The sequence below is a fragment of the Triticum aestivum genome, chromosome 7A, assembly GCF_018294505.1.
Source record: "Triticum aestivum cultivar Chinese Spring chromosome 7A, IWGSC CS RefSeq v2.1, whole genome shotgun sequence".
Taxonomy (NCBI): Eukaryota; Viridiplantae; Streptophyta; class Magnoliopsida; order Poales; family Poaceae; genus Triticum; species Triticum aestivum.
Genome location: NC_057812.1, coordinates 211967891 through 212039979, shown reverse-complemented (window position 1 = coordinate 212039979; position 72089 = coordinate 211967891). Strand labels below are relative to the sequence as shown.

The following is a 72089-nucleotide window of genomic DNA, read 5'->3' as shown; positions in this document are numbered from 1 at the left end:
TTTTATTATTGCCTCTAGGGCATATTTCCAACACATAGATGTGGTGGGCTCCTACTTCTATGACAAAAAATCATGACAGAAAATGGGCTTTTCGTCCTGGGCGGGCCGGAGACGTAGCTGCATGACATTCCTTGGGCAGTCCATGACGGAAAAAACCGTGGTAGAAGCGAGGGCGAGGAAAATTTTGGGGAGTTCCCGGTTACGGTGGGAGGTCGGGGGCCGAGCGATGCGCGTTTCTCTCGTACACGTACGTGCGTGTGTGCGAGGCATTGGGCTCTAACTGAACCTGAGCGATTGCACTGCAGGCTATGCGTTACTGAACCCGAGCGATCGATCGATGGCTGTTAACTGAACCTGATCGAGCGATTCCTTCGCTACTGCTGCAAACTGAAGCCGATCGATGCTGCCTCTGGATGAACAATGAGCATTGCGGGGGGTGGTGGTGGGGGGGGGGGTTGGATGAACAGTTCCCGGTGGGGGTGGATGAACATGACCCCATGGTGTTGCCTCTGGATGAACATGACCCCGATCGATCGAGCCGATTGGGGCTGGATGAACAGGACCCCGTGGAGAGCTGGATGAACAGGACCACCCCATGGAGGGAAGGATGAACAGTAGACGGTGGAGGGCAGGATGATCAGTAGCCCGTGGAGGGGTGGTTGAACAGGAGCCCGTGGAGAGGGCTGGTTGAACAGTAGCCGGTGGAGTAGCGCGCGGTGGAGGCTAGATGAACAAGAGCCCGTGGATGAACAGTTGCAGGTGGAGGATGGAGGAGGTCGATGGTGGATGAACAGTAGCTCGTGGAGGCTGGAGGGGGCCGACGGTGGAGATGAACAGTATCCTGTGGAGTCCCGTTTTGCGGTACGCCACACCCCTCCCGATGAACATGACCCCTGTTTCGACCGTAGCGCTCCAACACAAGTCTGTTTCGTCCGTTTTGCGGTACGCCACACCCCTCCCGATGAATAGGACCCCCGTTTCGATCGTAGGAGGTCCGTTTCCTCCGTTTTACGATACGCCAGACCCCTCTCGATTAACAGGACCCCGTTCCGAACGTAGGAGGTCTGTTTCCTCCGTTGTGCGGTACGCCAGGCCTCGTTTCCATCGCCTGTTCCATCCAAGACCTCCCGATGAACACGACCACGCATTCCGTTCCGACCCAACCGGTTGGCTCCCACGTGTTCTGTTGCCTCCCCATGAACACGACGCATTTTGTTGCCTCCCCATGAACACAACGCATTCTGTTGCCTCCCCATGAACACGACGATGATGCTGTTTCTCCGTTCCGACCCAGCCATGTACACGAGCCCTGGCCGTACATATGCGCGAGTAGGCGTTCGAGACCCCGCCTGTATGTACACATACGTGGCCGTATTTTCTTTCTTGCACCCTGGCCGTTGTACGTATGTGTACATGCTACGTGTGCGCCTCTACTACGAGACGTGCGCGCCTCTACTACGACACGTGCGTGCCTCTACATCGACCAGTATGCACGTACATGTTCGCGACCAGAATGCCAACGCTACGTACGCTTCGACCAGGTGGGTCCCGACTGTCAGGCACTTCCTTGCCTGCGAAGATGTAGCTGGTGGGTCCCAGCAGTCAGGGGGCGAATCGTTTTTTTTGCCCGGACGCACTTCCTTGTGTGCGAAGATGTAGCTGGTGGGTCCCAGCAGTCAGGGGAAAACATTTTTTCGCGAAATAGAGTGGCCCATCCGATGGGTACCAGCTGTCAGGTGGAGGAATCATCATTTTCCGCGTAATAAGGAGGCAATTCCTTGCTGCGGCTGTGGACCCAGCTGTCAGCCTCTCCACGTACAGTCCACGTCTGATGGAAGTTGTTACTTGACCACATTGACCACGCCGCACCGAGAGCACCGGGGCGGTGGACGACGGCGAGGCCTAGGAAGGGGACGACACGGAGGCAGGGAAGACTCGGCAGTTGTTTCCCACGTGGAGGGGAGTACAACAGTACGAGGGTTTACTGGTTCGTCTGCCATCGCCGGAGAATAACAGCAGGTGTGGGTGAGTAGAGGGATGGCTAGGCCAGCGATGGGAGTACGGTCGGGCGGTGAGGCCTGCGCGGCAGCACAGCTGGCCGCGAGGAGGAGGGAGCAGGCAGTCCCGCCGGTGCTTGTTTGAGCGGCTGGAGCAGGAAGAGCAGAGAATGAAGAAGCACAACGGCCGTTGGATGGACATCCAACAGTCAGTGCTTGTGCGTCAACCTTTTTTTAAGAAAGCCTCAAATCTGTGGAAAACAACATACAACCCATCTGCCATTATTTCTAATAATTTACAACCCATTTGGTAATTCTTAAGGTTTTTTTGGAGCCCATATTATTTTTGTTAGCATTACAGCCCATATTGTGGCAACGGTTAAAAAATTATACGAAATTTTGCATATTTCGATGCGGCCCGAACTGTTTTTAATCCCGAAATTTCGACTCACATTCAAACTGATTTTAAAAATAAATGTATATCAATATAAAATCCAACAAATTCTCCACGCATAAAAATTAATGTAATTTAAAATCTTGAAATAAAAAAAAGATATTTGAAACTAATTGCCGGTTTGATGTGTTTTAAAAATGTACAACCCATTTCTCATTACTGATGGGCCATTTTCTCGGTCAGCCGAATGAAAGCTCTTCTCCTCTTGAAAGATTTGCAGCCCAACAGGCCTGACAAAGCGACTTACTTGGCAAATCACAAAAAAACTGGGCTGTGGCCGTGGACCTAGCTGTCAGCCTCTCCACGTATAGTACTCTTCCGATGAAAGTCGTTCCTAGACCACGTTGACCACGCCACGCGGGGAGCACCACGGCAGTGGACGACGACGAGGCCTAGGAAGGGGATGATGCGGCAGTGGAAGCCCGTGCGGAGAGGACTGCGAGGGTTCACTGGTTCGACTACGGTGTGAGGCTGTCATCGCCGCAGGGCCTGGCTAGCGGTGGGAATAGTAGGGGGTGGTGAGGCCTCTGCGGCAGCACAGCCGGCCACGGGAGGCAGGAGCATGCGACACGACCGGTGCTGCTTTGGGAAGCTGGAGCAAGAAGACCAGAGGTTGAAGAAGCACTACGGCCGTTGGATGGACATCGTACGGTCACTGGAGCTAGAATCGTTCATATTGACTAAGTTGACAAAGCCCTTCGTCCCCGTCAACTTAGTAGGCCCACAAGTCAGCTTCCCAGCAAGGTGGGTCCCAGCTAGCCAGGGGAGTATTCATTTTTTTGTGCGTAATAAGGAGGCACTTCCGATGGGTCCGAGCTGACAGCGGGGGAACGTTTTTTTTGCAAAATATGGTGGCCCGTCCGGTAGGTCCCAGCAGTCAGGGGGAAATGATTTTTTTTCACAAAATACTGGTGGCCCGTCCGGTGGGTCCCCGCTATCAGGTGGAGGAATAATTATTTTCCGCGTAATAAGGAGGCACTTCCTTGCGGCTGCCGTGGACCCAGCTGTCAGCCTCTCCACGTACAGTACTCTTCTGATGGAAGTTGGTCGTTGACCACATTGACCACGCCATGCTGAGAGCACCACGGCGGTGGACGACAGTGAGGCCTAGGAAGGGGACGATGCGGAGCCATGCAAGATGCGGCAGTGGATGCCCACGCGGAGAGGAGTATGAGCGTTCACTGGTTCGGCTGCGGTGTGAGGCTGCCGTCGCCGCAGAATAACAGGGCGTGTGGGTGAGTGGAGGGATGGCCTGGCCAGTGGTGGGAGTAGTATGGGCACGCTGAGGCCTTCGCGGTAGCATAGCCGGCCACGGCAGGCAGGAGCAGGCGGCACGACCGGCGCTGCTTTGGGCGGCTGGACCAAGAAGACCAGAGGTTGAAGAAGCACTATGGCCATTGGATGGACATCATATGGTCACTGGAGTATTGACTAAGTTGACAAAGCTCTCCCTCCCTGTCAACTTAGTAGGCCCACAAGTCAGCCCAACAATATGATGGGTCCCAGCTAGCAGGGGGGTATTCATTTTTTTGGGCGTAATAAGGAGGCACTTCCTTGCGTGCGAAGATATAGCTGGTGGGTATGACTTGTCAGTGGGGGGAATGTTTTTTTCGCGAAATACAGAGGCCCTTCCTGTGGGTCCTAGCTGTTAGGTGGAGGAATCATTATTTTGAGCGTAATAAGGAGGCATTTCCTTGCATGTGGCTGTGGACCCAGCTGTCAGCCTCTCCACGTACAGTCCACTTCCGATGGATGTCGTTCATTGACCACGTTGACCAGGCCGCGACGAGAGCACCCGAGCGGTGGACGATGGCGAGGCCTAGGAAGGGAACGACACGGAGCCAGGGAGTACTCGACAGTTGTTTCCCACGCGGAGGAGTACGAGGGTTTACTGGTTCATCTGCCATCGCCGGAGAATAACAACATGTGTGGGTGAGTAGAGGGATGGCTAGGCCAGCGATGGGACTATGGTGGGGCCGTGAGGCCTGCACGGCAGCATAGCCGGCCGCGGGAGGAGGGAGTAGGCAGTCCCGCCGGCGCTTGTTTGAGCGGCTTGAGCATGAAGAGCAGAGATTGAAGAAGCACGACAGCCGTTGGATGGACATCCAACAGTCACTACTCTCGTGTGTTGACTAAGTTGACACGGCGTTGCGTGTGCGTCAACCTTTTTTTATGAAAGCATACGCGTCAACCTGTAGTAGGCGCACAAGTCAGCCTCAAATCTGTGGAAAACAGCATACATCCCATCTGCCATTATTTCTAATAATGTACATCCCATTTGCTAATTCTTAAGAATTTTTTTGGAGCCCATATTCTTTTTGTTAGCATCACACTCCATATTGTAGCCACGGTTAAAAAGTATATGAAATTTTGCATATTTCGGTGCGGTCAACTGTTTTTTAATCCAGAAATATCGATTCACATTCAAACTATTTTGAAAAATAATTTATATAAATATAAAATCAAAATAATTGTCCACGCATAAAAATCAATGGAATTTAAGATCTTGTAATGAAAAAAAAATTGAAACTAATTCCCGGTTTGATGTGTTTTAAAAATGTACAACCCATTTCCGGGCAAACCGAATGAACTCTCCTCGTCTTGAAAGATTTGCAGCCCAGCAAGGCCGATAAAGTAAGTAGGCCTTGTTTGGGTATTTCTTAAAAAAAATAGAACTGGGCTAGCCATTTTTAGCAAGAAAAAAACACAACTGGGCTCATGATGTGGTAAACATAAATAAAACCCTGGCTAGACGGGCCATAGCCCCCGCACAGCCCCGTTGTTACCCTGATCCGTTGCTAAAACTAGTATAAATAACAACTGCTTGTTCCTAAAAAAACCGCGCGATTTGCTGGGTCCCTGGTGTCAGCCGCTCGTAGTGTAATTCTCTCGTTTATTGACTACGTTGACAATGTCGTGAGCCCCAGATGTCCAACCATTAGGAGGAACCATATTTTTGGGCTTGTACTATAGAGGCACTTGCTTGCGTACTGCCATGACGCTGGTGGGTCCCTACTGTCATCCTCTCCACGTACAGCCATCTCCTTGTTCCTCTCGGTTGTTGACGACGTTGACAACGCAAGAGGGCGGCGCACCGCGCACGGCGAGCGAACCAAGACCGCAAGGCGGAGGATGACGGTGAGGCCTCGGACGGAACGAACATGAGCCATTGAAGATGCGCCGGTCCAGTCGCAGGTGGAGGGGAGTATGAGGGTTGACTGGTTCGGGCGCGGGTGCGTGTTGGGGCTGACATCGCCGGAGAATAACATGACGTGTGGGGGAATAGAGGGAGGGACTGGCCAAGGCTGGAGGGTACGTACGGTAGGGCGGTGGAGGCGCAGCCAGCCATGGGAGGCGGGAGCAGGCGGAGCCGATGGGGTGGTTTGGTTTGGGCGATTGGAGGAAGAAGAAGACAAGAGATAGAAGATACACGACAGATGTTGGATGTCATTCCAACGGCTGGTAGGCAGAATCGTTTGTTGACTGGCTAGTAAGTCGACACCACCTTGGATAGGCTATTTCCTCACGGGTCCCAAATGTCAGAATCCAAATCTGTCACGGTCATGCAGCCTTTCCTATGAAAATTTACATCCCATTTGATGTGCTAGTTCGAAATAAGTTTGTGGGTGCTGGTGGGGGCTAATCCCTTAGCTTCTGTAATGCACAGTGAGCTCAAGCAGCCGGCGAGAGTGATGGTATTTCCCTTGGTTTGGATTTGTTAAAATATTTCACTCTAAATTAAATGAATGGCAAGCCATTTGCCTTGTTTCAAAGAAAATATGACAGTCGCAGCCTAGTTGAAAAAGGGCAGGAACATCTAACTCCAGCTTACAAACTGTACGAAAGCACGAGGGTTAATTGTTCATCAGGTTTACAAAAAAACTAGATTGAAAAGGGCAACAACATCTAACTCCAGCACTGTTTTCGGCAGTTACAGTCAAATGGATCGGTCAGGTCCATAGAATGAACATCCTGGGTCATGAAATTTACTGGATTATGACCATAATATGTTGTAAATAGAAGCCCGGCACGTTCAGAAGCTCTTTTGCCCACCTGAAACTCCTTTTTTTTGCTCTTCGACATACCCATCCATCAAAAACATGCTGCTGATAAACTTAAGCCTGATGGACAATAGTAACCTCGCATTTAGCAGGAAGAATGTGACAAATCTTGTGTTCGCACGGTTGGCTACATATCGTTCTAGCGTTATTGTCTTCAATCGAATCTCATGATAAGTGAGAAAATCCCGATGCTTACGAATCCACTGATTGGTTATAACTTTCTTACCCTGTCCTGTTGCCTAAATAGACATGAAGATTGAAAACAGTTAAGTTCTAAAAGAAGAGTGTCGAAAGAGCAACAGCTGAACGGTTATTTCTAGTACACTATATGCAGGCTTCCAATGTGCGTGAAATTATCACCTTTATATACAACTTCTCCAGACATGGAAAGCATTGCAGCAAGCCAATAATCTTGTTCAGATCAAAACTATTCATTTAGATTGTAACATCCCAAATTTTCAATTTGGAATGTTATACATTAGATCATCATTGCATATCATAATTTATTTGCTTTTGGTTTTGATCCTAGAAATTCCACGCAACTCAAGGACCCACGGAGAGAGTTGGGGATTTCGTTATTTTCATATTTGAGTTTTCTCAAATTTTGCGAATAGGATCATTTGATTTTAATTATTTTATCATCAATTATTTCTATTACAAAAATATGAGAGAGGGAATGACTTTCCCAAAATAAAGAAATATTGAGGATTTAATAATAAAATCAAACAAGATTTTATTTCAGAGTTTTTCGGTATTTTATTTGAATTTAGGAAAAATGTGTGTTTTTCAAAATTGCATTTAGGCCCCAAATAAATGTTCACCTTGTGCGGCTTGATTTTAGGAGCCCGAGAAAATTTATTTCGGGATTTTTGGAGTCCGTTTAGTATTTCTTTTATATGTTTTTCTGCGCGAAATAATTAAAAAAACGCGAACCGACTTTGGGCCGTAACCGAGCGGGACTCCGCCCGGGGGCAGCCTTTAAATAGCCGCCGCCCGAGCTGCCCCAGCCCACCAGAGCCGCCGCCAACCCTAACTCTAGCCGCGCCTCGATCCGTGCGCCCGCCGCCGCCGCCGGGGCCGCCGCCGACCCGCCTCCCGAGGTAAAAAAAGAAAAAAAGGGAAAAAAGGGGTCGCAGTTTTATTTTTTTAGTTTCGTTTTTTAAATAGATCGGTTTTTCCGATTTATTTATTTAGCGAGCGTTCGTCCGTTCGTTCGTTCTAGCGAACGTTCATCGTTTTTCTTTTTCTCGGATTAAATCCGCGATTTTTCTGATCGCGATTCCTGATCCGATTTTCGTTTTAGTATAACTTTTCGCTTGGTTATCGGAATCAGGCGATTCAAGCGCCCGGTGTTTCGTCTCGAAACCCTCTAACCGTTTACCCAACTTAAACAAGTTTTTGCCACTGTAAAAATTGCTCTAGATCCAGAATAGTGAACGAAGCTTGTTTCTTTTGCCGTTTGAGTTTTGTTGCTTCGTTTGATTTGATTCTTTTTGCAAACCGGAATTCTTAAGTTGAACCTTCCGGTTAGATCTCTTATTTGAGTTTTACCTGTGCATTATATGAATACTTATTGTATGCTTGTTTGTTTGTCTGCGATAGAATACCCGGAGTGCGCCGCCTGTTACTTCGAATCTCTAGGTTTCGCGGATCATCAGCAAGGCAAGTAACACTTTGATCATACCTCCTACTACCCAGTTTTATTGAATTAGATCAATCATCAAACATTGCATGATTAGGATCTAATTAAATTGTGGGATGGGAAGTAGTTGAGGTAGTACCTATTACCTGTTTATTTTCAAACCTTTGGAAGTTACTTCTACGTTTGCTTACTATTGCTATGCTATGCTAGTAGACGTGGATTGGGTGAGTGATATCCATGACAGATGTGAGTTTGTTAATTAATGGTTTATCTAAGGTGGCAACTTAAATACACATCTGGGTGGATTGAGGTACCTGGTTATTCCAGGATTGCCTGTCTAGGCACCTGGGTAGACCAGGATTGCCTGTTTTCTTTATGGACCGCCACCCAGGCCCAAAGGGATCATGATATTTTTCATACTAGAAACTTCCGTGTGCAGCCACAAGCTATTATGGGCTCTAGCATAGTTGATTAAGTCGTGCGAACTCTTACAGGGTAGACTAGCAGATGTAGGGGAAAGTAGGTGTAACGGTCTATCCATCATAAGGTGCTAGCACTTCTGAAAGACTATGTCTCGGTCATCCGTCTTCTCAAACGCCATGTAGTGCGAGAAACCAAACGGAGGCGATCGAGTCTTGTGGGGAAAAGTGCGCAAACCTCTGCAGAGTGTATAAACTAATCATGGTTAGCCGTGTCCCCGGTTATGGACAGTTTGAGTATCTAGTACTTGGATTATCATGTGAATCTCAACATGTTACTCTAAATTAATTTTGTTGGGTTTTGTTAATGATGATGCTTAATTGGGATTGAGAATGTTGTCAACCATTCTCAATGTTTAACAACTACCCTGATAGTTAATTAAAATTTATTCCTTTGTTGTAGGGAAAAATTTCCTTTATGCAAAACTGTAACCATAGAGCTTTCCACCAGCCAAATATGCATATAGTATAGCTGTTTCATTCCATTACTCTCTATGTGCTACTTTGCCAGCATATTCCATGTGCTGACCCGTTTCGGGCTGCAACGTTAATGTTGCAGACTTTTCAGACGACGATTAAGGAGTTTTTAGGTCGTGGTTCTATACTCAGTGATGCCGTTGGAGTTGATGGACTCACTTATCTTCCAAGCCTTCTGCTGTTATAGTTATTAGATGGCCTTAAGCCATATTTATTGTAATAAGTTCTCTATTGAGACACTTGATGTAATAAGTGTGTGATTGCTACTCTGTTATAAATCCTCCGAGTACAGTGTGGTGTCAGCATTACTGATCCAGAGATGACACCTGAGCACAGAGATCAGACTGTTTGAGGTCTGGTCGCTATAGAGATGGTATCAGAGCACACGCTAACTGTAGACACGGCCACTAAGCTAAAGACCTAGATCACTATTCACTCTCTTCTCTTCTGACCTCTCATCTTGTCTACTCTTTAGGATGGCGGATGCAAGGAACAAGTTCACGCAACCGGATGAAGATACACCCTTTGGACGTCACTTGAAGGAAGTCACTAGATACCTGAACATAGGAGTACCAAGCTTCACCGGAACCTACAACACCACTTTACCTGAAGAAGAGCGCTGGATGATTCAAGTTCAAGTTCCAGGAAGGACGTTCATGCCAGTCACTGAGCCCATAGAGTTTTCTTTTGATGCACCAACTTGGAGTCTAGGAAAGAGCATGGCAGCTCATATTGCCATGGGACGCATTGGAGAAGTCTACCAAAATGATCTCAAGGATACTATCTACCAGATTTGTGGGTGCCGAGATGAGCACTGGGAGATGATCAGCACCAGGAAGGATAGATCAGTTGCAGCTTTTATCCAGGAATTAAACTAGCACATTCGATGACAGGAGAACCAGATGTGCGCCGACATGATAAACCTGAAGAAGGCTAAGACAAGAATCAAGGAACTGGAGGAAGAACTTAAGGCTACACGTGAAGATTATGAAGAAGAAATTGAAGTATTAGTGGGTAAGAATGCCGACCTAACAATGAAGATCGGGATATTTATGGGAGGCCCTACACCAGTAGAAGAAGACGAAGAACCCAAGGAGATTCGTCCGGAAGACTACATCATCATCGACGACACCGACTCGGATCCAGATGATAGCGATGATGACTATGTTGATGAAGCCGGAGCAGATATCATGGAGTCTGCAACCGAAGAATATTTCTATTAGACCACCTCATCAGTAGTAGTACTCCACCATGTAAATACAGTAGTCCAAGCACTTTTGCGATAGTTAGATCGATTGTATGCCCTTGTTTGATTGAATGAAGTGAATTGTTTGTTTTTGCCTCATGTGCATATGGGTAGTGTTTTCTCTTTAGACCCCCTCTATTCTTAAATCTCATCTTTTCTAAACCCTCAGATGCCTCCGAGACGTGACCCGGGATTTACCTTTCCACCGGAGCTCACCCAGTTGATCCAGCAGCAGAACACATTGATGCAGTTGCTAGTCCAGAATCAGAATCAGGGGAACAACAACAATAACCCACCACCACCACCACCACCTGTTGATCACTTAGCCCGTTTTCTTAGGCTGAATCCGCCGGTGTTTTCCAGTAGCACCGAGCCGATAGTAGCAGATGATTGGCTCCGCAAGACACCTAGAGAGTTCACCACAGTAGGATGCATAGATGCGGAGAAGGTGAAGTTTGCCGCACATCTGCTTGAAGGGCCCGCAACATCATGGTGGGAGAATTTCACAGCCACTTTCCCTGTTGACACTGTCACATGGGACCAGTTTTAGCAGGCTTTTCGAACTGCCCATGTTTCAGCACGAGCTATGGCCATGAAGAACCGAGAGTTTTGCAACTTGCGCCAAGGAGGACGGACAGTTGGCCAGTATGTGGAGGACTTTAGTAAATTAGCATGTTATGCCCCAGATGACGTTGCTACGGATGCAGCTAAGCAGGAGAAGTTTCTGGAAGGACTGAATGATGAGTTGAGCATGCAGTTGATGGTAGCAACCTTCAACAACTACCAGGAGTTGGTAGACTGTGCTCTTATGATTGAAGGGAAGCAGCACCAGATTGAGAACCGCAAGAGGAAGTATGGACAAGGGAAGTACAATTCAGGAGCTCAGCAGAAGCCACGTTTTACCCCTAGATCGGGAGGACATTTTCAGCATACCCATGGAGGAGGTAGCTCGCACAATCACAACGGCACCAAGAATGGAAATGGTAATGGAGGAAGCAATGGCCAGAACCGTACCAACCCATCAACCCCAGCCAAGAAAGACCTGAGCCAAGTCACTTGCTTTAAGTGCCAGAAGACCGGACATTATGCCAATGAATGTCCTGAAGGCCAGATTGGCAATGGAAGCTCTAGGAAGAAGCCGAACCCTTTCAACAGGGGACAGGTGAACCACGTTAACGTGGAGGAGGTTGAAGAGCAACCGGATGCCGTAATCGGTAAGTTTTTGGTTAAGTCAATTACTGCACTCGTTCTTTTTGATACTGGTGCATCGCATTCATACATATCAAGGGGATTTGTGGATAAGTATAACTTGCCCACTAAGGTTCTTAGAACACCTATGCTAGTAAGCTCACCAGGAGCGGAGTATATGGCCAGTCAAGGATGTTTTCAAGTGCCATTGAGTATAGGTAGGCATGTGTTTCCCTCGGATTTAATCATTTTGGAATCACAAGGATTGGATATAATTCTGGGTATGGATTGGCTGTCGATGTATGGAGGAAACATCGATTGCGCCAGTAAGACAATTTTGCTTACCACCTCAGAAGGGAGAAGCATCAAGTATGTATCCCGACATGTGCCAAAAGGGACTCAAGTAAATTGTTTAACAGGAGTTGTGCAGGAGGAAGTACCAGTGGTAAGGGATCTCCCTGAAGTATTTCCAGAGGAGTTGCCAGGCATGCCACCGGATAGAGATATTGAGTTTTTGATCGAGCTATTGCCAGGCACAGGGCCAATATCGAAGAGACCATACAGGATGCCTGCAAAGGATTTGGTGGAGATTAAGAAGCAGATTAAGGATTTATTAGATAAGGGATATATTCGCCCAAGTTCTTCGCCTTGGGGATCGCCAGTACTTCTAGTGGAGAAGAAGGATGGATCGTTAAGGATGGTTGTTGATTATCGAGGATTGAATGAAGTAACCATCAAGAACAAGTACCCACTACCAATGATCAATGATCTGTTTGATCGACTGCAAAGAGCTAAGGTATTTTCCAAGATCGATCTGCGATTAGGATACCACCAGTTGAAGATTCGAGAACAGGATATACCTAAGATAACTTTTACCACCAGGTATGGGCTGTACGAGTATACCGTTATGTCATTTGGTCTGACTAACACACCTGCCTATTTTATGAACGTGATGAACAAAGTGTTTATGGAGTTCTTGGATAAGTTCATCGTGGTGTTCATTGATGATATTCTGGTTTACTCGAAAAGTGAAGAGGAACATAAGGAGCATTTGCGATTGGTACTTGAGAAGCTCAGAGAACATCAGTTGTATGCCAAGTTCAGCAAATGTGAGTTTTGGTTGAAGGAAGTAGGATTCCTCGGACACGTTATATCCGGAGAAGGTATAGCAGTAGATCCCACTAAGGTTGATACCATGACAAATTGGGAAGCCCCAACAATGGTTGGAGAGATCCGGAGTTTTCTTGGACTCGCAGGATACTACCGGAGATTCATTGAGAATTTCTCAAAGATTGTGAAGCCTATGACGGAGTTATTAAAGAAGAATACCAAGTTCAAATGGACTGAGGAATGTGAGGCTAGTTTCCAGGAGTTGAAGAAACGCTTGGTTACTTCACCAGTGTTGATTTTGCCAGACTAGACCAAGGATTATGAGGTGTATTGCGACGCTTCACGTCGAGGACTTGGAGCAGTGCTTATGCAGGAAGGGAGAGTTGTTTCATATGCCTCGAGACAACTGAAACCTCACGAGTTGAATTATGCTACGCATGATTTGGAGTTAGCAGCCGTAGTTCATGCACTGAAGACTTGGAGACATTTCCTCATTGGAAGTCATTGTGAGGTGTACACGGATCACAAGAGTTTGAAATGCATTTTCACATAGAAGGAGTTAAACCTCGGACAAAGGAGATGGTTGGAGCTCATCAAGGATTATGATATGAGATTGCATTACCATCCCGGAAAGGCTAATGTAGTAGCTGACGCATTGAGCCGTAAGAGCCATGTCAATACACTAAAGACGGGAGAAATACCAAGGGAGTTAGCCGAAAATCTTCATGAACTATGTTTGGAAATAGTTCTGAGAGGCTATGTAGCAGCATTGGAGATTCAGTCAACTTTGATGGATAGAATCAGAGAAGCTCAGAAGACTGACAAGGAGATTGCCTCTACAAAGGAGAAAATGAGCGAAGGAAAGGCTAAAGGATTTCATGAGGATGAGCACGACACCCTATGGTTTAAAGACCATGTTTATGTGCCCAATGACCCGGAAATTAGGAAGTTGATTCTGTAAGAGGCACACGATTCACCATATTCGATTCACCCAGGAAATACCAAGATGTATTTGGATTTGAAGGATATTTTCTGGTGGACCGGAATGAAGAAGGATACTGCGGAGTATGTAGCAGTTTGTGATGTATGTCAGAGAGTAAAGGCAGAGCATCAGAAGCCAGCAGGATTGCTACAACCATTGCCGATACCCGAATGGAAGTGGGATAAGTTAGGCATGGATTTTATCGCAGGATTACCCAGGACTCGTTCAGGCTATGACTCGATTTGGGTTGTAGTTGATCGGTTGACGAAAGTAGCTAATTTCATCCCAGTAAAGACCACTTACACCAGTGCTAAGTTGGCAAAGATATACATGACCAGGATTGTATGCTTACATGGAGTTCCGAGGAGTATAGTGTCATATAGAGGAACCTAGTTTACCTCAAAGTTCTAGAATCAGTTGCACGAAACTTTGGGTACCAGGCTAGAGTTCAGCACAGCTTTTCATCCACAGACAGATGGACAGACCGAGAGAGTAAATCAGATTTTGGAGGACATGCTGAGATCTTGTGCGCTAGATTATGGATCTAGTTGGGACGAGAATTTGCCGTATGCAGAGTTCTCTTACAACAACAGCTATCAATCCAGTTTAAAGATGGCCCCTTTCGAAGCCTTGTATGGAAGGAGGTGCAGGACACCGTTGTTGTGGGATGAAGTTGGAGACCACCAGTTGTTTGGACCTGACTTGATTAAGGAGTCTGAATAGAAGGTGAAATTGATTCGTGATAGGCTCAAGATAGCCCAGTCCAGACAGAAGAGTTATGCAGATTCTTAACGCAAGGAGATAGTTTACGAAGTTGGAGATAGAGCTTATCTTCGAGTATCCCCACTTCGGGGAACAAAGCGCTTTGGTGTTAAAGGAAAGTTAGCGCCATGATTTGTAGGACCATACCGAGTATTGGACCGTATCGGAGAAGTGGCCTACAAGTTGGAATTGCCTGAAGGATTGTCAGGAGTTCATGATGTGTTCCATGTTTCTCAGTTAAAGAAGTGCCACGCGGAGATGGCTGACATACCGCTGAGAGACACCGTGCCATTGGAAGCAATTCAGTTGGATAACGATTTGACCTATGAGGAGAAACCAGTTAAGATTCTAGAATATGCCAGTTGAGTCACCCGCAGCAAGGTTATCAAGTTTTGTAAGGTTCAATGGAGCCACCACACGGAGGATGAAGCCACTTGGGAGCGAGAGGAAGATTTGCTGAAGGACCACCCTCACCTATTTTCTAGCCAACCCGAATCTCGAGGGCAAGATTCATCTTAAGGGGGGTAGGTTTGTAACATCCCAAATTTTCAATTTGGAATGTTATACATTAGATCATCATTGCATATCATAATTTATTTGCTTTTGGTTTTGATCCTAGAAATTCCATGCAACTCAAGGACCCACGGAGAGAGTTGGGGATTTCGTTATTTTCATATTTGAGTTTTCTCAAATTTTGCGAATAGGATCATTTGATTTTAATTATTTTATCATCAATTATTTCTATTACAAAAATATGAGAGAGGGAATAAAATGACTTTCCCAAAATAAAGAAATATTGAGGATTTAATAATAAAACCAAACAAGATTTTATTTCGGAGTTTTTCGGTATTTTATTTGAATTTAGGAAAAATGTGCGTTTTTCAAAATTGCATTTAGGCCCCAAATAAATGTTCACCTTGTGCGGATTGATTTTAGAATTCTGAGAAAATTTATTTCAGGATTTTTGGAGTCCGTTTAGTATTTCTTTTATTTGTTTTTCTGCGTGAAATAATTAAAAAAACGCGAACCGACTTTGGGCCGTACCCGAGCGGGACTCCGCCCGGGGGCAGCCTTTAAATAGCCGCCGCCCGAGCCGCCCCAGCCCACCAGAGCCGCCGCCAACCCTAACCCTAGCCGCGCCTCGATCCGTGCGCCCGCCGCCGCCGCCCGAGCCGCCGGAGCCGCCGCCGACCCGCCTCCCGAGGTAACAAAAAAGGAAAAAAAGGGGTCGCGGTTTTATTTTTTTTAGTTTCGTTTTTTTTAAATAGATCGGTTTTTCTGATTTATTTATTTAGCGAGCGTTCGTCCGTTCGTTCGTTCTAGCGAATGTTCGTCGTTTTTCTTTTCCTCGGATTAAATTCGCGATTTTCTGATCGCGATTCCTGATCCGATTTTCGTTTTAGTATAACTTTGCGCTCGGTTATCGGAATCAGGCGATTCATGCACCTGGAGTTTCGTCTCGAAACCCTCTAATCGTTTACCCAAATTAAACAAGTTTTTGCCACTGTAAAAATTGCCCTAGATCCAGAATAGTAAACGAAGCTTGTTTCTTTTCCTGTTTGACTATTGTTGCTTCGTTTGATTTGATTCTTTTTGCAAACCAGAGTTCTTAAGTTGAACCTTCTGGTTAGATCTCTTATTTATGTTTTACCTGTGCATTAGATGAATATTTATTGTATGCTTGTTTGTTTGTCTGTGATAGAATACCTGGAGTGCGCCGCTTGTTACTTCGAATCTATAGGTTTCGTGGATCATTAGCAAGGCAAGTAACACTTTGATCATACCTCCTACTACCCAGTTTTATTGCATGATATCAATCCTCAAACATTGCATGATTAGGATCTAATTAAATTGTGGGATGGGAAGTAGTTGAGGTAGTACCTATTACCTGTTTATTTTCAAACCTTTGGGAGTTACTTCTACGTTTGCTTACTATTGCTATGCTATGCTAGTAGACGTGGATTGGGTGAGTGATATCCATGACAGATGTGAGTTTGTTAATTAATGGTTTATCTAAGGTGGCAACTTAAATACACATCTGGGTGGATTGAGGTACCTGGTTATTCCAGGATTGCCTGTCTAGGCACCTGGGTAGACCAGGACTGCCTGTTTTCTTTATGGACCGCCACCCAGGCCCAAAGGGATCATGAGATTTTTCATACTAGAAATTTCCATGTGCAGCCACAAGCTATTATGGGCTCTAGCATAGTTGATTAAGTCGTGCGAACTCTTACAGGGTAGACTAGCAGATGTAGCGGAAAGTAGGTGTAACAGTCTATCCATCGTAAGGTGCTAGCGCTTCTGAAAGACTATGTCTCGGTCATCCATCTTCTCAAACACCATGTAGTGCGAGAAACCAAATGGAGGCGATCGAGACTTGTGGGGAAAAGTGCCAAACCTCTGCAGAGTGTATAAACTAATCATGGTTAGCCGTGTCCCCGGTTATGGACAGTTTGAGTATCTAGTACTTGGATTATCATGTGAATCTCAACATGTTACTCTAAATTAATTTTGTTGGGTTTTGTTAATGATGATGCTTAATTGGGATTGAGAATGCTGTCAACCATTCTCAATGTTTAACAACTACCCTGATAGTTAATTAAAATTTATTCCTTTGTAGTAGGGAAAAATTTGCTTTACGCAAAACTGTAACCATAGAGCTTTCCACGAGCCAAATATGCATATAGTATAGCTGTTTCATTCCATTACTCTCTATGTGCTACTTTGCCAGCATATTCCATGTGCTGACCCGTTTCGGGCTGCAACGTTAATGTTGCAGACTTTTTAGATGATGATTAAGGAGTTTTTAGGTCATGGTTCTATACTCAGTGATGCCGTTGGAGTTGATGGACTCACTTATCTTCCAAGCCTTCCGCTGTTATAGTTATTAGATGGCCTTAAGCCATATTTATTGTAATAAGTTCTCTATTGAGACACTCGATGTAATAAGTGTGTGATTGCTACTCTGTTATAAATCCTCCGAGTACTGTGTGGTGTCAGCATTACTGATCCAGGGATGACACCTGAGCACAGAGATCAGAGTGTTTGAGGTCTGGTTGCTACATGGATATATAAGATCTTGACAGAATCCAACACCATTGATAGGCCATCCATGGAGAAACTCTTCATTGAGCATAGAACATAATATTAGTACAAAATGTGTACTCCAAGATGATATATAAATTATGCTCAGAAATTTAAAATGTAGTTTATGGTTACAAGTGTAGATGATAATATAAAGTACCTAGAGAACTGTGGAGCCAAACACCATATTGAAATGAGCACAGAGATCATGTATTACACCCAAGGTCTCCAGTTTAGGCGCAGAGAGGATGGTTATTTGCAACGGTGAATAACTAGAATCAAGGATCAACCTTTGAAGTGAAGGGGCATCTTGGATGATGAGCTGCCTTCCGTCAAAAGAAATTCCAATTCTTACAAGGTTAGGCGACTTTATTTGGAGACAACCGATTCTAACTGTGAAAACAAGCACCAAGCACTCCAGCGCAGGGCAACTGGAGTGGATGATGATGTGCGATGAGGCCTCCGATATACGAACCCGCACAAGTGAAAGTTTCTTGAGAAATGGGAGTCGAAGGTTTAGTACCAGATTGTCTCGTAGGTAGCACTGCACAAAGGTGGCGGTGTGGAGAGAGGACGAAAACCCCGAGATGGACATCGGTGCTGAGGGCACAAGTTCATGGCGTTCGATATGTGGTATGTGATTTCCAGGGGAATAGTAGAACTCAAGCAGTTGTAGTTTTGTGAATTCAGGGGATTCCAGCCAGGCGTCCACCGTGCAGGGCATGGTATGCTTGCTCAGGTAGCATGACGGGATGCAGAGGCTTTGAACGGAGCCCTAGTGGGAGGAGATGATGGCTCTGGGGATTTCAAAATCATTGAAGAGAGATAGCTGATGAAAGTCGAGATTAAGGGGAACGACACGCCATAGAGGGCGCCACCGAATTGAGAGGACTTGGGTGTGGCAGCAATCCTTGGTGGGGAGAAGCGAGATGATCTCCCCAAGGATGGCGTATGGGAGATCGCTGATGCGGTCCACCCGAGATTCTACGGGTTCCTAGGATCCGGTGGGGGCGGGGTCGCCGCTTCTCCCCACGCTGCCGGGTGCAGGATCTACAACATGCGTCACCGCTGGCGGGAGCCTCATCTTCTTGGCGTTGGGGTCTGCCGACTCCATTTTCCTCGAGGGCGTCGCGTCGCGCTCACGGATTTGAGCAGAGTAACGAATGACGAGCCTAGTTGTAGTGCGAGCAAAGAAGAAGGGGAGCTGGGGGTTTTCTGTAGGAGTGAGGAAGAAGGGGAGCTGGGGTTTTTTGTAGGAGTGAGGTGAGGAATTTGGGGGTATGAGTGGAGCGAGCTGACGTGAGGTGGGTGGGAGCGAGGAGGAAGAAGAGCACCCAGGTTTTTTTTGGGGGGGGGGGGGTTGTGTGCTGGGTGTGGGTAGCGCCTCTCATTCAGTAAATATATGGGCTTTTGAATTGATTTTACTATTTACTAGTGTGGATGGGCTGTTTTATCCTGGGACCCGAGAAACAATTACTACTAGTACAATGGAGACACTCTACAGCTACCCAGAAAAACAATTACTACTAGTACAGTGGAGACACTCTACCGCTTCTGGCTCCTCCTAGGTCATTGAAACGTCTCCCTCTACTGAATGTCGTTATACTTTTGTTCACCGACATGTAGGCCATGCAGTGTGCGGGCCAAAATGCCATTCACCAAATTAGAAGGTAGTATGCAGGCGGAGAGTCACCCCGGTCGTAGCGCGTTAGTAACGGGCCGTCGTATCACAAAACCCCACCTCCCCGCAGTCTAAGTTTGACGGACGAAGCAACCATCATTTCACTCTTTGCTAAATCCCCTTCTCCCTCATCGTCTTCAAGAAAGGCAACACTTGCATCTGCCACTGTTCTTCTCTCTGAACGAAGGGAAGGTAAGCGGATCCGTGATGTTGGTATATTTTCGTTCAGAGAAAACAAGAACTTTTGCAAAGCAGTAACCGATCCTCACTCTATTTTTTGTTTCATTGTCATTGCGATTGTGTTTTCCTTTCAGTGGTCTCCTAGTATTCGTCAGTTTCATGATGGACCAAGGAGAACCAGGCAAAGATCTGCCGATATTGGAGTAGACGCGGGAGGCTGATCCCCACGAGATAGAGAGCCCCAAGAAGATGGAGGCAACCACCGAGGTGACCCCAGATACTGAGATGGTCAACGCCCCGTTTGAGGTTACAGCCCCCGTGGCACTGCAGGAGCAGTTTTCCCCCTTCGAGGATGTGTCCCCCCCCCTGCTGAGATGCCCAAGGTGATTTCCTTCTTTGCCAATCTTGATTGTGGTTTTTCATCTAAGTATGTGGTGATTTTTTAGAAAAGGAAGTATGTGGTGATTAATAATGCAAAATTTATTAGCTTCGATGCCATGGTATACGTAGTGGTTTAAATAACTTGTGTTTCTTATACTGAAAAGTAATTCAGAATTTGTTTCTGTTTCAATTAAAGCCCTGATGCAGACAAGGATTGTGTGGTTGTACATGTCACTCGCTATGAGGCAGACGACCTGAATATACGCACTGGGAAAACAGAGTTCTTAGGCTGTTGGATCCTGGAAGCCAATTGCGGTTATACCAATGAAGAGTTGTATTCCAGCCTCACTATTGTCAGGCGTGTTGTCCAGGGTGTACTGAAGCACAAGAAGTTCAAAGCTACTCCTTTGTTTGTGAGGAATACTGTTCTTGTCAAGCTTACGCAGGAAGTGTTGGGGAACGTAGCATAAATTCAAAATTTTCCTACGTGTCACCAAGATCTATCTATGGAGTCATCTAGCAACGAGGGAGGAGTGGATCTACATACCCTTGTAGATCGCGCGCGGAAGCGTTCAAGAGAACGGGGTTGATGGAGTCGTACTCGTCGTGATCCAGATCACCGATGATCCTAGCGCCGAACGGACGGCACCTCCGCGTTCAACACACATACGGAGCAGCGACGTCTCCTCCTTCTTGATCCAGCAAGGGGGGAGGAGAGGTTGATGGAGATCCAGCAGCACGACGGCGTGGTGGTGGAAGTAAGGGATTCCAACAGGGCTTCGCCAAGCGCTGCGGGAGGAGAGAGATGTGTCATGGGAGGGTGAGGGAGGCGCCAGGGCTTAGGTATGGTTGCCATCCCTTCCCCCCACTATATATAGGGCCAAGGGAGAGGGGGGGAGCAGCCTTGGCCCTTCCTCCAAAGAAGGGTGAGGCCAGGGAGGAGTCCATCCTCCCCAAGGCACCTTGGAGGTGCCTTCCCCCTTTAGGACTCTTCCTTTCCTTATCTCTTGGCGCATGGGCCTCTTGGGGCTGGTGCCCTTGGCCCATATAGGCCAAGGCGCACACCCCTACAGCCCATGTGGCCCCCCGGGGTGGGTGGCCCCACCCAGTGGACCCCCGGGACCCTTCCGGTGGTCCCAGTACAATACCGGTGACCCCGAAACTTGTCCCGATGGCCAAAATAGCACTTCCTATATATAATTCTTTACCTCTGGACCATTCCGGAACTCCTCGTGACATCCGGGATCTCATCCGGGACTCCGAACAACTTTCGGGTTACCGCATACTAATATCTCTATAACCCTAGCGTCACCGAACCTTAAGTGTGTAGACCCTACGGGTTCGGGAGCCATGCAGACATGACTGAGATGACTCTCCGGTCAATAACCAACAGCGGGATCTGGATACCCGTGTTGGCTCCCACATGTTCCACGAGATCTCATCGGATGAACCACGATGTCAAGGACTTAATCAATCCCGTATACAATTCCCATTGTCTAGCGGTATGATACTTGCCCGAGATTCGATCGTTGGTATCCCGATACCTTGTTCAATCTCGTTACCGGCAAGTCTCTTTACTCGTTTCGTAACACATCATCCCGTGATAAACTCCTTGATCACATTGTGCACATTATGATGATGTCCTACCGAGTGGGCCCAGAGATACCTCTCCGTTTACACGGAGTGACAAATCCCAGTCTCGATTCGTGCCAACCCAACAGACACTTTCGGAGATACCTGTAGTGTACCTTTATAGCCACCCAGTTACGTTGTGACGTTTGGCACACCCAAAGCACTCCTACGGTATCCGGGAGTTGCACAATCTCATGGTCTAAGGAAATGATACTTGACATTAGAAAAGCTTTAGCATACGAACTACATGATCTTGTGCTAGGCTTAGGATTGGGTCTTTGTCCATCACATCATTCTCCTAATGATGTGATCCCGTTATCAATGACATCCAATGTCCATGGTCAGGAAACCATAACCATCTATTGATCAACGAGCTAGTCAACTAGAGGCTTACTAGGGACATGGTGTTGTCTATGTATCCACACATGTATCTGAGTTTCCTATCAATACAATTCTAGCATGGATAATAAACGATTATCATGAACAAGGAAATATAATAATAACTAATTTATTATTGCCTCTAGGGCATATTTCCAACAGTCTCCCACTTGCACTAGAATCAATAATCCAGTTCACATCGATATGTGATTAACACTTAAGGTCACATCCCCATGTGACTAACACCCAAAGAGTTTACTAGAGTCAATAATCTAGTTCACATTACCATGTGATTAACACTCGATGAGTTCTGGGTTTGAACATGTTATGCTTGTGAGAGATGTTATAGTCAACGGGTCTGAATCTTTCAGATCCGTATGTACTTCGCAAATCTCTATGTCATCTTGTAGATGCAGCTACTACGCTATATTTGGAGCCATTTCAAATAACTGTTCTACTTGGAGCTATACTAAATTGTTGCTCCATTATACGTATCCGGTATCTCTACTCAGAGCTATCCGGATAGGTGTTAAGCTTGCATCGACGTAACTCTTTACGTCGAACTCTTTATCACCTCCATAACCGAGAAACATATCCTTATTCCTCTAAGGATAATTTAGACCGCTATCTGGTGATCTACTCCTAGATTACCTTTGTACCCTCTTGCCAGATATGTGGCAAGGCACACATCAGGTGCGGTACTCAGCATGGCATACCGTATAGAGCCTATGACAAAAGCATAGGGGACGACCTTCATCCTTCCTCTTTCTTCTTCCGCGGTCGAGCTTTAAATCTTAACTTCATACCTTACAACTCAGGCAAGAACTCCTTCTTTGACTGGTCCACCTTGAACACCTTCAAGATCATGTCAAGGTATGTGCTCATTTGAAAGTACCATTAAGAATTTTGATCTATCCTTATAGATCTTGATGCTCAATGGTCAAGTAGCTTAATCCAGGCTTTCCATTGAAAAATACCTTCCAAATAACCCTATATGCTTTCCAGAAATTCTACGTCATTTCTGATCAACAACATATATTTATCAGAAATTCTATAGTGCTCCCACTCACTTCTTTGGAAATACAAGTTTCTCATAAACTTTGTATAAACCCAAAATCTTTGATCATCTCATCAAAGCGTACATTCCAACTCCGAGATGCTTACTCCAGTCCTTAGAAGGATTGCTGGAGCTTTGCATACTTATTAGCATCTTTTAGGATCGACAAAACCTTCCGGTTGTATCACATACAACCTTTCCTCAAGAAAATCGTCGAGGAAACAATGTTTTGACATCCTATCTGCAAGATTTCATAAATAATGCAGTAATCGCTAATATAATTCCAACAGACTCTTAGCATCGCTACGAGTGAGAAAGTCTCATCGTAGTCAACTCCTTGAACTTGTCGGAAAACATCTTAACGACAAGTCGAGCTTTCTTAATGGTGATACTTACCATCATTGTCCGTCTTCCTTTTAAAATCCATATGTACCTAACAGCCTTACGACCATCAAGTAGTTCTTCCAAAGTCTACACTTTGTTTTCATACATGGATCCTATCTCGGATTTTATGGCCTCGAGCCATTTATCGGAATCCGGGCCCACCATCGCTTCTCCATGGCTTGTAGGTTCATTGTTGTCTAGCAACATGACTTCCAAGACAGGATCACGTACCACTCTGAAGTAGTACGCATCCTTGTCATCCCACGAGGTTTGGTAGTGACTTGATCTGAAGTTTCATGATCACTATCATAAGCTTCCACTTTAATTGGTGTAGGTGCCATAGGAACAACTCCCTGTGCCCTGTCACACACTAGTTGAAGAGACGGTTCAATAACCTCATCAAGTCTCCACCATCCTCCCACTCAATTCTTTCGAGAGAAACTTTTCCTCAAGAAAGGACCCGATTCTAGAAACAATCCCTTATTGCTTTTGAATCTGAGACAGGAGGTATACCCAACTGTTTTGGGTGTCCTATGAAGATGCATTTATCCGCTTTGGGTTCGAGCTTATCAGCCTGAAACTTTTCACATAAGCGTCGCAGCCCCAAACTTTTAAGAAATGACAGCTTAGGTTTCTCTAAACCATAGTTCATACGGTGTCATCTCATCGGAATTACGTGGTGCCCTATTTAAAGTGAATGTGGTTGTCTTTAATGCCTAACCCATAAACTATCATGGTAATTTGATAAGAGACATCATGGTATGCATCATATCCAATAGGGTGCAGTTATGATGTTCGGACACACCATCACACTATGGTGTTCCAGGCTGTATTAGTTGTGAAACAATTTCCACAATGTCTTAATTCTTTGCCAAACTCGTAATTCAGATATTCATCTCTATGATCATATCATAGATATTTTATCCTCTTGTCACGATGATCTTTCAACTTCACCCTGAAATTACTTGAACCTTTCAATAATTCAGACTCGTGATTCATCAAGTAAATATACTCAACATCTACTCAAATCATCTGTGAAGTAAGAACATAACGATATCCACTACATGCTTTAGCACTCATTGGACTGCACACATCAAAATGTATTACCAACAAGTTGCTTTCTAGTTCCACTTTACTGAAAATGAGGCTTTCAGTCATCTTGCCCATGTGGTATGATTTGCATGTCCCAAGTGAATCAAAATCAAGTGAGTCAAAACGGTCCATTTGCATGGAGTTTCTTCATGCATATACACCAATAGACATGGTTCGCATGTCTCAAACTTTTCAAAAACGAGTGAGCCCAAAGATCCATCAACATGGAGCTTCTTCATGCGTTTTATACCGATATGACTTACGTGGCAGTGCCACAAGTAGGTGGTACTATCATTACTATCTTTTGGCATGAACATGTGTATCACTACGATCGAGATTCAATAAACCATTCATTTTAGGTGTAAGACCATTGAAGGTATTATTCAAATAAATAGAGTAACCATTATTCTCCTTAAATGAATAACCGTATTGCGATAGACATAATCCAATCATGTCTATGCTCAACGCAAACACCAATCTCGATGGTAGAGGGAGCGTACGATATTTGATCAACCTTGGAAATACTTCCAACACATATCGTCATCTCACCTTTAGCTAGTCTCCGTTTATTCTGTAGCTTTTGTTTCGAGTTACTAACACTTAGTAACCGAACCGGTATCTAATACCCTGGTGCTACTAGGAGTACTAGTAAAGTACACATTAACATAATGTATATCCAATATACTTCTATCGACAGCCTTCTCATCTACCAAGTATCTAGGGTAATTCTGCTCCAGTGGTTGTTCCCCTTATTACAGAAGCACTTAGTCTCGGGTTTGGGTTCAACCTTGGGTTTCTTCACTAGAGTAGCAGCTGATTTGCCGTTTCATGAAGCATCCCTTTTTACCCTTTCCCTTCTTGAAACTAGTGGTTTCACAAACCATCAACAATTGATGCTCCTTCTTGATCTCTACTTTTGTGGTGTCAAACATAGCGAATATCTCAAGGATCATCATATATGTCCCTAATATATTATAGTTCATCATGAAGCTCAAGCAGCTTGGTGGTAATGACTTCGGAGAACCATCACTATTTCATCTGGAAGATCAACTCCCACTCGATTCAAGCGATTGTTGTACTCAGACAATCTGAGAACAAGCTCAACAATTGAGCTTTTCTCCCTTAGTTTGCAGGCTAAGAAAAATCGTCGGAGGTCTTATACCTCTTGACGTGGGCACGAGCTTGAAATCCCAATTTCAGTCCTTGGAACATCTCATATGTTCTGCGATGTCTCAAAAACGTCTTTGGTGCCTCAATTCTAAACCATTTAGCATTACGCATTGAACTATCATGTAGTCATCAAAACGTGTATGTCAGATGTTCGCAACATCCACAGACGACGTTCGAGGTTCAGCACACTGAGCGGTCCATTAAGGACATAAGTCTTCTATGAAGCAATGAGGACAATCCTCAGTTTACGGACCTAGTCCGCATAATTGCTACTATCAACTTTCAACTAATTTTTCTCTAGGAACATATCTAAACAGTAGAACTAAAGCGCGAGCTACGACATAATTTGCGAAGACCTTTTGACTATGTTCAGGATAATTAAGTTCATCTTATGAACTCCCACGCAGATAGACATCCCTCCAGTCATCTAAGTGATTACATGATCTGAGTCAACTAGGCCGTGTCCGATCATCACGTGAGACGGACTAGTCAACATCGATGAACATCTTCATGTTGATTGTATCTACCATACGACTCATGCTCGACCTTTCGGTCTCTTGTGTTCCGAGGCCATGTCTGTACATGCTAGGCTCGTCAAGTTAACCTAAGTGTTTCGCATGTGTTCCGAGGCCATGTCTGTACATGCTAGGCTCGTCAACACCCATTGTATTCGAACGTAAGAATCTATACACCTGATCATCACGTGGTGCTTCGAAACGACGAACTTTCACAACGGTGCACAGTTAGGGGGAACACTTTCTTGAAATTTTAATGAGGGATCATCTTATTTACTACCGTCGTTCTAAGAAAATAAGATGTATAAACATGATAAACATCACATGCGATCAAACAGTGACATGATATGGCCAATATCGTATTGCTCCTTTCGATCTCCATCTTCGGGGCTCCATGATCATCATCGTCACCGGCATGACACCATGATCTCCATCATCATGATCTCCATCATCGTGTCTTCATGAAGTTGTCTCGCCAACTATTACTTCTACTTCTACAGCTAACGGTTAGCAATAAAGTAAAGTAATTACATGACGTTTATGTTGACACGCAGGTCATAAATAAATTAAGACAACTCCTATGGCTCCTGCCGGTTGTCATACTCATCGACATGCAAGTCGTGATTCCTATTACAAGAACATGACCATCTCATACATCACATATATCATTCATCACATCCTTTGGCCATATCACATCACATAGCATACCCTGCAAAAACAAGTTAGACGTCCTCTAATTGTTGTTTGCATGTTTTACATGGCTGCTATGGGTTTCTAGCAAGAACGTTTCTTACCTACGCAAAAACCACAACGTGATATGCCAATTGCTATTTACCCTTCATAAGGACCCTTTTCATCGAATCCGATCCGACTAAAGTGGGAGAGACAGACACCCGCTAGCCACCTTATGCAACTAGTGCATGTCAGTCGGTGGAACCAGTCTCACGTAAGAGTACGTGTAAGGTCGGTCCGGGCCGCTTCATCCCACAATGCCACCGAATCTAGATTGGACTAGTAACGGTAAGCATATTGAACAAAATCAACGCCCACAACCACTTTGTGTTCTACTCGTGCATAGAAACTACGCATAGACCTAGCTCATGATGCCGCTGTTGGGGAACGTAGCATAAATTCAAAATTTTCCTACGTGTCACCAAGATCTATCTATGGAGTCATCTAACAACGAGGGAGGAGTGGATCTACATACCCTTGTAGATCGCGCGCGGAAGCGTTCAAGAGAACGGGGTTGATGGAGTCGTACTCGTCGTGATCCAGATCACCGATGATCCTAGCGCCGAACGGACGGCACCTCCGCTTTCAACACACGTACGGAGCAGCGACATCTCCTCCTTCTTGATCCAGCAAGAGGGGAGGAGAGGTTGATGGAGATCCAGCAACACGACGGCGTGGTGGTGGAAGTAGCGGGATTCCAACAGGGCTTCGCCAAGCGCTGCGGGAGGAGGGAGATGTGTCATGGGAGGGAGAGGGAGGCGCCAGGGCTTAGGTATGGTTGCCCTCCCTTCCCCCCACTCTATATAGGGCCAAGGGAGAGGGGTGGGGCGCAGCCTTGGCCCTTCCTCCAAGGAAGGGTGAGGCCAGGGAGGAGTCCATCCTCCCCAAGGCACCTCGGAGGTGCCTTCCCCCTTTAGGACTCTTCCTTTCCTTATCTCTTGGCGCATGGGCCTCTTGGGGCTGGTGCCCTTGGCACATATAGGCCAAGGCGCACACCCCTACAGCCCATGTGGCCCCCCGGGGTGGGTGGCCCCACCCGGTGGACCCCCGGGACCCTTCCGGTGGTCCCGGTACAATACCGGTGACCCCGAAACTTGTCCCGATGGCCGAAATAGCACTTCCTATATATAATTCTTTACCTCCGGACCACTCCAGAACTCCTAGTGACATCCGGGATCTCATCCGGGACTCCGAACATCTTTCGGGTTACCGCATACTAATATCTCTATAACCCTAGCGTCACCGAACCTTAAGTGTGTACGGGTTCGGGAGCCATGCAGACATGACTGAGATGACTCTCCAGTCAATAACCAACAGCGGGATCTGGATACCCATGTTGGCTCCCACATGTTCCACGATGATCTCATTGGATGAACCACAATGTCAAGGACTTAATCAATCCCGTATACAATTCCCTTTGTCTAGCAGTATGATACTTGCCCAAGATTCGATCGTCGGTATCCCGATACCTTGTTCAATCTCGTTACCGGCAAGTCTCTTTACTCGTTTCGTAACACATCATCCCGTGATCAACTCCTTGATCACATTGTGCACATTATGATGATGTCCTACCGAGTGGGCCCAGAGATACCTCTCCGTTTACACGGAGTGACAAATCCCAGTCTCGATTCGTGCCAACCCAACAGACACTTTCAGAGATACCTGTAGTGTACCTTTATAGCCACCCAGTTACGTTGTGACGTTTGGCACACCCAAAGCACTCCTACGGTATCTGGGAGTTGCACAATCTCATGGTCTAAGGAAATGATACTTGACATTAGAAAAGCTTTAGCATACGAACTACATGATCTTGTGCTAGGCTTAGGATTGGGTCTTTGTCCATCACATCATTCTCCTAATGATGTGATCCCGTTATCAATGACATCCAATGTCCATGGTCAGGAAACCGTAACCATCTATTGATCAACGAGCTAGTCAACTAGAGGCTTACTAGGGACATGGTGTTGTCTATGTATCCACACATGTATCTGAGTTTCCTATCAATACAATTCTAGCATGGATAATAAACGATTATCATGAACAAGGAAATATAATAATAACTAATTTATTATTGCCTCTAGGGCATATTTCCAACAGGAAGATGACGTGGCATGCCTCCACAAACAAGTTTATCAGTGGCAAGGCCACAAGGTTGTCTTCATGAAGGTTCACAGGATTGAGCTGCTACGGGACGTCCTCGATGATGTTCATGGTAAGGTCCGTCTTGTGTCCAGCCCAAATTAGATCGAGGCATGAAATAGTTGCCCCAGCTAGTGTTTAATAGTAGTTTGGATTGTGTCTAATTATTCGAACCTTGCCTGTTATCGACCCCTCTAGGGCTAGTACTCTGTTTGAAACCGTCTATGGCAACTGCTGCTACTTTTGTGTGCCCGTGAATCATGTGAGAACCATCGTAATTGTTGCCGAAACAGATGCGTCCTCACTAGTTTTTTCATGAATATGGCATGATAAGACATAAGTTGTCACAGTTTATCATACGAGCAGTGTGTGTTTTGATGAAATAGAGCACTCGTTCGAGAACCGTGCGCCGACGTATACATAAGTACTTGTAAACACTATTGGTGCTACCCCACTTGTAAGAAGTTGTGCAAAACACGGCACATTGGCTCAGCTCGCTTCAACACTAGGCTATCGACGAGCTAACAATCAATAATCTGCTGTTTGACATATAAGCAACTATGTATCTTGTTACAGTGGTTCATGCAGTTAATTGAGGCCACAATGTAATAAATTCCAAACGTTCACACGCTAGTCCAGCGCTCATGTGGAACACTCACATTAAACTCGTCTTCATAAAAAACTTGAAAAGCATAAGTTAAGCAATTTTATACATCTCAATGATTCATAGAACATAACAAACATATACTTGTTCACAGCAAAAGACAAAGTTGTGAGAAGGTTTACAAATCAGGAAAAAACAAGCAAGGCTTCTGTCTGAGCAAAGGGCCTCCCGGCAGGCTTAAATTTCCTGGAGTTCACTCTGGTTTTTTATTGTTGCCACCATTCAGGGTTAGGTTCTCTCATTCCAGAATAACCAACTATAATTGTGGTCTCAGCTGGAATGCTGAACTGAACCATGCAGTGTACTGACCAGCTGAAATGCTTGTGCATTCCACTAAATTTAAGCACCGCTATTTGCAGAAAGAAGCAGACCACAATGCCTCTTGTCCGCGCACCTGTCCAAAAACCCGCTGTGCAGCCGTGCCAGCTAGTCATTGGTCCATGGATGAACTGGTAGAAAGTGCATTCCGGACTAGGATGCAGTTGTTTTCGCTCGTCCCTGCACTGCAATCAGGAAGTAAAACGTACGAATCAACTTCTTTTAGATTGCGTTGGTCATTCTACCTTAGTTACTACCAATGTAGGGATACCTTGAAGACGGGAGGTTAGACGACGACAGCGAGGGATAGCCATCTCATTTTGCGCAGTTGTACTAAAACTGAGGTGTGTGCTTTTGATTGCGCGGATAGAAACGATACGGAGATAGACATCCTGAAACAATATGGAGACAGACATCCCTGTTTGCGCAAATAAGAAATACGGTTATTTAAACAGTGACAGATATTACTACTTTCCCCCGTTTCCTCCTAGAACCAAGTCCTAGATTCATGCTACAGCTTTCCCACTTTCTTCCCTGTTTGAACCAACGCTTTGAGTCGACTGTATGAAATAGCTTTACTTCTAATAATAGTAGAAGTCTAGGTGGCTTTGGAACAGCGGACGGAAGTAGAAAAGGATCCACATGAAGGGAGCTGGGGCAGTAGAGCAAGGCAGGTTTCAAAGGAATATATACCTGAGGGTCGTCGGCATGTCAGAAAGATGGCGTCGGGAGGCCGCATCTTGGCCACAATACCGCAGGGAGGAAGAAGGGGTCGGAGGCCCTCCCGAGCCGGCGCTCTCTCGGAGAGAACGGCACGGCCACCGATCGGGACGCACAGGCAGCCGTTGGTCTCCTCCCTCGCCGCCGACGACAGCGTGAACGATGCACCTACACCCCTGCCCCGGTTGAGGTAGTCCGGCCGGATTTGTGACCAGCCGTGAGCTGAGAGAGAGTGTGGCCACCTATGTGTTGCTTAGATCTAGAGAGCATGAGAGAGTGAACGAGAGGAACCCTAGTAAAGCAAGCGCTAAGGCTCCTGCTTTTATATATAGTGGAGTGATTTTGTTGTACCAGCTTCAAAAAAATGTGCTCCTACGTGTACCCGCGAGTGGGTGTGAGAGAACTAGTGCGTGCGTGCAACGCTTCTCTTCGTGAGAGTACAATATACTATGCCCAAAGAACGTTCGTCGCAAGAGTAATAGTACAAGTGTGTGACGTGTGAGCTAAAATAAAATGTGCGCGCCGTCTTTTGTTTTTTAGAAGTTCTGAGGGTAGGGTGTGAAGAGCACATATGTGCGTGACGTCTACCTGCAGATAGACGATGGGTGCGACGTGCGAGTCTGCGAGAGGACTCGGGAGAGTCATGACTCGTGAGGGTGCGTGTGTGTGAGAGAAAGGGGGGCGCGTATCAATGCAATGCATGTGTCCGTAAATCATTATCTGACAAACGTTCACCACAAGACTTTTCTTGACGAACGCCGTAAGGACCGTTAGACCGGCATCTGACAGTGTCAGTTTTGCCATGTCATTTAACAGAACAGCCACTCCTCCTAGACACAAATCTTCCACGCGAGTGTTAGCAACTGCCGTATGCTCCCTCTGTTCCGAAATGCAGTGCATATAGCTTTATTGAAAATTCGAACCTCGCAAACTTTTACCAAGTTTTCGTGTACCAAATTGCACATGTAGAATACCATGTATATATCATTTCATTCATCTTCGAGAGGTAACTATAAATTTGGGTGAGGAGTCTACAAAGAAAGACCATCGTATCACCTGCAGCAATTTCAAGCATCCTTTAGTGTCGAGGAATACCATATGAACTCTATATGATATGATTTTTATAGGATTTTTTCCTTTACAGCCATTTGGTTCATAGGAATAGATTCATATACTCCACATTTCAAAGGAAATAAACATGATATCATTTCTATAGCTTTAGAGCCACTTGGTTCATATGAATGGTTTCCTATACTCCCTTAATTTCAAAGGAAAATAAAAATTAGCGTATATTCAATAGAAAAGTTCCTATGATATGAACCAAATTACATCTCTTTTCTAATCCCTCCTCATGGGAATTGAGAAACATGTCATCTCTAGATTCAATAGAAAAGTTCCTATGATGTGAACCAAATGACATCTCTTTTCTAATCCCTACTCATAGGAATTGAGATGCTCCATGTCATCTCTTTCCCTACAACTTCAATGTATACATCTTCTATTCCTAAATACATAGTACAACCCACTAGTAGCTTTTTTCCAAAACATGCAACTATGGCACAAGAACTATATAGTGTGCCAATAACTTTGAAAGATGGTCACTGGATGAAGCTAACCCGAGAGTGCAGAGATAGGCAAATACGAGCACTACTGGCCGTTGGATATCATCAACATTCCACCAGATCTGCCACATGTACAATTTAGAAGACTCCATGGTTGAACTTAAGGATAATGCACAAACCTCAAAACACAAGCACTTCTCCTTTGTTCTAGAATCTTCTGTATCATAATTGATTTTTTTTCTAAATTAATTGCCATCATTTGTTTTTTACTTTATGATTTACTCCCTCCGTTCCAAAATAGATGACCCAACTTTGCACTAAATTTGTACAAAGTTAGTGCAAAGTTGGGCCATCTATTTTGGAACGGAGGGCGTACAATGCACAACCCCATGAATCTTAACATTTTTATAGAACTTATTGATTTTGAATGAGATGGACTATAAGAACTAAACGAACATCTACATCATGCATATATGACTCAAAGCTTTACATGCTATAGTGTGTATTTATTCATAATTTGGTTTCGAAATCTCATGCGCTCAATACATGTGTACCTTACTAGTTTTGAGTAGAGTAGCAAATTTCAGGCGGCCCCGGGTATATCAAAATGCAGGGCCCATGCATCATTGCCTTTTGGTCGAACCTACGTCCACAATTTTTTGTATGTACTATATCTCCACTGGTCCCCGAACCCAAAATGATGCCTCGTTCCCATAAAACCAAGCAGCCCACACATATTTAAGGCGTCGGCTCGAACCCGTTTACTACGACATGGCCCCGCACGCCGTTGTACTCCTACAAACCCTACCGCCGCACTCATCATCAGTTTTCTTCAAGAGGACGAGGGAGAAGCCGATTTGTAGTGGAGGCGCTTTCAAAAAAAGGATTTGTAGTGGAGACCCCTACCCTAGGGTGCCCTAGGTAGCTGCCACACGCATCATTGTTTTCTCTTTTCTTTATGCTCTTGCGCCCTAGAGTGAAATGATGGTTGCTTCGTCCATACATCTTAATGCGGGAAAGGTGGGGCTTTGTGATTTGACCCCTCGTCGCTCATTTTCTACTACTACGGCGCTACGACCGGGGTGCCTCCAATTCCAACCACTGCTCCGAACTGTAATTTGGTGCATCACACGTGGAACAAGATGGTGGATGAGCCACATGTCGGCCAAAGGGGTCCTGTTAAGTGTGCCGCCATTTCGTGTGCGGACTGACCCTGCTTGAGTTTCTACGCCAACACGACAGGAGAAGCCTACCACTTGGTTTTGCTCCTTGGTGAATCCCGACTATATTGATCTAAAAAGATACGTGCTAACACTACAAGAAATATGTCAACTTGTGACCTTGACTATTGGTCACTGAAAGGTCATCGTTTTTCATTTGCGACCTTTTTGTGACCAAAAACAGAAGGTCAAAAGCTGGCGGTCATAAACTGAAATTAACGACCTTCTCTGTGAGAAGGTCGTAGACGTTTACGACCAAAATAGGCCTACTGTTTTGTTTTGGTCACTAGTAGGCTCCTCAGGCCACGTAAGCATCCGACGTGGCAATCTGATGTGGCACAAGAATCAGCCCGGTCTGATTAGGTGTTTTACATGGGCCGAGCCCATTAATTCAGCCTTTTATTATTTTTTCCTTGTTAATTCTGGTCGGCTTCATGGGCCAAGCCCAACGTTGTAGCCTTTTTTATTGTTGGCCCGTGGCCTTTTATTATTTATTGCTTTTCTATTTTCAGCCATTATATATTCAAGCTGGTCCCACTAGTCAGATGGGTCCCACTTGTCATGATCATCTCTCAAATTGGTCCCACATGTCAGAAATGTACAAATTTGACAGATTATTTTCGTAAGTGGACCCATTGGTCAAGTTTCCATTTCACAAGTTTTTAGATCACATACATAATCAAAAAGAACACATAAATTTCGTCAAATATACCACTAAATAAATCTATTACAATCTTTACAACACATATATGCTACAATATGTTACTCTTCACTAAGTAGAACTTGACGGCTTCACACTTCACGGCTTCACACTTGCTTCACACTTCACACTTGAGCATCTGTAAAAGAGGAACAACCACAAATTTAAATCTCAATTGCAGTATAGGCCATATGAAGAAGCAGTTCAAAGTTGAAACAACATCAATTAAACACACACGCACAGAAACATAGGAGTTAAAATGCAGTATAGGACCAGGACAAGGAAACTCCTGTTATCAAATCAACACACAGCTTGTAGCAAAACAACAACATAATACATTATAACGAGAGTAAGCTTGAATCAAATAGCACAGAAACATGTGGATATCTCATGTGAGCATCATGCCGTGGTTTAATTAAACAATGATACACCAACATACTACAATATCTTCAATGCAAATTATGGTACTTGTAGCAAAACAGTTTGAAACAACAACTACACAATACATTATAACAAGAGTAAGCTTGAATCAAACAGAAAAGGGAACAATTTCGAGTTTAAAAGTTAATGCAAATTGATTTTCCAGTAGCAAACATTGACGATTTCTGCTAGTGCATACTAGTATGATTCACACCAGAGCAACCATCCAATTCGATGAGAACATAAAAGTAATTTAAGTGGGCAAAGATCCCCCCACCCCAAATCTACAGGAACAGAATAGCTACACTGCGTCAACGGACACAACCGAGCTCACATGCAGTAAGACCAAAGCACAGGCATACATGCATACCAGCAAGAGAATTGCTCCTGCTAGCTGCTGTTGCTGCCACAAAACGCATGACACATTATTTGCAGTACAAGATATGGATCTGGATTCTGGATTGAGATCCAACACGACATACGTACAGTGAAGTGCAGATATGCAACTAGCAGGAAATCTAAAATACTTGAGATATAGGTATGCAGCAAGAACAGCAGGCAATGCAATGATAGTATGAGAGCACTGTAGCTCTGGAAGTAAAAAGAACATAATGCAGCGATGTGCAAGTCACTGAACTTCATAGCAATAACCTGCCACAGCTCGGCGCTTATGTACTTCAAGCTGTCAAAAGCATAGAGAGCCTCTCCGTTGGCCTTGTTGACGAGTTGCCATGGCAGGGTAGCCTTCCTAATCCTTGACCCTTGTGATGTACTTCATGTCCAGTGCTGCATCATATGTTTATATTCAAATCAATCAACTACTTGATCAGGGGGAAAATAGTACGTACATAAAAATTTGCTTGAGCAAAAGCCAAACAGGATTATTGCTTTTCCCCAATTAGAAAAGGACAAGGCAGAACAAGATAGAACAAAGAATAACAAAAGTAACATGTATTTAGCGAATAGCGGTCTCAAGGTGTTCTTGTGACATGTGGTTGCCGAATATGGAGTCGTACTATACTCATGGACATTAAGATTGATAATCTACAGCAGGAAGTGTTTTTTCAGCATGACAGTTGCTTAGTTATTCATGAACTTGTAAGTGTTTATCACCAACTCTCCTCAAACTAAATTTACATTGAACAAGAAACGAATCAGTATCATATCACCAACTCTGCTATAGTCATAGTGCACTCCACATGTTTATGTAATAAATTTACACTGAACAAGAAAGGAATCAGTATCATATCTCTCAATTCGTTGCTGCACATCTAGCAAGAATAGATCAATGCACATACCTAATAAGCAAACATCACAACATGGCATGATATCTGACCCTAATCCACTGGATCAAAAAATTAAGACCGCAAGACCATTTTCTCGCACCCAGAAGCGAGGATTTTCTCGCAACAACCAGAAGCGTAGCTACAACGACAGTATGTGCTGCCCAATTAAACTGGGACACCTAGATTTTGGGCACGCAAAATTTTAGACTTATCAACAACATCACATGACATCAACATGGACATGATACTGATTACCTACCAAGACATGGGGACGCATTAACTAAAGACAATAAACAGAAAATACAACGGAGAGAGTGCCTCTCTCTTATCAGCAGCATCTCATGATGCAACTCACATACTGAACTAGCAACTTAATTGTTCAATTTACTCCACCATGGCAAAAAACATGTTATAGTTTCTAAATTCTTAACATACGCATGACAGTCGTGACTTGCAATAAGTAAAAGTATTTTCTTCTACAACTGCGTGTAAAAATAGAGGATGATGTGTTGTAAAATAGTCCCTAATCACCATGTCGATGTCCACCTTGTACACGGGTATCTTGGGGTACTGCCTGCTCATCTTCTCGATCACAGGTGCCATCGCCGGACCTGCAACACCAAACAACAGAACAGTAGCTCTCTCCAGTCACACACTGAAATCCAATTCATGGCATGGAGATGGCACTTACACGACCCACACCAGACAGCCGTGTAGTAGAAGACGGCGGGGAGCTTCTCCACTGCAAAAGGCAACACACGTTAGAGGGAAACTTGCGCACGCATAGTACTGTCAACAACAGTGTGAAGAATCGATAGAAAAGCTAGGGCGAGAAGGGAGGGGATCGGCGCCGCACCTTGCACCTTGGCATGGATGTCCTCGAAGGTGTCCGCGGAGCCGACGACCAGCATGCTGGAATCGCCTGCGGGTGCCAGGAAACGAGCTATCCATCAGCCAACGACGACCACCAGTGCCAGCCCAGGGCCACGGGGAAGCGGAGGATCGGCGGGAGGAGGAGGCGGTTCAGACGTACCTGTGGACGACGATGAGAAGAGGCGTGTCGGGGAGGAGGAGGAGGAGGGGTGGGTGAGCTGCTGCGGGAGGACGAAGTTGGGCGGGTGGCTTAAGGGAGGATGACCGCCGGGCGTCGAGGGAACGGAGCCATCACCATGGAGGGCGTCGAGGGGAGGGAGGAGGGAGGCCACCCCCATCACCATGGCTGCCAAATCCCTCCCTTCGGATCAAGGCAGTGTCCGCCAGATCAGCGTGGCCAAGGCCGCCAATCCGCCTTGCCTGCTCGAGGAGGTGGTGGCCGTCGACGGTGGGGATGGGGGGCGATAGCGGAGGCGACGTCCATCTCCGCCTGGATCGCGCGCGTGGGGGTGCGGGGAGGGGAGGGGAATTGGCTCACGAGATTTGGTCGCGGGGGGGGGGGGACTCGGACAAGAGGCGTGGTGGAAGGGAGGATGGTCGGCGCTGGGGGTGATGAGGAGGTCGTCGGCAACTGGGATGGGGGGAGGCCGGTGGCGGGGTTGGGATGGCAGAGAGAAGGAGGTCTGGGTTGGGGAGAGGGAGATCTGGGAGGAGGTGGTGGCGGCGAGGAGCTGAGGGAGGAGGATGCGGGTGCGAGTTAGGGTTTGGGCTGCGGATGGATGGCTAGATGGAGAGGTGGAGAGTTGGACGGATGGATGGGCGCCATGTCATCGATCCATGTGACAACTAAACCCACCAATGAGAATAGAGCACATATAATTGTGCTTTTCCTTTTGTTTTTCTTCTACTTTTACACATGAAAAAAATCAAAAAAATGGTCTCATATTGTGCACAAGGGTGCATATTGGAATGACAAACAATGTTGCCTAAGGGAATTTTCATTTTCTTTGGACGAAAAAATCATTTTCCATTTTTTGAGTGCCCCAAATGAGGTTTTTTTGTGAAGAACCTACCAAATAATTGTTACAAAATTGTACCAAATCATTTTTATAAAATACTAGGCCATATTTAATGCACAATTGACCAAATGGTTGGGTGTAAAAAGTTTTGATCCACCTCTGGTGAAAAAGACAAATTTCCGTCGATTCAGCTAGAAGCGGGTCAAATTTGAACTGCGACTGCCTCATAGTTTGCTATTTATTTTTTTCCAAAAATCATTTCTAGGTATAAAAGTATCTATCTAATTAGAGAAACACCAAAAAAATCCAAGATTCAACCACTAGCTAGGAACGGTCATTCCCGCCGTTTTGACCGCATTTTGAAACGGGCATAAAAAATTTAAAAAAATCAAAAAAATTGGGAAACATTCGCATTGTGTCATTATATGTGGCGAAGTTCCCAGGAAAAATAACAAACTTGTAATACGGCAATTATTTTAAAAAAGTGTTCTCAGAAACGAGCTATCATGTATGGAGATCAATGACTTTCAAGCCAAATGATCAATCTTATGGCCACATTCATGGCATAGTTTGTTCAAATGATCTCATATTGTGCACAAGGGTGCATATTGGAATGGCAAACAATGTTGCCTAAGGAAGTTTTCATTTTCTTTGGACGAAAAAACCATTTTTTCATTTTTCGAGTGCCCAAAAGGAGGTTTTTTTGTGAAGGACCTCCCAAATAATTGTTGCAAAATTGGACCAAATCATTTTTATAAAATACTAGGCCATATTTAATGCATAATTGACCAAATGTTTGGGTGCAGAAAGTTTTGATCCACCTCTCGTGAAAAAGACAAATTTCCGCCAATTCAGATGGAAGCGGGTCAAATTTGAACTGTAGCTGCCTCATAGTTTGCTATTTATTTTTTCCAAAAATCATTTCTATGTACATAAGTATCTATTTAATCAGAGAAACACCAAAAAAATTCCATGATTCAACCACTAGCTAGGAACGGTCATTCCCGCCGTTTTGACTGCATTTTGAAACGGGCATAAAAAATTCAAAAAAAATCAAAAAATTGGGAAACCTTCGCATTGTGTCATTATATGTGGCAAGTTCCCAGGAAAAAATAACAAACTTGTAATACGGCAATTATTTTAAAGAAGTGTTCTCAGAACCGAGGTATCACGTATGGAGATCAATGGCTTTCAAGCCAAATGATCAATCTTATGGCCACATTCATGGCATAGTTTGTTCAAATGATCTCATATTGTGCACAAGGGTGCATATTGGAATGGCAAACAATGTTGCCTAAGTAAGTTTTCATTTTCTTTGGACGAAAAAACCATTTTTCATTTTTCGAGTGCCCAAAAGGAGGTTTTTTGTGAAGGACCTCCCAAATAATTGTTGCAAAATTGGACCAAATCAATTTTCTAAAATACTAGGACATATTTAATGCACAATTGACAAAATGGTTGGGTGCAAAAAGTTTTGATCCACCTCTCGTGAAAAAGACAAATTTCCGCCAATTCAGTTGGAAGCGGGTCAAATTTGAACTGCAGCTGCCTCATAGTTTGCTATTTATTTTTTCCAAAAATCATTTCTAGTTACATAAGTACCTATTTAATCATAAATACATGGTTTGGTGGCGATATGTCGAGGTTTGGGCGGTGGCCGAGGGCCCCAACTCTAGAGCGCGTAAAATCGCATGCCCGTCGCGTGGTCACCGCGTGACCGTGGCGTTGCCATGTGTTCTGGGCGGCCTAGGAATGTCTAGTGGGTTGGGCACTCCCCAGGTAGGTGCTACGAAGAAAATTACAGCATAAGATTCTCACGAGGAGACTGATCGATGCTCAAACATGAATTAGCAGCCAAGTGTTTGATTAGCGGTACGGGAAATGTACATGGCTAATGGGCGTGAGTTTTGGCTGCGGATGATCAGTTACTAAGAAGACCGTCTTCACAAATTTTTAGCTCAAAAGGAGGAGCCTAGGTGGTACTTGCTTTTCAAAGTACCACACTGGACATAAATACGAATGTTGAAGCTGGGCTCAAAATAATGAATGGATTGAGCTGACATTTGGTGTAGGATGGTTATTTCGGCATAGGAAAGCACTGTAGAAAATGGATACTATTTGGACATGCCAAAGTGGTACTTCCTTCACAAAGTGCTGCTCTGAACAAAATAGGAAAATGAATATTGTTGAATTATTTTTGAACTAGGCAAGGAAGGTTTTTGACATATTTGATGAAGATATGATCCAAACAATTTATGAGAATTTTTTGGGAATTTTTGGAATAACAGAAATATAGGTTGCTTCACAACCTAGGGCAAAAATTGACACATGGACATGACAAATAGGCAAAACTGATGAGATGGCGCCTAGTCATCGCAACCCACCAGAATTTACAAGGCTATGACCATCTATATTGGTCATTAACAACTAGAAATAAGGCAGCGGACTAGCACTGTTTGCTTTATGACCATTTCGTGTAAGGAAATTACGACCTTTTTGACCAAAATGGTCGCAATGGTTTAGGGTTTGGAGCCCCCCGAAGAGCTTTTGACCAATTGGTCTCAAATGGTCATAGATCTATGACCAATTCTTCCAGGGTCACTGACAGAAGGTCACTAGTTGACATATTTCTTGTAGTGTGAACTACCCTCTCCATCTCGGTTTTTTTATTTTTAGGCGTCTCGGTTTATAGGGCCTGCACGTAGTTCTAGGTCATCCATTTGACTAACTAAATATGAGTTACTATGTCACAAAAAGTATATCATTGGATTCTTAAGCAGATGTAGTTGTATTTAAAAGTCGAGGGCAGGGCTTTTCCTGCACGGTAGGCGGCGGGGCAGTTCCGCCTAGTCGGTTCGACGGAGACGCGAGAAGACGAGGGAGTAGGCTGCTGCAAACGTAGGGCTGTGTGATTTGACAGCGAGTTACTGCTGGACAGGTGGGGCCCCGTGATTTGACTTGCCATTATCATTTTAACTACGGCGCTACTACCGGCGTGAGTCTCCCAAATTCCTGACCACCTCCATACAGGTGCCTCTCCCAATGCTCCACCATGTAGTAGAGGTTTTCTCTTGCATGAGAGCCCACTTCTCCACTTTTTCCTTGCCTATCTTTCCTCCACATATGCAAAAATGCCATGTAAAGCGCACTATTGTACTTACTTTTACTTGCTCCTACAGGTGCTTAAGCTTGCCACATAGGCATAAAGTCTGATGTGGCAAGTTAATCAAGAAGAGAGAGACTAGTTTGGTGACCCAAGGAAGAAACGGTGCTAAGCGCGTGTACCTAGGTGAAAAGACAATTTTGAGTCTATAGCTAATTAAATGAAGCAAACTTAGCAACACCATTTCATTGGAAGAGGTCACTCCTTGGCAAATGCAATAAATACACGTGCTTAGCACCGTTTCTTCCTTGAGTACGAAGAAAGAGATAGAGAGGAGTAAAAAAATACACTTATATCCAACCTTGTTGTAGTATGAGTGACTAAGTGATGACTATGTATGACATGCCAACATCAGATAGCCTAACGCACCGTGTTAAATCTCCAAGGGCGCGACCACGTGAGCGACACGACGGTCGTGGTAGGCGCGACCATGATACGGGCTGCTGGCAGCCCTTGGATCTGAGATCAAACGGTCGCATGCTAAGTTGCTGAAAATTTGCAGAATAACCATCCAGGATAGGATATTCAGCCATAGGTCTAGAATCACGCCATGCAAACGTTCGATCTCAGATCCAAGGGCTCTCGGAAGCCCGTATCATGGGAGAATGGAAAGCCACTACCCTGCTGTTCGCACGCTGGCAGTTCGCTCCTACTCGTCCCCGCACGTCCTTCAATACTACGACGGTTCGCTCCTAGTCGTCCCGTCCATTCACATTACGGCAGTTCCACTAATACTAACCCTCCTCCCAAATCATGGCGTCCCAAATCTCGATGATCGGCGGTGAGTACAAGGTTAGAACCATCACCGGCAATGAGTTCGACGTCATCTACACCCGTTCTTCCGCGACGGTGAAAGGATGCCTTTCTCGCTTCAGACGCATGTTCGAAAACTCAGATGATGAGTGGGTCGCTGGGCTAGATGTTGAGTACACTATAGTCCTAGGACGAGAGAAGGATCTAAAGGACGAAGAGAGAGAGGAAGAAGCCCGCCATGATCCAGGTTTGCGTACATAATGTTTGCTTGGTCTACCACATATGCCATGCCGCCGTTGAGTGCCAGGATTTTAAGAACTTCCTCAAGGACAAAACAGTGAAATTCATTACTGTAGACTTTACGAACGACGAAGAAGTCCTGGGTCGGATAGGCCTCGTTGTAGACAACCCCTTCGACCTCCAGAAGAATCGGCTAGTGCCCTCTCGTCAGCCTTCAATGCTGACCCTGGCAGGAGCCATGGTTCATCCTTCGTACGGTAAACTGGAGAAACCTCCATACACGTTTCATCGTCATGCATGGCAGCGGAATGTACTAGATATAGACCACATCCACTATGCTGCAATGGATGGCTACCTTTGTTTCAATATCTACAAGGGTTGGATGAAGAGCAATAGCCAAGTGTGCGGTTCAAGCAAAGAAGTATCGGCCAAGAGGAATAGGGACAAGGACGAAGTCGAGGACGTGGATGAGGACTCCGAGTAAGGTGGCAGTGTCATTGCTCATGGTGGTTCTAAACTTCTAATGCAGTGTCTACCAGATTAGTTGCATAGTTTAATTTCAGGTGTGCTTAGTTTAATTTGAGGGGTGTGTTGTGCTGAGCCCCCAGCAGAACTATGTTATGTTTCTTCTTGTTACTTTAACTCTTCAGTATGTACATACTACTAGTATTACTTTAATAGAATTTAGCACCCCAATTAAGCACGTACTAGCTTTTTTAATAGTACTATATGCATATTTTGGCAACGAGCGCTCTCTATATGTACCACCTTTTTTTAATTTCAATTTTTGCTCCATGGCGCAATCCATCGATAGTACTAATGTACAAAAGTATACATTTTTTAAAAGGCTAGAGTACTGTTCATCACATATATAGCCAGTTAAATTCTCAACCTAGAACGACATGCATGCCATGTAGTAAACCGATACGGAGAAAGTGTAGTAAAAATGAGGTGATTTTACCGAGCGATCAGCGGGGGAGCATGGCCTGTCATGCGGTCCCACGTGTCATGATGTACCAAGGCGATGCGCGTGTCCCTCTTGAGGCAGAAGCAATACTAGTACGTGGTTTGAGATGATGGCGAACCGAAGTGTGAAATAATGGTTGCTTCGTCCGTCTGGGAAAGTGTGGCATTGTGATTTGACATCTCATTGCTCATTACTACTACTGGGCCGATACGAGTGGGGTGCGTCCCCCCTGCTATTCTGCACTATTATTTGGTGCTTGACACGTCGACCCGGTTGCTATATGTCCCACATGTCATCGATAGGAAGTACATAATTCATGAAAGGGAGCATCGACGGAGGAGTATACTACAGAATTCATGAAAGGGAGCGACTTAGTTTTGGAAAAATCTATTTTTACGGAGTACGTACCCACTAGGGTTTATAGGGCTCATCTAAAAAACATTCGCTTTTCCGTTTGATAAGTCTCAATTCTACTATACTAGTAGTACTACCATTACATGTTGGATTTCGAGGTGCGTTAGATCACCCGACGCAAGCAGTGTCAAGAGGAAACTAACCAATGCATGTACAAGTTCATGGAAATTTAGTGGTCATTCATGCATTCGTTCTAATTAATGCCTCGGTAAACATAACTTCTTGACGAAAACAAGCGTACTAATTACTTGTGCAAACTACGAAATTAATTCGACCACTCACCGTCTACCTTGGTTGGAGAGATTTTGAAATTGAGCCATAAACTGGAAAGGAGGGAGTAGTAACTTTTGTCTCGATTACTATTTGTGGCCTTGTATAGATGCAAAATGTATTTTTTATAGTGGCCTTGTATAAGTAAATGGAGGGAGTACTAACCAAAGTATGTAGTAGGGACGAGGAGTAAACGGAGGGAGTAGTAAAATTTTCTCCTCGTGCTGCGAGCCACCGCGCCCGTGGGCGGGGGAGACGTTGTACTAAGCAAGCTTCTCCTCGTTCTGCGAGTTGACAGGACATATCAAAAGTACTCCAGTGTATAGAGCCTTGCCTCTAAGGTAGGCCCCACATAGTTTGCCTTTTTTTTTAATTTAACATAACGCGTCAAGTCGCAATTTGTTTGTTCACCCGTGGTAGACGATCCTCCCTCCACCAAGTGGACAACCAGTACACGTGCCAAATTACCACGTGGGCTGCCTTTTTCGTACAGAAACGAGCTCCACCGTGTACCCGCGCGGGTGTGGTTGGGAAAGAGACGGGAGTACGTGCGCCGTGCGTGCACCTCTTCTCTTCGTGCACGTCCCCCACCTACGTGGGTGTGTGTGAGAGAGATACAAACCTAGACATAATGCGCCATCCATCCCCATGCCTCCGCCCAGTCCGACCACCAGTCACCACCACGCCCCACTCCTCCTCACCTTATCTCTCATCTTTCTCCCTCCATTTTTATATACAAGGGGCCGCTATCAAAATTACAATTTGCAGATATACAAGGCCACTAACACTAATCGATGCAATATTAATGGTGTTTGCCTCGTGGTACTAGCAAAAGAGGACATTAATTATCCCTTGCATGCATGCGAGAGTTTGTAAAAAAATGCATCTTGATGTTCCGTGCAATGCACGGGCATCTTGCTAGTCCATGAAAACAACACATGGCAAAATTCCACGGCGAACGAGGGATTTGAATCTATTGGGAGGGGTTGTTTGGATCTTGCCCAGGGTAGCCAAAATATTGGCGACCCTTTTGTCCACCGGTGCCTTTGCCACCGATGAACAAGGAATGGCTCGGGTGCTCATGCTGTCATGCATCCTCCAGCGCGCACGTTGGAGACGAGCTCGCACGAGCTGTGTTTTTTTGTCCCACAACGCCGCACGAGCCGCTCGCAGAGCGAACGGCGACCCGCAAATTACGCCATCCAACCGTAGCCGCACACATTATGACAACAACTCAACCAACCGGACGAAATTCACGCAAACACATAGACAAACTGATATTTCATATAAACAACGACGGAAATCATACAAAATACCGGATTTTCATACAAACATTACGGATTTCATTACATTCAAATGAACTACGCGGTGCTAGTTCTGGACAGCACAGGTATATAATACCTGGCCTAAATGGCCGCCCGCCGATTGATTTGTGTTCCTCATGTCCAGTAGCACGATCACCGGACTGCCGGGAGCCCCGGAGGTATATTCTTCCGCGCAAAGGACGGCTCGCTTCCCCACTCCCCAACTGATATCATTGGCTGGTGCCGAAGATGATGGTGGCCGACACCGGTTCGAGTTCATCACTGACAACTACTTCGCCATGGCCAGCACCAGCTCCAGTTCATCCTAACATTCCCCTCTTCCGCGGAGCCCATGCAGGGTCGACGAAGGTCCTCGCAAAAAAAGGATCTGGCAAGACACCTGCTGTGTACGCCGGCGTCGCCTCCGCGGTGGCCTTCATGGGACCCAAGCGGCGGTGGCCTCCCGTGTTCTACTTCTCCTCGATGATGGCGGCGGACACGGAGGCGCTGGACACCGACTCGTCGCTCTTCGTGAACCCGAATTTTGTCGTTGCTTGCATGGCGCGGACGCCGGCATGGGAGTCTCGGCCACAGAAACGGGAGACGCGGTACGAGGCGGCGGCGTGGACGGCAGCAATGACGCCCGTGCACCGCTCCTCGTCGAGCTGGCCTAGAGCGGCGAGTTGCTAAACCGCGCGCCGGCTTGGGGCGGCAACTGGCTCCGTCAGGCGAAGGGAGGGAGGTGGATCAGCGAGCTGCATAGCTCGTATCCGACGGGCTACCCAGCCGGCTTGGATGCGGAATAACTACTCTTCGTAAGCCATTGTAAGAGTGGACAAAATGGTGGAGGAGACAGGGGACCGACAGAGGTGTGTGATTCTTGGCGGCGTTTGGCCTCGTTTAAATAGGAGATTAAATAGATGGCGGACGGGAGGAGCTCGGCGGCGTTGCGTTTAATGCCGGCCCGGTCATGAACGGACGTGCGTCCAGAGTGGGTTTCTCGGCTTCCACACGGGCAGGTTTCATGGAGGCATTTGAATGCGGCATGGAGGCGTGTTCAGCCGGGCGTGCCGCGAGTGGCGCCCTCGACTCTGACCTAGGACACCGCGCCGTTCTTCCACCGACATGTGGGCTCTTTGGGTGCATGGCATGCATGTCAGTGACCCAACGCAGGCAGCGCACAGCAGAGGAACCTTTGGTGGGCCAGGGCAGTCAGAAGCGGGCATTTCATAAACCGATGATTGTTCATTGAGTGTGACGTCATCTTTTTCATGTAGATAAGCCTACTATGTTGATAGCCCGTTCGATACGTTGTGATTCATAAAGACCGCTACAAACATCAATGTTCTGCTTATCACAGATAAGATTGATTAATACCCGTAACAATCCATGTCCTTAACAAAGGGTGCATGCACGTATAGATTGAATGTGTGTCTTGCGTCGTGTGCTGTGTGCATGCAGGCGTGCGAGTGTTGCGTGCGTGCAAGGGTACGTTTTAGTGTTGCATGCATGGGTGCGTACGTGCGTGTGTTCGTGAGTGCATGTGTACGTGTCAGTGTTGCACGCCAGCATGCATGCGTGTGTACGTGTCAGTGTTGCATGCCTACATGCGTGTGTGTCTTGCGTGCGTGCATGTGTACGTGCGGGGTGAGGCTACACGTCAGTCGACTGACTTTTTCATCTCTGGTCATTAGATTTTCCAGCCGTTGGATACGAAATCAAGGGCCTCCAGTTTATCATCAAACTCCACCCCCCTGAGCCGCCAGCCACCACCGGCCAAACCGCTAGCCCTCGCCGCCCGCGGCCGGCCCGCCTTCCCGAAACCACTCCCCACCACCGGTCCGCCGCCGCATCAGCCATCCCTCTAGCCCCCCCGCCAAGCTTTTTCTCTGGGGATCCCCACCCCACCGCACAATGAACGCCCCCCAACCACCGGTGACTGCCAACCAGAGGTCTCACGACTTCGAATACCCACCGACCACTAATCTATTACCATTTTTGTCCTTCATATACGCGTTGACGGGAGGGCCCTATGGTAATGTGCGCTGCTGAATGTGGACCGTTTGACTGGTCAATTGATCGTGTTATCAACAAATTATGGAGCTGTATGGTGAGCCAGTGACCGTATGATCACCCTAAAATGTACTCCTGTTTTATTAACACAGTACAGACTCAAACTACCATTTCTTTCTTTCATATACGGGCTGACAGGTGGGCCCCACGGTTACGCGCCCCGATGGTGCAACACTAGTTGCGCCGCGTGGAACGTTTGATTGGTTAATTGATTGTGTCATCAACAAAATACGGAGTTGTACGGGTGAGCCAGTGACCGTATAATCATGATATGTATTTGTTTAACACGGTACAAATGCAAGGGCTCATATATACGCGCAAGCACTCACCGCTATAAGCGCACACACGCGAACCCTACCCCTATGAGCACCTTCGAGAGAGTGGGCCAGCATATATGATCTTGAGATTTTACGAAGTCACCATAGGTGCCTCATAGTCGAGTGGAACGTCTCCTCCCACTGAACGTACGTCGCCGAAAAATAATGAAATTAACACAAGATAAATGCGAGCACCAGTACTTTAACCTTGGTGGGCTCGAGAAACCACTGTCCTCTAACCATCCAACCACATGTTGGTTAGCATGACAAAATGTATGTGGTGACCGTGATGAGCTTATTCTAAAGTCCAGTGACCATATTGTGCTTTCGCTTCAAATACAATGATCGTAAGTGTCGTCAACAAAATACGGAGCACGCATCAAATGCAAAGTCTGTCAGTGTCATCAACAAAATATGGAGACGTATCGTGAGCTAGATACCGTTGTACTATTGTATATGCTTATTTTCTTAGTGGACGATTGTGTGTGTGGTGTGGTGGGCACATCATTTCTAGTTGTGGTGGGTCAACATGAAGACTCATGGGTCGGTTCCATCCTGCGCCACATATAGGTTGGACCAAGACGTGTTATACGAAGACCCATGTGGAGGAATTGGCATACAACACGAAGCTACCAGAGTAGCGGAGGACTCTATCCCCACTGGTGATAAGCCGACTATATATGATTTGTGACCCTAGGCCCTTAGTATGTTATACAAGCTTGGGGGCTAGTTCGTCGATAGTATACACACACACACACACAATGCCTGGTATTCACATGTACTTTGTACACACCCCTATCACTAATATACAGTACCAGGAGTAGGCTCTTTCTTCAACTGCAATTGAATTCTAGCATGTGCATGTGTTTATTTCATATTATCGATCCATAGAGTGAGAGCGGTTTGAAATACAGGTAATGGATGCTTTTGCAATTCATATATAAACATTAATTAGTGCACTCCATGTTGTTAGTGTGAAGCACTTTATACATTTGTCACTTGCATGGATACATTCCAAATTGCTAGCTACGAAATAGAATACATGGCGAATTCAACATAAAGGGGGTTTCGAAGATTCGAATTCATAGGAAGTGCATTCTTATATTTGAACCCGAGATAATGGCATTTGTAAATCAGATGTAAAAGGGAACATCAATCTTTGTTGTGAGTTTGAACATGCTATATATATTCATACGCATATCTAACTTTTTTTGCAACCAAGGAGATTATATCTGGAACCATGCATGAACTGAGGTAAGTTACATATTTTTTAATATATACTCGTGTACAATGTATATTCAAATGTACCCCCTCCATTCCAAAATAATCGTAGCTTTAGGATTTTCAAGAGTAAAGATTTGTGAAGTTTGACAAATCCTGAAAGTTCAATTCAAGAGAACCGAAAACGTTAATGCTTCTGCTCCCAAATATTGAACGAAGCGCCAAATAGGCCTCTGGTCACCCGAAATCGCGCGAGACTAATGTTTTGATGGTAGGAAATTACTGTCCTGACTCTGGCCCGTGTAGCCTATCGTCCCGATGTCCAAAGGTCTAAACCGGGGTAGGTTTGTAACTTCACCAAGACGCCAGAGAAGCATTCATACGCCATGGGCGCCTACCCATGCGCTTGGCCGAAATCTATCCCACCCACATTTGGGACACCTAACATGACTGTCCTAGCCCCAACCTGCAATATGTCCGAAATTTTAGATGGGGGGAAAGTTTGTAACTTTCCCCAAATTTCAAACAAGCGCGTCTCAAACCGAAACATTGTTCCCCCTTAGTTCCCCGCCTCCCTCCGTTTCCCCATTCATACTCCCTGGGCATGAAAACGCCCTCTCCACCAGTCATGAAACCCCAGCCTCCTCCGTCCTCCACCCCATAGCGGCCAATCCACCGCCGCCCTCCTCCATCACGCCGGAGTCGGTACCCCGACGTCATCGTCCAACGCAACCGCAACCGCAACGCCCTCAAGGACTTAGCAGCTGAAGTCGAGGCCAAGCTGCCTCCACGACACCGACACCAACGTGCGCCATACCAGAACCACTCCGACCACGTCGTCCCACGCCTCACTACTGCGGCTCCACTGTCGCAACCGTCCACCGCACCAGAGCTGTTCCCGCTATGCCGTCGTTCGCCGCCTCGAATCTGCTTCCCCGCCGCCGACAGACGGCCACCGCACCACACTCAACAACTTGGCCATTGGTTCGTCCAAGGCTGCACCGTCCTCCACAACTTCTGGTTTCTGGCGAACAACAAGAAGATCGTCGAAAAAACAGAAGGAGGACACAACACTGCCAGCAGAAAGAGGTACTCCTCTTCCCTTATTCGTGCAAATCTTACGTCTTCGCTCACACCGTATTCATCCCACGAAAGAAACTAGTTGAGCGCTTCTTACTGCATCTTCTTCGTGATACTAAATGCACAAGGTTTCCTCCCTTTTACTATTTTACCTTTGCTAGAGGTCATTAGCCCGCCTGGATTTCAATTCAGGGTCAGTCGAACGGCAACTAAAAGAAGCAGCACCCGCTTAGGCGCGTGGAGCACCTAGTCCGCCTGTTCCCCGAGGAAGCGGTGCATCGGTGTCTATCATAGGGGTGTGGGGCGCAGGAGCTGCTTGCGCCCGATCTGGAGGTCGGCGGGGCTTGAATGGATGGCCGGGGGTGGTGCCAAGCATGGCGGTGCGGTGAGGTCGAGGGGAGGGCGTAGGCAAGGGAGGAATACTGGGCCGATGGTCGCTGGGGTTTCGAGGAAGATCGGCAACACTGACTCGCTAGAGGTAGATGAAGGCGATCTGCCTGTTCTTTGTACATCGGACGGTGCAGAAAAAATAGACTGACCTATTTGCTTTCAGTCGACTGTTATTTTCATAGAACCCTGTAGTAATTTAGTGTGCCATGCATGTTGTAGAGCTATCATATGTCTCCCGTCATTTATTTCTCATCGACCTGCTATCTGCTACCTTTACACTGTACTAATTGTGCACACACTTCACCCATACTCACACTATTGTTTTTTTATGCATGGGTATTTCAAACTCTGACGCAGTGTTGATGAATGCAGAAAAGAAAAGACAGAAGTCGCTCCAGTGTAATTCAAAGATAAGCACTAAGCATTCCAACGCTCTAATGGGTGCAGTGTCAGCAGTTGGAGATAGTAAACGTAGCTCTGTAGTTGATGATCTCAATTGCCACACACAACCATCCCAGGTGCTTGCTTTAACTTCGCGCTATCAAATGTGGTTGCATGTTGCATATGGTGTCTAGCTTGTATTGCTTCCAATTTGGTTAAATTGCATCTGCTTACTTTACACATTATACCTTTGATAATGACATGCCTTCCTGTTTTTGATACATACTACATATGTCTATTAACCATGTTCGTACATCAAACTAATGCTCTTTTGTATCCCTCGTCAATCACTTATGATGAGACAGTCACCCGGGTGGGTTTCTGTGAGACGCCATACTCGTTTAAAGAGTGCAGTGTCATCCTCCCCACATGATTCTCAAGAAACAGCAAGGCTAAATGAAGATAGTCAACGTAGCTCTCTAGTTGATCACCGCAATCCCCTCACACCACCATCGCAGGTGCTTGCTCTTACTTGGTAATGTGATATGTAGTGTTCGTCTTACATGAAAGTAGTGTTCGTCAGTATCATGCATCAATGAGTTCTGAAGAGAAAATTTTATTCCTTTTTCTTGTGGGTTTGACTTGACAAGGCAAAATCAAGAAAGAGGAAGGAAAAGAGTAAGGAAGGCGATGATGGTGGTCCTCTGCAGCAACGTAAACGGAGCATCTATACCGATTCTCCTTGTACTGATAGTGCATTACAAGGTCCAAGTCTCCGCTCCCCTACTCCACCATCCAAGGTGCTTGCTGTAACTTGGCACTGTGATATCTGGTTGCATGTTGCATATGGTGTCTAGCTCGTATTGCTCCTAATTAGTGTAAACTACATCTGCTTAGCTTACACATGATACATGTGAATATGACACGCTTTCCTATTTTTGGTACATACTATATCTTATGATAAGGTACCTTTAAGTCGCCACTGTGATATTGGTTGTGTCTTGCATATGATTTCTAGCATGTACTGCTTCTAATTTGTTGAAACGCCATATAGTTTGAACTTGGCAGAGTGATATTGGTTGCATCTTCCATATGGTGTCTAGCTTCCAGTGCTTCTAATTTGTTGAAATGCCTTCTGCTTAGTTACCACATCATAGGTGTGAATATGTCACACCATCCTGTTTTTCATACATATTCCATCCTCGCATCATGTGTTTGCCTTTCATCCGAGTAGTGTTCATCAGTATCATGCATGAATGAGTTCTGAAGAGCGAATTTTATTCCTTTTTCTTATTGGTTTGACTTCACAATTCAAAATCATTATAGTTGAAGGAAATTAGTCTGGCAGTGGATGATGGTGGTCCTTCGGAGCAACTCAAACAGGGGGTCTCTACAGATTCTACTCCGCCATCCTCCCAACAAGATTCGCAAGACAACACAAGGCTGGACAGTCAACGTAGCTGTGTAGATGATGATCACATCTCCCCTACTCCACCATCACAGGTGCTTTGCTCTAACTTGACACTATTATATGTGGTTGCATGTTGCGTATGATGTCTAGCTTGTATTGCTTCTAACTTGAATTGCATCTGCTTACTTTACACATAATGCCTGTGAATATGACACGTGTTCCTGTTTCTAGAACATATGTGTACATGATGAGCACATCTCCCCTACTCCACCATCACAGGTGCTTGCTCTTACTTGGAACTGTTATACGTGGTTGCGTTTTCCGTATGATGTCTAGTTTGTATTGATTCTGATTATGTTGAATTGCATCTGCGTAGCTTACAACTTATACCTGCAATGATCACTTACCCATAAGACACATTTAACTTGGGACTGTGATGTAGGTTGCATCTTGCATTGTCTTCTAGCTTGTACTGCTTCTAATTTCTTGAAATGGCACTTACGACGAGACACTTTTTACCTGATAGAGTGATATTGGTTGCATGTTCATATGGTGCCTAGCTTTCATTTCTTTTAATTTTGTTGAAATGCCTTCTGCTTACTGTTTTTTCATACATATTCCATCCTCCTATCGTACGTGTGAATATGAAACGCTGTCTTTTTTTGTATATATTCCATCCTCCTATCCTGCGCTTGCCTTACATCAAAGTAGTGTTTGTCTGTATCATGCATCAACCTGTTATGCAGAGCTAATTTTATTCATCTTCTTGTGGTTTTGACTTCATAAGGCAATATCAGAAAATAGGAAGGAAAATAGTAAGTTAGGGGATGTTGGTGGTCCTCCGCACTGACGCAAATAGAGACTCTCTAGATTTGCCACTGCTACTGCTAATGAAGTTGAAGTCCCAAGTCTACATGATGAGTTCATCTCCCGTACTCCACCATCGCAGGTGCTTGCTCTAAGTTGACAGTGTGATAATTGGTTTCATGTTGCATATGTTGTCTAGCCTGTATTTCTTCTATTTTGATTAAATTGCACCTGCTGAGTTTATACGTTATACATGTGCATATGACATGGCTTTCTGTGTCTAGAATACACTGCATCTATCTATCATACCATGTTCTTACATCAAAGTACTGTTGTTGTGTATCCCGCATCAGTCACTCATGATTGGACGCTTTTAACATGGCAGTTTGATGGTGGTTGCATCTTGCATTGATTTCTACATTGTACTGCTTCTAATTTTTCAAATTGCCACTTATGACAAGACACTTTTAACTAGGCAGAGTAATATTGGTTGCATCTTTCATATGGTGTCTAGCTTGCATTACTTCTATTTTCTTGAAAATCCTTCTTCTTAGTTTGCACATCGTAGTTGTGAATATGTCATGTCGTCCTGTTTTTTACATATTCCATCCTCATATGGTTGTCTTACATCAAAGTATTACTTGTCTGTATCATGCATCAATGAGTTCTGAAGAGTGATTTTATTCTTTTGTGTTGTGGGTACAGCTTGACATGGCAAAGTCAAAAAAGAGCAAGGAAAATAATATAGTAGGGAGTGTTGTTACTCGTCGATTGAAACGAAAAAGGTTCTGCCGTCGAGATTCTGCTGGTACTTATAGTGCAGTAGAAGGTCCAAGTCCACCGGCTAAATCTACAAATACACTATCACCTGCTCCACTAGCTGCAGCATCCTCTTCAACTGTACCAGCATCTAAACCAGTTACTCGTTTGTTTGCTTCGGAACTGGCCAGTTCCCAAGCTGCCTTTACACCTAACACTACTTCCGAAGCACTGCTGACACAATAGGACTTGGCAAGATCAGATGAACCTCATGAGCATCAACACCAAGACGGTACCTGACCGAGTCAAGTTGCAGTTGCATGCTCCTTTATATGTACTCTCATAGTTTGATGTACACTAACACTTTCCATATTCGTTGTTGAACTAGCACCATGGCGCAAGCGGAAACAGACATCAGGGATAATGCTTGACAGATTAACAAAATCTAAAGGAGGAAGAATGGAGATCCATTTTGAGGCAGGTTTAAAAAGGCCACGTGATGCTACAGAGTCAGCCAAGTTAGTATCAGAGGCAGCCGTTGCCGTTAGGTGTCATGCACGTATCCTCCCAATGTGGATCCAGTACAGGAATGAGAAAGACAATACCCAGGTTAACACCTTCCTTGACCATTTATCCGTAAGTAATGTTATTCATCGCAATTAGTAATATTGTCTTGCTCTGTCCCATACTTTCTGGCTTCCTCCTAATAAGACTCACATTCTTTTTTCAACATATGAGGTTCAAGTTGGATCTGAAAGATGATGCAACTAGACAAGCATGCACTCATGTTTTTCAGTCTGCTCTGCGACAGTATCGGTACCACCTTAGAAAATCTCACTTTGAAGGCAAGGCTAACAATGAAATCGCTAAAACATCTCTAGTAGAATATATTACAGATGAAGACTGGACAGCCCTCGTTAAACACTGGTCTGATCCAAAGTATCAGGTAGGCTATATGTATTTGATCAGACCACATATTGAACTTGTATTTATGTATGTGCCTTACAAGTGTATCTTCTTCTAGGCTAACTGTTTGAAGAACTGTCAGGACCCCGATTCCAAGTCACATCGATCTAGCCGGTAACACCTCATATCACTTTGCGGCCTCACGCATGGTATTCCCACGGGTGTCGCCTTACCATGGCCCGGGACTGTTTGCGCCTTTTGGCTCACATTCGCTAGCATCCATATGATAGAGAAACCGGGCCGACATGGCTAGTCGTGAACCCAAAGCGACACTAACCTATGGGGACAGGCATACATGAATCACATCGAGCATGTCGGTCAGCGACGTGTGAATCCGGGCTGTAGCACTGGGCTAACAGGACTCCAGGAACCCGGGCTATAGCAGGATAGGCAGGACTCCGGATGTCACTGCGTGACATTTCCCCGAAGGGACAGACACAGGAACGAAGTGAAACACATGCCGGCCAGTCAAGTGTCCTGAGCAGTAGTGCTGGGCTAACAGGACTCCGGTGAACCGGGCTGTAGCGGACTACTATGGCTCATGGAAGCACTAGACTACATTTCCCCATAAGAGAGGCTGCCAAGGATAAACAACTAGATTGTCGGATCCCACACATACCAAGCATTTCAATCATACAACAATATGCTCGATATGTGTAAATACAACATGGCATCACAACATAACTCTACAACTCAAGTATTTATTCATTAGGCTCCGAGGAGCGAGATATTAAAAACATGGGTCTCATGACCCAACAATCATAGCATACAAATCAAGCACATGCGGAAGCTTAACATGTCTGAGTACAGACATCTACAAATGGAAAAGGCTAAGAAGCCTGACTATCTACCAGATCCTGCCGAGGGCACAATATCGTAGCTGAGCTATCAAGCTAAACGTCGAAGTCCATGCGGAACCACTAGCGAGACCGAAGTCTCTCTGCAAAACATAAATTAAGCAAACGTGAGTACAAAAGTACTCAGCAAGACTTACATCAGAACTAGCTACATATGCATCGGTATCAACAAAGGGGGTGGTGGAGTTTAACTACAACAAGCCAGCTTTGACTCAGTGGCTAACCTGAACTATGACTGCAAGCAACTCTTTGAGGTGGCGCACACGAGTCCACATATTCACCATTCAATACACCACTATGGATCCGCTCCCGTCTCCCTACGAGAAGGCCATCCATAGCACTCACACTTATCTTGCGAGTTTTAGAGTATCCACTTTCACTTGTCTATGAACTGTTATAGGCAACCCAGATGTCCTTTACCGCGGATACGGATATTCGAATAGATCATTTATAACCCTGCAGGGGTGTACTTCTTCACACACGCTCTCGCCACTTACCACCATGTACATGTCGTGTATCTCGGCAACCTTCAAGCGGAAGCCTAGCGAGGGAGTCGGCCACGACCTGACTAACCACACAAGTCTCTAGTCCAGGTTTATCGCCTATTCAGGTTCCATCCGTGAGGAGATCCGGCCGGAGTTTCGCGCACAGCCCCAAACAATGTGTGCAGGGTTCCTGAGACACCAAATGGGCGCCCGGTACACTGTGCCACGATGTATCTATCGCATCATGGCCCACCCCTAGGGTCAGCACTACGCACGGCCGCCAACACATATCCTACAAATACCAGAAACTAGTTGCAACTCCTGGACAGAGGACAAGGGCAGTTATTAAGTCGAGAGGGTCCATTGGTTTCGGGCCCAATGCGTGGTAGTAGCTGTTCATGGATCACAAACACAGAACTCAGTTCCTAATGACGGTTTCAATGAGACAACCCACCATGTACTCCTACATGACCTCTCACCACTACCTTTACCTAATCGTGTTCACACACTTAGCTCACACACAGTAGGACATGTTCATCACTGTTCCAATTCATCCCCGATGAATCAGACCTGACTCAACTCTAGGAGTAGAAGGCATGACAAACAAGCATGAATGAGTAGGCACATCAGGGCTCAAACAACTCCTACTCATGCTAGTGGGTTTCATCTATTTACTGTGGCAATGACAGGTCATGCAGAGGATAAGGGGTTCAACTACCGCAACAAGTAACAGATGAATCGTTGTTGTCCTAATGCAGTAAAAGAGAGCAGGAACGAGAGAGTGGGATTGTATCGAAATGAACAAGGGGTTTTTGCTTGCCTGGCACTTCTGAAGATAGTATAGCTCTTCATCGGTGTCATCGAACTCATCGTCGGAACCACGTTTATTGAGAGGGAACAATACCGGCAAACAAGGAAGAAACACAATCAATGCAATGCAACAATATGATGCATGCTCATGACATGGCAATATGTTGTTGATTGAACTAATGCAACTAGAAACCATATTAAATGAAGTTGGTTTGAACCCTAGGTTCAAATTCAAACCCCATATGTTAAAATTCAAATGCCATTCACTTAGTTTGTCCTAAACAGCAGCCATAAGTTGTTCTAACATGCATGAAAATGGTACAGATGGATAGATTGGACTTTTCTAACAGTTTTTCATACATAATTTTTTTCAATCTGAGCTACGGTTGAATTTATATGAATTTTTGAAGTTTTGGCTATTTTCTGGAATTTTCTCGATTATTTTAAATCCAGAAAATCATTAATGACATCAGGATTGTGTCACTACTGCGTCAGCAGGTCAGCCGAATTGACCAGGGTCAAACCTGACTAGTGGGACCCGCGTGTCATTGACACAGGGACTAACCCACGGTCAAATCCAGCGCTGACTGGGGTTTGACCCTGTGGTGCGGCCCGCTGTTAGTGTTTGCTAGGCTGCTAATTGGGGGATTAGCCGCTAATAATGTCGCCACGTCATCATCGTCGGACTTAGGCCAGCGACGACCAGATCGGTGGCGGAAGTTCGCCGGAAACTCGCTACGGGGCTCGCTTTTGTGCGTAGTTTGCATCTACGGGTAGCTGAAGGTGCGCCGCATCCAACCGCGTAGGCCGTTGGTCGCGGGGTGGCTGGTAACGCCGTTGGCGGGGAGCTTGGTGGCAGACGGAGCCACGGGCTCGAGCGGGACGAGGCTAGGGTGCATGGCGGGAGGCTTGGGTGGTGGCGTTCGCTTTCTGGGGGGCTGCTGAGCACGCAGACGTGCTCGGCTTCGGGTGAATCGAGCTCTGGGCTTGGCGGCGACATGGATGGCGGCGGGGAGCTCACGGGTGCGGTGGCAAGTATGACTAGGGGACGAACGAGCAAGGGAGAACAGGGGGAAAGGCGGCGGAGCTCACAGCGCATCGTTTGGCGGTGTCGGATGGCTCGGGGAAGCGTCGGAGCAAGCGGGTGGCGAAGGGGATCTCCGGCGACCCGAGGAGGAAGAAGGGGCCGGGGACGTCTTCACGGAGCTCCTAGCGGCTCCTGGCTTGGTGTAGAGGATGCGGGGGTCGAGGTGGAGCTCGTGGCATATCTGGATGGGCGTGGGGAGGTCGGTGGTAGCGGCGAACAGCGACGGTGGGGCGGCTCCATTCGATGGTGAGAGAGAGAGGTCCAGGGGAGAGGGTGAGGACGAGGGAGAGCGAGAGAGCGTCAAGGGGGTCGCTGGCGTCCTCAGGGCGATGGGGAGACAGGCAGGGAGGCAGGAGGTGGCCGGCGCGTGGCCGGTGCGCGGCGAGCACGCGCCCCTGCCTTCTGGCATGAGGTAGGGGGTGACTGGCTGCTGCGGGTGGGCTGGGCCGCCAGGTGGCTGGATTGTCAGGTGGGCTGCACAGGAGGTAAGCGCCAGGTAAGGTTTTCTCCTCTCTCTAACATTCCTTTTATGTTTTCTATTTTCTGTAATTGTGTTTGGCTTTATTAAAAATGGCAGGGTATCTCCAAAATTCATGAAACTGCTCCATGTCACTGTTTGGAATATTTCCAACAGCAAACATTTCAGTTTGTGATTATTTGAGCATTTAAAATATTATTAGCAATTAAATGCCCAAATGCAAATACTATATAATTTAATTCAAAAATCCAGAATGGCCTAGAAAATGTGCACCATTTTTGGGAGAGGTTCTAGACCAATTCAAAAATGATGAACTTTTGTGAAGGGCATTTTGGATTCATTGAAATGTTTTTCAGTTGAACCTGGTATTTTTAGGGGGGGGGGGTGCTGGGGTTTATTGATCCCCATTTCAGGTTTAAGAGAAATTTAAACATGATGCAACACAAGACTAGCTAACCCAGAGCAGACCAGAAGTAGGGATGTGACAACTCACCCCCACTAAAAAAATCTCGTCCCGAGATTCAAGCGTAGGGTAAGATGAAGGGGGACGCAAACTTAACCCAATCTTCATGATCGAAGTTGCACTTCATAAGAACGTTGATTCGATCACCATCTTTGTCTCAATGTCTTGCTTTGAGAACTCCAACCAGCATGACAACGAGAGGGAAGGGAAAACTCTAGAAGGATCGATCTTCTCGAAGATCGAACAACTCAGGATCAACTCATGGAGTGAGACATAGGAACATCTCTCCAATTGAGACACAAAGTTCACATCAGGGTGATGGAAATCAGACGACGAGGATTCAAGTTGGTAGGTAGCAATTCCACGCTTGGTTTCAAAGTTGCAAGGAGATAATTGTCATGAACCCATAACAGGGCACCTCGGAGAAGGTGACTCGTTGAACTGTTCCCTTAAGTGGCAAAAAGAATTACTTTTGATCCATAAATCACTGAAACTCTTCATACCAGCTTAAGGCAATTTACAATTGATCATTTGAAATAGCTCGAAGAAATGGCATACCCGGACTAGGATGGATGATGTGGACTACCTTGTTGAAGACAACGCAAGGGATGATTTTGCTTGCGCGTGCTCTCAAGAACTTGAGCATTTCCATATTCATCAAGGTTCTACCAACATCCGTGGCAAGGATCCTGGCAACACGACATACTGCCATGATGACTAGTGATGGATGATGCAGATACAAAGGAAGATAACACCTTCTCAGATCTTCCCTTAGCGAGGCTAAGGGAACATAATCTGGATGGTCGACCGAGAGACATTTAGCACCCCGCTTCTAATGTTCTCCTTGATGTGCTAGCGTAATCCATTCATAGATATGATTTGATATCTGAACATCAAGTAAAAGGTCGGACTTCGGAAGCTCAAGAATCCATAAGGAATAACTATGGAGGCAGATCCTGCAAGATCCTTATGGGGAGGTGACCAACTTCTTCAACCAAGATACTACAATAATAGGCCTTCCGGCTAGGTGTGTTGGCCACGACATCCACGTTACCGGTTACAAAGAGACCAACATTATAGTTCTTGGGGTACGTTCCAACCATCATATCTGCCTGAGATTCAGATCTGGTTGGTGTTAGGATATTCTAGACCCATCCAGTCTAGAAAGAAAATGAGAGTTTGCAACACAATTTGATGAGATGACGTTGTGAGATTCTCGGGGAATGAACTGCGATAGCAAGCTCCAAAACATGAGCTGGTTCTGCTACAAACCTGTGGACACGCTATCCAAGACGAGCATGACCACGTAGTAGTCTTATAGTAAAACACTATCGAGTTCAAGTGGGGAACCATCATCAAGGAATTTGATGTCTTACGCAAGTCCATGGATGAGATCCCAAGCATAGACTTCTTTGCCTTGAACAAGTCAATCAGTGGCTTGGTGTGCTAGGCAATACATATGGAGTGGAGGTAAGTAATCTACCAAAGCATAGAATACATTCACACATGCATAACTGACTTGGGATGGTACCAGGGGAAACAAAAACAATCTTTCTCGAACTCACGGCGGCAACTTGCACCAAATGCACATGAATTCGAGGAAGTCACTTCTTCCATCCAAGCATAAGCTTCATGAACGGAACACGAAGGCATTGCTTATAAAGTTTTCAACACTAGGTTGATGTTCAACATGAATCATGGGGGAGACAAAATGCTGCTGATGGGCTCAACAACAACTCATCAGAATTTCCATATCACTGGACTTCCACCATCATGTGAACACGATGATAGTATTGGTCAGACCACAAGATATAATGGTGTATGCTCGAGGGATCAACCACGGGTAAGACAACATTACGAACATCGTTGGTTCTGATTTGACTTGACGATAGTCCATACTCAAGTCAAAGTTTTGACAAGGCAATAGATCCAACAACTGATCACGAGGACCAATTGATGGAGATATCATCTTTCTTCAACACACACACACAGAAGATATCCCTTCACATGAACTAAGTCAGACAAGCTTTTATCTTCCAATTCTCCAAGTTGTTGTCTAGCTCAACCCACTAGCTCAGGGATATCCAACACAGATTCTTGGAGAAGGGGTGATTTATAAGAAAACCAACTTGATCACGAACTCAACATAGCGGTCAGGTGACAGCCAGGTAATACTTCCAAGAAGATCTTTGGAAAATCACGAACCACCGATATGTTACTAAGCTCGAGAACAATCTTGCTTTTCAGAGCAAGACGATATGATCAAATAAGCAAGGGATTGAATAATCCTAACTCATTGATCGAAGAGTGCACCGGAAATAAGGACTAGGTAGCACAATCTATCTTAGAATGATGATTCAATAACCAACACGCTAAGAATGAGAATATTGTCCATTTACTACCAAGCAACTAGTTGCTAGGAGTATTGATTTCACACATCACGGTTCACTTGTCGGTATTCCGGTTGCAACAACATGGAACCGAGGAATGAATAATGATGGAGACAAATATCACTGCATCAAGAGTTCATAAGAGGTGGTGCAATTCTCATGACAATTCTGACATAAGGAGGCAACACTCCAAGGTAGAACAGAACAAAAGCTGGATTGACACTTTGATCTGCGGAATACAACTGCTTTGACCCAATCCTATATATGGATGAGGTACTGGATTTTGTTTCTCCTAGTCATTCAAATAGAATGGCTTGACGGATCACAAGAATAATAGGCATCGATAACACCAATGCACAACTACTCTTGACCAACAATTGATGGACGAGGTCGGGATATAACTGAAGGGGGACAACTCAAAGGAACATATAACTTTCTGAGTTGTGGATGCATAGATTAGTATGTCGAATCAAGTTCAACATGTTTCTTCCGGATAACCCATGCGGAGAGGTAGGACTGGCAGAGTCACAATTATGAATGGAGAACTCCTCAAGAGTACTCTGATTGTGATCTTTTGGTTCAGATAACTTCTGCCAAGGATGGTTCATGGTATTTGGAAGAATGATATACCACAGACCTCGAAGACTATCACAAAGGTTACTAGTATCCTAAAGATACGAGCAACACTATGAACACGAGGTAAGTAGAGTGAATCTTGGGTCAAGAACCCAGGAGTAGAATACCTACTACTAAATGGCATCACGGGATGCTTTCCAGAATGGTGGCCAGAATCATCACACCGGGAACACAAAACATGGCTAGATTACTAGGTGATTCCCTAAAACACCTAGGGTCATAATAATAGCTCCAACATATATGTCGAGGCAATAGAGTAGCTCAACTCGGCTATTGGTGTGGTTAATCTGGCCCAAAGGAACATCGAGAACGGGAGGAAGGAATTTGCAAATGCATCGAACTATTTAGAAACCTGGGATGACCCGGACAGCATAACGGCTGTAAATGCTCAAAAAGATTTGAGACATCCTGCAAAATGGTGGCATATCCACTTAACATCACAATATCAAGGTTCTGAGGCCAGCTGTGAACATATGTGTAACACCCTCGATGCGACTATATCTCCCACGTGTCGAGGCACAACTTAGAGGCATAATCGCATTGAAGGCATATGTCGCAAGTTAGGCAATCTTCACAACATGCCATGTAATATAAATAATAAAAGGAGAGATAACATAGTTGGCTTACGCTCGCCACGTCAATCAAGGTACATAAATAACATTACATCATTCAAACACTCATGGCCCGACTACGGCGCCAAAATAGAAGATAACCCAACATGCGACACGGTCCCGATCACCCCCAACTGGGCACCACTACTGATCATCAGGGAAGGAAACATAGTATCGTTGAGAGTCCTCGTCGAACTCCCACTTGAGCTTAAGCGTGTTACCTGGAGCGGAATCATTAGGCCCTGCATCTGGTGTAAAGCGCGAGCGAGAAACTAGAGAGCAACCTGCGCAAGCATTACTCCAACACCGTGTCCACTTCCCGGACTCCGCCGAGAAGAGGCCATCACGGTAACACACTCAGTTGATTAAATTAAGGTTCAAGTTAACTACAACCGGACATTAACAAATTCCCATCTGCCCATAACCGCGGGCACGGCTTTTGAAAGTTCAAATCCCTTCAGGGGAGTCCCAACTTAGCCCATGACAAGCTCTCACGGTCAACAAAGGAATAGACCTCCTCCCGAGACGTTCCGATCAGACTCGGTACCTTGGTTCTTCAAGACACTTTGACAGGTTAAAACAAGACCAGCAACACCGCCCGAATGTGCCGACAAATCCCGATAGGAGCTGCACATATCTCGTTCTCAGGGCACACTCAGATGAGACATCCTATGAGTAAAACCAACCCTCAAGTTGCCCCGAGGTGGCCCCGCAGTCTACTCGGTCGGACCAACACTCAGAGGAGCACTGGCCCAGGGGGGCTAAAATAAGATGACCCTCGGGCTCCGGAAACCCAAGGGAAAAAGAGGCTAGGTGGCAAATGGTAAAACCAAGGTTGGGCATTGCTAGAAAAGCTTTAATCAAGGCAAACTATCAAGGGGTTCCCATTATAACCCAACCGCGTAAGGAACGCAAAATCCGGGAACATAACACCGATATGACGGAAACTAGGGCGGTAAGAGTGGAACAAAACACTAGGCGAGAGGCCGAGCCTTCCACCCTTTACCAAGTATATAGATGCATTAAGATAACATGGCAATATGATGATATCCCAACAAGTAAAAGATGTTCCAACAAGGAACGGTCTCCAATCTTCACCTGCAACTAGCAACGCTATAAGAGGGGCTGAGCAAAGCGGTAACATAGCCAATCAACGGTTTGCTAGGACAAGGTGGGTTAGAGGTTTGACATGGCAATTTGGGAGGCTTGAAATCAAGTGGTAGGCATCGTAGCATTGGCATAACAAAACATCGAGCATCTAGCAAAGCAAAGATAGTAGTGCTTTCGAGGGTATGATCATCTTGCCTGCAAAGTTGTCAGAGTTGACTGGATCCTCGAAAGCAAACTCAACGGGCTCCTCGTTAGCGAACTCGTCTCCCGGCTCTACCCAAACAATATAAACAAGCAACAAGGACACAATCAACCACGTGCAAAGCTCAAACAATATGATGCAAGGATGGTATGCTATGCGGGATGCGATGCGGGATGCATATGCAAGATTTGACAAGGAATGCATGAACCTGGCCTCAACATGGAAATCCAAGTGTGCCACTGGAAAGATGAGATGAAATCGCTTGAAAACGATATAAAGAACGCCGGAATCGGAGTTACGGTTTGGAAATGGCAAGCGATTCAAATAGGACCTGAACATGGAAAAATAAAGCATGGCATGGAGCTACTCAAAGAGCTTAACAAAAGTCTCTTATTGACCTTGAGCCAAAAGGGATCAGAAAATACAATTGCAAGCATGTGAACATGGCAAAAACATAATCAGTTCTCAGACTTAGTGAAAACTGGAGCATGCTGAAAACAGATATCAAGTAGGCATGTTTACGAGCTCGATGCACTCACTACAGAGCAAGTCATGATAAACTAAGCTTACACCCATCAAGAATACACAAAATGCAAGCTAGACATGGCAAGAACAATAGAATAGCATGCACGGATCAACTACAACATCCTCGGCAAAATCGCTAACAAGTAGACAATCTGCCCAGATTCACGAAGTAGCAAAAGTAGAGCTCGATTGACTCAAGCTAGGGTGCTCCATAATTGCAAACAAAGACATGGATGGATAGAGCACTGCAAGATTAACAAAACATCCTTACTGATCATCCTCAAAAGAGGCACGGATCACTAGGAAACAACATGAACATATGGCCATATGAAATAAACAGCTCAAGGGCTTAGTGGAAATGCTAAGTCCCTAAAATCAGCATAACCAAGTGCTTCACTTGGCAAGCTTGTGCTAGTCCCCACACACATCAAAAAAATACATGGGTTGCACCTCTGGAAAGATGGCAAAACCCTTAACAAAACATATGTAGAGCTCATGGGCATATCATGCACACAATAATCATGGCAAAAATGACAAATATCTAAATGGAGCGGCAGATCTGACAATTATCTCAAGTAGCACTCTTCTAACAGCATTTCGGGCATCAAGATGAACTTAAATGAAAATGATGCAATGGAATGAAATGATATGCTCACAGAGATGAACATTTTGATATGTTATATGCCCAAAACGGAGCTACGGATGCAAAGTTACGGCACGATGAACATGGGCATATGGATTTGGGAAATTGAGGACTTAGAAGAAAATCATCACCCGCGGATCTAGGGTTGACCCGGGCATGCAAAATGAAGCGGGGCCGGACCTTCGCCGGAGATGCGGCAGAGGCGGCGCGGGGAGGTCGTCCCGGCCCGGATCTGACCGGATCCGGCCGGTGGCGAGCTGGGACGACGGCGGAGGGCGGCGCCGGCGACTTGGCGAGGCGGGGAGGCGCACGGTGGAGGCGGCGGTGCAGAGGGAGGACGGCGGCGGCGACCGGCGACCGGCTGCGAACGGCGACCGGCGCGGCGAGGTGAGCGGGGCGGCGCCGGCGGGCACGGGCGGCGGAGGCGTGCGGCGCGCGGGGCGCGGCTCGGGCCCGGCGCGGGCACGGGCAGGCCGGCCGTGGGCCTCGCGGGCCGTGGCGGTGGAGGGACACACGTCACACGCGGACTGGCTGGGCGCGGCGGCGGGACGAAACGGACATGTCCGGCGGCGGGGTTTTTGTCCGGCGCGCGAGGAGAGGGAGGGATCTAGGGTTTCGTCCGGATTTAGACGGGGAGGCACTTATTTATAGGTAGAGGGAGCTAGGAGACTCAGAATTAGGTGCAGTTTTCAGCCACGCGATCGTGATCGAACGCTCTAGATGATGGAGAGGGTTTTGGTGGGTTTTGGGCCAACTTGGAGGGGTGTTGGGCTGCAACACACACGAGGCCTTTTCGGTCCCTCGGTTAACCGTTGGAGTATCAAACAAAGTCCAAATGGTACGAAACTTGACAGGCGGTCTACCGGTAGTAAACCAAGGCCGCTTGGCAAGTCTCGGTCCAATCCGGAAATGTTTAATCCCCACACACGAAAGAAAGGTAGAAATGACCACCGGAGGAGAACGAAGCGCCGGAATGCAAAACGGACAACGGGGAAAATGCTCGAATGCATGAGATGAACACGTATGCAAATGCAATGCACATGATGACATGATATGAGATGCATGACAACGGCAACAACACACAGAGACAAAAACCCGAACCCGAGAAAATAAAATAACTTAACGCCGGAAACGACAAGAGTTGGAGTACAAATTGGGAAAGTCATATCCGGGGTGTTACAACACTCCTCCACTACGAAAGGATCTCGTCCCGAGATCTAGGACTGAAAGAACGCCGGGTACTCAGAACGGAGGTGATCCTCGCGTTCCCAGGTAGCTTCACGGTCGGAATGGTGTGACCACTTGACTTTGAGGAATTTGATTGACTTGTTGCGAGTCTTGCGTTCAGTCTCTTTGAGAATAGCAACGGGGTGCTCATGATAGGAGAGATATTCTTGGAGCTCAATGTCCTCGAAGTTGACGGTGCGGTCAGGAGTCTTGAAGCACTTTCGAAGCTGAGAGACATGGAACACGTCATGAACATTTGCAAAGTTTGAAGGAAGCTCGAGTTGATAGGCGAGATCGCCTCTCTTGCTGACAATCTTGAAAGGTCCCACGTATCTAGGGGCAAGCTTCCCTTTGATACCGAAGCGATGAGTACCTTTCATAGGAGAGACGCGGAGGTAAACATGATCTCCGATCTCGAAAGCCAAATCACGGTGCTTACTATCGTAGTAGCTCTTCTGGCGGGATTGGGCTGCTTTGAGGTTATCTTGAATGACTTTGCACATTTCCTCCGCCTCTGTGATTAAGTCATTTCCCAAAAGCTGACGTTCACCGGTTTCAGACCAGTTGAGAGGGGTACGGCACTTCCTGCCATACAGAATTTCAAATGGGGCCTTGCCCGAACTTGCTTGAAAACTGTTGTTGTAGGAGAATTCAGCATAAGGAAGACAATCCTCCCACTTCATGCCGAAGGAGATCACACAAGCCCTGAGCATATCTTCAAGAATCTGGTTGACACGCTCGACTTGACCGCTAGTTTGAGGATGGAAAGCTGTGCTGAAGCGGATGTTGGTGCCCATGGCCTTCTGAAAAGAATCCCAAAACTTGGAGGTAAAGATGCTGCCATGGTATGAAGAGATCACTTGTGGAATACCGCGCAGAGAGACAATTCGAGAGGTATAGAGTTCCGCCAATTGAGCTGCAGTGATTGACTCTTTGATAGGCAGAAAGTGAGCCACTTTGGTGAGTTTGTCGATGACAACGAATATAGCATCATTGCCACGCTTGGACTTTGGAAACCCAGTCACGAAGTCCATCTCAATGTGGTCAAACTTCCATTCTGGAATGGCAAGAGGTTGGAGGAGACCCGCTGGCCTTTGATGTTCTGCCTTCACTCTTCTGCAGACATCACATTCATTCACGAATTGAGCAATCTCGCGCTTCATTCGAGTCCACCAATAAGCCTGCTTGAGGTCCTGTTACATCTTCGTGCTCCCAGGGTGGATGGAGAGGAGAGAATTGTGAGCCTCGTTCATGATCACTTTACGAAGTTCACCTTTGGGCACAACAATACGATCCTCGAAGAAGAGAGTATCCTTGTCATCAAGGCGGTAACACTTGTACTTGGGTTGACTCTTGGCAATCCAATCTTCACCTTTTTCACCATAGCATCGAGAAGCTGAGCTTGGCGAATCTGGTCTTCCAAGGTAGGAGAGACTTGAAGGTTGGCGAGGAAGCCTTGAGGAACAACTTGCAGATTAAGTTTGCACAAAGCTTCACAAAGCTTGGGTTGATAAGGCTTGAGAATAAGACTGTTGCAGTAAGCCTTCCTGCTCAATGCGTCAGCAATCACATTGGCCTTGCCTGGAGTATACTCGATACTCGGATTATACTCTTGAATCATTTTGACCCATCGAGTTTGCCTGAGGTTGAGATTAGGCTGAGTGAAGATGTACTTGAGACTCTTGTGATCAGTGAAAATGTCCACTTTTCTTCCCAATAAGAGATGTCTCCAAGTCAAAAGAGCATGCACAACTGCCGCCAACTCGAGATCATGAGTGGGGTAGTTCTTCTCATTGGGCTTCAACTGGCGAGAGGTATAAGCAACAACGTTCTTCTCTTGCATCAACACTGCGCCAAGACCTTGGAGAGAGGCATCACAAAAGACCTCGTACGGCTTGGATTCATCAGGCGGAGTCAGAACTGGAGCAATGATCAATTTCTCTTTCAAAGTGTTGAAAGCAATGTCACACTCCGGAGACCAAACGTACTTGACGTGCTTCTAGAGAAGATTTGAGAGAGGTTTCGCGATCTTAGAAAAGTTTTCAACGAATCTTTGGCAATAGCTTGCGAGACCGAGGAAGCTACGGAGTTGCTTCACGTTCTGAGGAGGTTCCCAATTCACAATTGCAGACACCTTCTCAGGATTCACCGCAATGCCCTTGGCAGAGATGATATGACCAAGATAAAGAACCTCATCGAGCCAAAATTCACACTTGGAGAACTTGGCGTAGAACTGGTGTTCCCTCAACTTATCGAGTACCAAACGCAAGTGCTTGGCATGATCTTCCTTGTTCTTCGAGAAAACCAGAATGTCGTCGAGATAGACTAAAACAAAGTCATTGGTGTAGGCGTTGATGATGAAGTTCATCATGCGAGAGAACGTCGGAGGAGCGTTGACGAGGCCAAAAGACATGACAGTGTATTCGTATGAACCATAGCTTGTCCTGAAAGCCGTCTCGGGAATATCTTGCTCACGGATACGAATCTGATGATAACCCATACGGAGATCAAGCTTGGAGAATACTTGGGCACCTTTGAGTTGTTCGAACAGCTCATTGATGTTGGGAAGTGGGTATTTGTTCTTGATGGTCTTCTTGTTCAATGGACGGTAATCAACACAAAGTTGGTCCGTTCCATCCTTTTTATTCACAAAAAGAACACCACAACCCCACGGAGAAGAACTAGGCCGGATGAGACCCATTCCCTCTTGAATATCGAGTTGCTTCTTCAGCTCCTTCAACTCTTCAGGTCCGAGCTTGTAAGGACGCTTGCACACTGGTTCCGTGCCAGGCTCAAGATCGATGACGAATTCAACTGGCCGGTGCGGAGGCATTCCTGGGAGCTCTTCTGGAAAGACATCTTGATATTCGCAAACGACTGGAATTTGCGAGATGGCATCGAGTTCACCCTTCTCATTGAGAGAAAACAGACGGATGGTATCATCACGAGCGGCAAACACAATTACATCCTCAGACGAATGAGTCAATTGAATCTGCCTGGCTGCACAATCAAGATGCGCCTTGTGCTTAGAAAGCCAATCCATTCCGAGAATAAGATCAATATCCGAGTTACCAAGAACCACCGGAGAAGAAAGAAACTTGTAATCGCCCAACGTGATAGAGATATCAGGAGCAACCAAACTAGAAGTCAAAAGCATGCCGGGAGAAACAACTTGCATGACTTTGGGCATGATCTCAATATCAACATTGTGCTTCGATGCAAAAGGGCATGACAAGAAAGAATGCGATGCACCAGTGTCAAAAAGAACTTTTGTAGGAATATCGTTAACTGGAAGGTTACCCATGATGACATCTGACGAGTCCTCTGCCTGAGCTGCATTCATCAAATTGACCTTGGCGTGCTTGGGGTTATGCTTGACCACAGCTGTACTTGCCGATCTGACAGGAGGAGGAGGAGGAAGACGTCTCTGGTTGAAACACTTGTTGGCATAGTGACCCTTCTGTTGGCACTTGTTGCACGTGACCTCTGAAAGTGGACGGTGGTACGGAGCACTCGATCTTGGAGCTTGAGACGAAGTCTTGTTCTGAAAGCCAGGGTTGGGTGGGTGGGAAGATCCACTGCCACGTTTGCTCTTCTGCTGATACGGCTGGCGGAACGGAGGAGGATGAAGCCAATACTTCTTCTGCTTGGCCACTTGAGTAGTGGAAGAAGGAGTAACATCTCTGACTCGCTTCTTGGAAGCATCACACCTCAATTGAGCAGCCTCTTGCTTCAATGCCATGTTGTAGAACTCATCATATCTCAAGGGCTCAAAGAGGACAAGAGCAAGCTGGATTTCTCCTGTGAGACCACCCCTGAACTGGTATATCATGCTCTTCTCATCAGGCACGTCCTGCTTAGCAAAGCGGGCGAGCTTCTGAAACAACTTGTTGTAGTCATAGAGAGACAAAGAGCCTTGCTTCAGGTTGCAGAATTCCTCACGCTTGCTTTCAACCACGCTCTGAGGGATATGGTGAGCTCTGAAATCTTGACGGAATTCATCCCAAGTGATAACACGTCCACCTCTGGAATCCTTGTACTGATGGAACCATTCTGCAGCCTGGTCTTTGAGTTGGAAGGAAGCGAACTTGACAAAGTCCTCAGGCCTGACGTTACTGCACTCGAAATGCTTGCACAGATCCACAAGCCAATCGTCAACATCGGTTGCCTCAACACAATTGCTGAAAGTCTTTAGCCCATTAGCAAGGAACTGGTTGAGTGTAGCAAAGTGATTCTGATTGTTGCCTTGGTTCCCTTGGTTGCCTTGATTGCGCTCTTGAATAATTTGCATGATTAACTATGTGTTTGCATTGGTTGCGGCCATCACAGCTTGCCATGCCTCCAGAGGAGGTGGAGGTGGTGGCGGATCAGGATTTGGAGTCGTGCGCGTTGGAGGAGCCATCCTGAAGAGGTTGACATCCATTAGCACATTGATAGACAAATATTGAAGCTGAATCCAACGGAATGAAAATTGCAACATATAGTCTTCACATCCGAACAAAATGAACAAATGCATTCCTCTTGAAATGGTCACATATCCATAAATTGAGAAGCCACTTAGAATTAAGGTAGAGAAATAAATCAACATGGTACGGATCAAGAACGAATAATAGGTAAGAAATCCCAATCTGAAACCAACTATCTGTGGAAGAAGAACTAGAGCTACTAGAATTCCCACCTATGAAACTCCCGAACCTTTCCGGTTATGCAATCAGTTGCTGGGGATACAGGGGAAGCATAATATCTCACCCAAACCTAGCAAATCCTACATCTAGCTGTATCCATTCTTCAACACATAACCGAGAAAAACTTCGGAAACCATCTACCTCAACCTTCGAAAAGCATCCGTTATACAAGTTATGGCGATACTCCCGAACTCCCACCCCCGTACTGGGTGGCGTCGAGGTTATCTCACCAACGAACTCCATAAAAGAGATTTTCGATGTCGGCGTACTAAACTCAGGTATTCTAGAACCGCAATGATAAAATTATGACGACAACACCTCAGAGCTCAACTCCCCGGGACACTTCCACAAAACCCCTGACAGGAGGCACCAAGACAATGTTCTCATCATAAAACCATCGGAACGATTCCAAGATACCCGCATGATCCTAAATTTTTTTTAGTGAAATTTGAGAAGAGAAGAGTCAAAACTCTACGCCAGGATGCCTTACCAGAGCGATGAGGAGACTGGGAAGTAAAAAGAATTCCTAAACTCTCCGATATATAATTCCTAAATGACTCAAAACATTTTTCTAGACACAACTCGGCCGCTAATAACGATCAAGCAATGGGGCTCCTTAGGTCGGGGAAGGCTCTGATTACCAACTTGTAACACCCTCGATGCGACTATATCTCCCACGTGTCGAGGCACGACTTAGAGGCATAATCCCATTGAAGGCATATGTCGCAAGTTAGGCAATCTTCACAACATCCCATGTAATATAAATAATAAAAGGGGAGATAACATAGTTGGCTTACACTCGCCACGTCAATCAAGGTACATAAATAACATTACATCATTCAAATACTCATGCCCGACTACGGTGCCAAAATAGAAGATAACCCAACATGCGACACGGTCCCGATCACCCCCAACTGGGCACCACTACTGATCATCAGGGAAGGAAACATAGTATCGTTGAGAGTCTTTGTCGAGCTCCCACTTGAGCTCAAGCGCGTCACCTGGAGTGGAATCATCAAGCCCTGCATCTGGTGTAATAGTAATCTGTGAGCCACAGGGACTCAGCAATCTCGCACCCTCGCGATCAAGACTATTTAACCTTATAGGTAAGGCAAGGTAAATATGTGGAGCTGCAGCAAGAGACTAGCAAATATGGTGGCTATCCTATTCACAAAAGAGAGCGAGAAGAGGAGGCAAAGCGCGAGCGAGAAACTAGAGAGCAACCTGCACAAGCATTACTCCAACACCGTGTCCACTTCCCGGACACCGCCGAGAAGAGGCCATCACAGTAAGACACTCAGTTGATTCATTTTAATTAAATTAAGGTTCAAGTTAACTACAACCGGACATTAACAAATTCCCATCTGCCCATAACCGCGGGCACGGCTTTCAAAAGTTCAAATCCCTGCAGGGGAGTCCCAACTTAGCCCATGAGAAGCTCTCACGGTCAACGAAGGAATAGACCTCCTCCCGAGACGTTCCGATCAGACTCGGTACCTCGGTTCTTCAAGGCACTTCGACAGGTTAAAACAAGACCAGCAACACCGCCCGAATGTGCCGACAAATCCCGATAGGAGCTGCACATATCTCGTTCTCAGGGCACACTCAGATGAGACATCCTACAAGTAAAACCAACCCTCAAGTTGCCCCGAGGTGGCCCTGCAGTCTACTCGGTCGGACCAACACTCAGAGGAGCACTGGCCCAGGGGGGCTAAAATAAGATGACCCTCGGGCTCCGGAAACCCAAGGGAAAAAGAGG

General features: G+C 45.9%; 1 protein-coding gene across 1 annotated transcript; it reads right to left on the bottom strand.

Moving 5' to 3' along the window:
* Positions 1-34125: 34125 nt before the first annotated feature.
* On the bottom strand, positions 34126-57172 carry LOC123153266 (thioredoxin O1, mitochondrial-like). Its single transcript, XM_044572467.1, has 9 exons — positions 57045-57172; positions 37178-37317; positions 36747-36782; positions 36570-36635; positions 36405-36455; positions 36245-36324; positions 34914-35018; positions 34798-34830; positions 34126-34146 (listed from the first exon to the last, which is right to left on the bottom strand). Exons 1-9 carry the CDS (start codon positions 57170-57172, stop codon positions 34126-34128), a joined length of 660 nt encoding a protein of 219 aa, XP_044428402.1.
* Positions 57173-72089: the final 14917 nt, after the last annotated feature.

What these genes read in the sequence shown, in the direction of transcription:
- LOC123153266 (XM_044572467.1), bottom strand. Translation starts at nt 57,172, where the DNA reads ATGCACCCTAGCCTCGTCCCGCTCGAGCCCGTGGCTCCGTCTGCCACC. An exon ending in CTTCTCATCGTCGTCCACAG is followed by an intron (nt 36,636 to 36,746) that starts GTACGTCTGAAC and finishes TGGCACCCGCAG; the next exon opens with GCGATTCCAGCATGCTGGTC. An exon ending in CAGGAGCAATTCTCTTGCTG is followed by an intron (nt 34,147 to 34,797) that starts GTATGCATGTAT and finishes CCTCTTTTACAG; the next exon opens with ATGCTCAAGTGTGAAGTGTG.